This window comes from Heptranchias perlo, chromosome 7, assembly GCF_035084215.1.
Source record: "Heptranchias perlo isolate sHepPer1 chromosome 7, sHepPer1.hap1, whole genome shotgun sequence".
Classification (NCBI taxonomy): domain Eukaryota; kingdom Metazoa; phylum Chordata; class Chondrichthyes; order Hexanchiformes; family Hexanchidae; genus Heptranchias; species Heptranchias perlo.
The window spans coordinates 71093662-71163654 of record NC_090331.1 but is presented as its reverse complement, the minus strand read 5'-3'; the positions used below and the strand labels follow the sequence as shown (position 1 = coordinate 71163654).

The 69993-nt window shown below is 43.3% G+C and overlaps 1 protein-coding gene across 2 annotated transcripts; it reads left to right on the top strand.

Annotated features, from left to right (window-relative positions):
- Positions 1–41061: 41061 nt before the first annotated feature.
- LOC137323845 (ETS translocation variant 5-like) lies at positions 41062–69474 on the top strand. 2 transcript variants are annotated; one of them, XM_067987845.1, is made up of 13 exons: positions 41062–41255; positions 41726–41886; positions 42077–42164; positions 42277–42324; positions 42487–42540; positions 52166–52292; positions 53526–53801; positions 55902–56152; positions 60615–60683; positions 62760–62828; positions 63947–64116; positions 67020–67121; positions 67598–69474. In XM_067987845.1, the coding sequence occupies exons 2-13, from the start codon at positions 41836–41838 to the stop codon at positions 67817–67819; spliced, it is 1527 nt and encodes a 508-aa protein (XP_067843946.1). In that variant the 5' UTR covers positions 41062–41255; positions 41726–41835; the 3' UTR covers positions 67820–69474. The 2 variants fall into 2 exon arrangements, with proteins under 2 accessions (XP_067843946.1, XP_067843947.1); XM_067987846.1 differs by lacking the exon at positions 41062–41255 and having other exon boundaries at positions 41284–41886.
- The last annotated feature ends 519 nt before the right edge of the window (positions 69475–69993 follow it).

Here is a 69993-nt window from a genome sequence, read left to right as displayed (position 1 = left end):
AATTTTAATTCAGAGAATAGTTCCGTATATAGATTGTGAACATTTACTGTCTTCCGTTCGAGGAACTGGATAGTATAATTCCTATTGTAAACATATATATTTGCTGCCATTTATTTGCTTGTTTATTAAATTTGTTTGATAGCCTGAAACAAGGTCTGATGCTTTGCCACTTTTCATAGATCCTATGAAGGCACAGGATAAAGTAAGTAATCTAGTGGCTAAAGTAATTAATGGAAAGGACTTTCTGCACACTATCCTGGGCATGTTACCGAAAGCCAAACTATCAGGGCTAATGAAGATACTTTCGAGATCATAGGGAGTTGGGATTCATCTATTAAGAGTAATCTAAAATATAGAAACCAAAAGATCTACAGTAAAAAGGGTAGAAAAGAGCCCAAGAATCAGGACCTGTCAATTCTGTTTTGATTGATTGTTCTATTGTCAATACCTCGTTTGAATTCTGTTGGTGGTGGTGTAGAGATTAAACATTTCAATATACTGATCAAAAAGACAGCACCTCCCTCAGTGATGCACTGAAGTGTCAGCATAGATTATGTGTTCAAATCCCTTAAACAGGACTTGAACTCATAACCTCCTGACTCAGAGGTGAGAGTGCTACCAACTAAGCCACAGTTGACACATTAGGGGGTACATCCTGAATTAGAGTGGACCAGATTCACTTTGTCACAACCTTGACAGTATAAATCAAGCAACTCACGATGGGTCAGGCTTGTCGACATCACATTATAAACTATCCCCATACAAAATTCACCCCTCAGGTTGTAGGTCGGATACCAGTAATAATATAATGTTAATGGGAAGGATGATACTTTGATCTTTTCGTATATCTCCAGGTAACAAGGAATGCCATTGTGATGACTCGTAGTTAATGCATTGTTATTGATTCTGTCCACCTGCATAACTGAGATGAAAACGCTAGAGATCTGTAGCAGTGTGCATATGTAAATGTAGGCTGTGTGTCTATGTGAGCAGCAGCATTCTGCTTTTACCTGGTAGCAACTGGAAAGCTTTTCACTCTTCTGTTAACTGCTTCCACATTTTACACTGGAGGCACTTAATTGCACATGACCACAAACCCATCGTGTTCGCAACTTACTGGCTCTCTCTCTCGGCATGCGCACTATGTGAAACTGCCTCATGCACAACCCACTAACACTAATACTAACCCATACCCACATTTTTGCAGGACAAGCTGGCTCGCACCAACCAAGAGAAAGCCCGAACCGGGGTAGGGCCAACAACATATGAGTCCTCAGCCAGATGGAGGAGGAAGCATCAGAGATAATTGGGGCAGATAGCTCGAGGAGCATCGGCGACGGTGAGGCTCGATACATGTACAGCAAGGCATCTGCTTATTACTCTTACCTTTTCTCTTTTTCAAGCAATGACACATACAGGCAGTGTGGCAACCTGGTGCTGCATAGTACGCCAATTATTTTTTTAAATTATTCATTCATGGGATGTGGGCGTCGCTGGCGAGGCCAGCATTTATTGCCCATCCCTAATTGCCCTTGAGAAGGTGGTGGTGAGCCGCCGCCTTGAACTGCTGCAGTCCGTGTGGTGAAGGTTCTCCCACAGTGCTGTTAGGAAGGGAGTTCCAGGATTTTGACCCAGCGACGACGATGAAGGAATGGCGATATATTTCCAAGTCGGGATGGTGTGTGACTTGGAGGGGAACGTGCAGGTGGTGTTGTTCCCATGTGCCTGCTGCCCTGGTCCTTCTAGGTGGTAGAGGTCGCAGGTTTGGGAGGTGCTGTCAAAGAAGCCTTGGCAAGTTGCTGCAGTGCATCCTGTGGATGGTACACACTGCAGCCACAGTGCGCCGGTGGTGAAGGGAGTGAATGTTTAGGGTGGTGGATGGGGTGCCAATCAAGCGGGCTGCTTTGTCCTGGATGGTGTCGAGCTTCTTGAGTGTTGTTGGAGCTGCACTCATCCAGGCAAGTGGAGAGTATTCCATCACACTCCTGACTTGTGCCTTGTAGATGATGGAAAGGCTTTGGGGAGTCAGGAGGTGAGTCACTCGCCGCAGAAAACCCAGCCTCTGACCTGCTCTTGTAGCCACAGTATTTATGTGGCTGGTCCAGTTAAGTTTCTGGTCAATGGTGACCCCCAGGGTGTTGATTGTGGGGGATTCAGCGATGGTAATGCCGTTGAATGTCAAAGGGAGGTGGTTAGACTCTCCTTGTTGGAGATGGTCATTGCCTGGCACTTGTTTAGCGCGAATGTTACTTGCCACTTATCAGCCCAAACCTGGATGTTGTTCAGGTCTTGCTGCATGCGGGCACGGACTGCTTCATTATCTGAGGGGTATTGAATGGAACTGAACGCTGTGCAATCATCAGCGAACATCCCCATTTCTGACCTCATGATGGAGGGAAGGTCATTGATGAAGCAGCTGAAGATGGTTGGGCCTAGGACACTGCCCTGAGGAACTCCTGCAGCAATGTCTGCTCCTGCCTAACCTTTCCATGCCATGATGACCCTTGTCAATTTCAATCCCATGACTTGGACCCTGCAGAACAAGATTTGGAGCTCCATCCCTCCAAGCCTTGCTGCAGAGGACAGAGATGCCAAATTTAGAGGTCCATCCTTCAAAAGAAAACTGCTTTCTGTACACCAGCAATTGTTCATTGTTTTGGGCAGGCCGCCTAGTATCTGCCAAACCATATCAGTGAGCATGGAGGAGTCTGCTTCCAGCTTGTGTGGCATTCTGGCACATGGCATCAGCACTCTGTAGTCTACTGTGGAGCATTTGGTCATTTATATGGAGGTGCCAGCTGGCCCCTCACACCACGAGTCTGTGTCATCAGCTCTTGCAGCTTTGATGGAAGCTCAAACCGGTGCCATTTGGGCTCTGGGCTCTGCCATCACCACCACCTTCAAAATGTTGGGGGGAACAACCTGATAGTGGCTTCAATCATATCACAGATCTCCTACAGATTGTTCTCTCCAAGAGCAGTGGGTGAGCCCAAGCCCCGTATCAGTGGCACAACAGAATGAGCACGTGTCGCCCTCTCTCGGGATGAAGTTCGCTACTGCTGTGGGGGAGGGTTTAAACTAATTTGGCAGGGGGGTGGGCACCAGGATGTAGGATTGGAAAGGAGAAACAAGGTGCACAAAGGATTGGGAGAGAAAGATAGCACTCGAGTAAGAAATAGTACAATTTTAGGTGGGATCAGACTAAGAGAGAGTACAAGAAAGTCTCAGATTGGTTTTCAGTGCATGTGTGTAAACGCACAAAGCGTAGTAAACAAGGTTGGTGAGCTGCAGGCACAAATAGCCACATGGGAATATGATGTTATGGTGATAAAGGAGACCTGGCTCAAAAAAGGGTAGGATTGGGTGCTAAATATTCCTGGATAAAAGGTGTTAAGGAAAAATAGTGAAGGAAAGAAAGGAGGGAGTGGTGGTCATATTGATTAAGGAGAATATTGCAGCACTGGAGAGAGAGGATGTCCTGGAGAGGTCAAGGACAGAATCTATTTTCTTAGAGTTGAGAAACAATAGAGGTGCCATTACACAACTGGGTGTATTCTACAGGCTACCAACTAGTGGGAAGGATGTAGAAGAGCAAATTTGCAGGGAAATTACAGAGAGGTGCAAAACCATGGAGTAGTGATATTGGGGGACTTCAATTATCCTAATATAGACTGGGATAGTAATAGTGTAAAGGGCAAAGAGGGGGAGGAATTTTTGAAGTGTGTTCAGGAGAACTTTCTTGACCAGTACCTTTCCAGCCTAAGGAGGAAGGAGACATTGCTGGATCTGGTTCTGGGGAATGAGGTGGGCCAAGTGGAGCAAGTGTCAGTGGGGGAACATTTAGGGAACAGCAATCATAGTATCATAATGTTTAGATTAGTTATGGAAAAGGACAAGGACCACTCTAGAGTAAAAATACTCAATTGGAGGAGGGCCAATTTCAGTGTGATGAGAACAGATCTGGGCCGGATAAATTGGAATCAAAGATTAGCAGGCAAAACTGTTATGGAACAATGGGTGGCCTTTAAAGAGGAGATGGTTTGTGTACAGTCTAGGTACATTCCCACGAGGGGGAAAGGTAGGGCAATTAAAGCCAGAGCTCCCTGGATGACGAAAGAGATAGAGAGTAAGATGAAGCAGAAAAAGGGTGCGTATGACAGATGTCAGGTTGATAACACAAGTGAAAACCAGGCTGAATATAGAAAGTTCAGAGGGTGAGTGAAAAAGGAAATAAGGGGGGCAAAGAGTGAATATGAGAATAGATTGGCGGCCAACATAAAAGGGAATCCAAAAGTCTTCTATAGGCAGGTAAACAGTAAACGGTTAGTAAGAGGAGGGGTGGGACTGATTAGGGACCAAAAAGGAGATCTACACATAGAAACAGAAATAGAATCATAGAAAATTTACAGCACAGAAGGAGACCATTCGGCCCATCATGTCCGCACCAACTGAGAAACGAGCCACCCAGCCTAATCCCACTTTCCTGCATTTGGTCCGTAGCCCTGCAGGTCACGGCTCTTCAGGTGCACATCCAGGTATTTTTTAAATGAGTTGAGGGTTTCTGCCTCTACCACCCTCTCAGGTAGTGAGTTCCAGACCCCCACCACCCTCTGGGTGAAAACATTTTTCCTCATTTCCGCTCTAATCCTTCTACCAATCACTTTAAATCTATGCCCCCTGGTTATTGATCTCTCTGCTAAGGGAAATAGGTCCTTCCTATCCACTCTATCTCGGTCCCTCATAATTTTGTACACTTCAATCAAATCACCCCTCAGCCTCCTCTGTTCCAAGGAAAACAACCCCAGCCTATCCAATCTGTCATCACAGCTAAAATCCTCCAGTCCTGGCAACATCCTCGTAAATCTCCTCTGCACCCTCTCTAGTGCAATTACATCCTTCCTGTAATGTGGTGACCAGAACTATACACAGTACTCAAGCTGTGGCCTAACTAGTGTTTTATACAGTTTGAGAATAACCTCCCTGCTTTTATATTTTATGCCTCAGCTAATAAAGGAAAGCATTCCATATGCCTTCTCAACCACCTTATCTACCTGTCCTGCTACCTTCAGGGATCTGTGGTCACGCACTCCAAGGTCCCTCACTTCCTCTACACCTCTCAGTATCCTCCCATTTATTGTGTATTCCCTTGTCCTGTTTGCTCTCCCCAAATGCATCATCTCACACTTCTCCGGATTGAACTCCATTTGCCACTTTTCTGCCCATCTTACCAGTCCATTGATATCTTCCTGCTGTCTACAGCTTTCCTCCTCACTATCAATCACACAGCCTCTCTTTGTATCATCCACAAATTTCCTAATCATGCCTCCTACATTTAAGTCCATATCGTTAATGTATACCACAAAAAACAAAGGACCCACTATCGAGCCCTTTGGTACCCCACTGGAAACAGCCTTCCAGTCGCAAAAACACCCATCAACCATTATCTTTTGCTTCCTGTCACTGAGCCAATTTTGGATCCAATTTGCCACATTCTCTTGGATCCCATGGGCCTTTACGTTTTTGACCAATCTGCCATGTGGGACCTTGTCAAAAGCCTTGCTAAATTCCATGTAGACTACATCAATTGCACTACCCTCATTGATCCTCCTTGTCACGTCCTCGAAAAATTCAATCAAGTTAGTCAGGCACGACCTCTCCTTAACAAATCCGTGCTGACAGTCCTTGCCTTTCTAAGTGACAGTTTATCTTGTCCTACAGAATTGATTCCAATAATTTGCCCACCACCAAGGTTAGGCTGACTGGCCTGTAATTACTCGGTCTATCCTTCGCTGCCTTTTTAAACAACAGTACTACGTTAGCAGTCCTCCAATCCTCCGGCACTACGCCTGTATCTAGTGAAGTTTGGAAAATGGAACATGGAGGCAGAGGGCATGGCTGAGGTACTAAATGAATACTTTGCATCTGTCTTTACCATGGAAGAAGATGCTGCCAAAGTCACAGTAGAAGAAGAGGTAGTTGAGATATTGGATGGGCTAAAAATTGATAAAGAGGAGGTACTAGAAAGGCTGGCTGTACTTAAAGTAGATAAGTCACCCGGTCCGGATGGGATGCATCCTTGGTTGCTGAGGGAAGGGTGGAAATTGCGGAGGTACTGGCCATAATCTTCCAATCATCCTTAGATACGGTGGTGGTACCAGAGGTCTGGAGAATTGCAAATGTTATACCCTTGTTCAAAAAGGGTGTAAGGATAAACCCAGCAACTACAGGCCAGTCAGTTTAACCTCGGTGGTGGGAAAACTTTTAGAAACGATAATCCGGGACAAAGTTAATAGTCACTTGGACAAATGTGGATTAATTAAGGAAAGTCAGCACGGACTTGTAAAAGGAAAATCGTGTTTAACTAACCTGATTAAGTTTTTTGATGAAGTAACAGAGAGGGTCAATGAGGGCAATGCAGTTGATGTGGTGTATATGGACTTTCAAAAAGCATTTGATAAAGTGCCGCTAAATAGGCTTGTCATCAAAGTTTAAGCCCATGGAATAAAAGGGTCAGTGGCAGCATGGATGCGAAATTGGCTAAGTGACAGGAAACAGAGAGTAGTGGTGAGCAGTTGCTTTTCAGACTGGAGGGAGTTGTACAGTGGTGTTCCCCAGGGGTCGGTACGGGGGCCATTGCTTGTCTTGATATATATTAATGACTTGGACTTGGGTGTACAGGGCACAATTTCAAAATTTGCAGATGACACAAAACTTCAAAGTGTAGTGAACAATGAGGAGGATAGTGATAGACTTCAAGTGGACATAGACAGGCTGGTGGAATGGGCAGGCATGCGGCAGATGAAATTTAATGCAGAGAAGTGCGAAGTGATACATTTTGGTAGGATGAACGAGGAGATGCAATATAAACTAAAGGGTTCAATTACAAGGGGATACAGGAACAGAGAGATCTGGAGGTATATGTATACAAATCGTTGAAGTTGGCAGAGAAGATTGAGAAAACACTTTAAAAAGCATACGGGATCCTGGGCTTTATAAATAGAGCATAGAGTACAAAAACAAGGAAGTTATGATGAACCTTTATAAAATACTGGTTCGGCTACAACTGGAGTATTGTGTCCAGTTCTGGGCACAGCACTTTTGGAAGGATGTGAAGGCCTAAGAGAGGGTGCAGAGGAGATTTACTAGAATGGTTCCAAGGATGAAGGACTTCAGTTAGGTGGATAGACTGGAGAAGCTGGGGTTGTTCTCCTTAGAGCAGAGAAGGTTAAGAGGAGATTTGATAGATGTGTTCAAAATCATGAAGGATCTAGACAGACTAGATAGAGAGAAACTGTTCCCATTGGTAGAAGGATCAAGAACCAGAGGACATAGATTTAAGGTGATTGGCAAAAGAACCAAAGGCGACATGAGGAAAAACTTCTTTACACAACGAGTGGTTAAGATCTGGAATGCACTGCCTGAGGGGTGGTGGAGGCAGATTCAATCATGGCCTCCAAAAGGGATTTGGATAAGTACTTGAAGGGAAAAATTTGCAGGGCTATGGGGAAAGGACGGGGGAGTGGGACAAGCTGGATTGCTCTTGCAGAGAGCCAGCACGGACTCGACGGGCAAATGGCCTCCTTCCCTGCTGTAACCATTCTATGATTCTATGTCACCCTCTCTCAGGATGACCGCATGTCAGCTTCCTTGCCACGCTCTCATCCAATGCCCGCCATGGTGCCAGAAAGCCAAGTGGGCTGGACTGCCTCGGCAGCAGCTGAGGTGCTGCAGGCTGCAGCAGGGCCCTCTGAGGCCCGCACTCTGATAGATTGCTAACCACGAGCATCTCAAGATCCCTCATCTGAGCCACAGCAACCTTCCACGGCCCACACTGAAGCCACTGGGGAAGCACCTAGGAGCACAAGGATAGCCAAAAAACCACTTAAGAACAGCGCTATAAACTAACACATGGGTGAACACATTGTTTGATGGCAGATGTGTCAGCCATTAAAATGTCAATCCGTTATAAATTGGTACTTTGTCAGCAATGTGGTTCTGTCCTAGCTACTGAGTCTGCAATGTTATGTGTCATGTATATCAATGGTAGTCAGGGGTTGGAAGCACTTTATTGGAGGGTGGAAGGAGTGGTAGAGATGGTGTTGTTCCATTAATGTGGGTTTGGAAGGAAGGAGTTGATCAGCAGATTAATCAGTTCTTGCCCAAAGACCCCTGGCTGCAGCCTTGTTGTGTTGCTCTGCCACTACTACTCCATGCACGTTGTCGTCAGGGTGTTCCTCATCAGGGCGGGTGGTCTTCTTGCTGTGCAGGATCCATGTCCCCGTTGCACTGCAACATTGTGCAGATTGCAGCAGAGGACCCCATTCCTGGACATCCCTTCTCTAGGCTGTACTGCAGAAAGCCCCAGACCCATCCAGGAAACGAAAGCGTTGTTTGAGCATTCCCATGGTCTGCTCTATGATGGCTCTAGTGGTCCCATGACTCAAGTTGTATCTCCATGAGCCAGGTGTAATTAGGATAGAGCTTGTCCCCAAGCAGCCAGCCTCTGATTCGATGAACTGAGTCAAAGAGTGTGGGGGGAGGGGTGGGGATTGGAGGACTGGCGCAGTATGTAGCTATCATGAAAAGCAGGCATAGATCTGCATGATGCGCCAATGGTGATCACTCACCAGCTGAACATTAAGGGAGTGGAAGACTTTTCTGTTCATGAAGGCTGCTGGCTCATTGAGAGGTGCCCCAATGGCTATGTAGGTGCAGTCAATTACAGTCTGAACTTGGACTATGGCATTAAACCCTACAACCCTTCCCTGTTGGTTGCTGGCGTCCATGGGGAACGTTATGAATTGGCTGACCTTGGCAAAGATGACATCAGTGACCTGCTTGATGCAGGCACAGACTGCAGATCGACGAGTATGATTGATGTCACCTGCTGTAGCCTGGTAAGAGTCCAAGGTAATAAAATTGAGGGCTGTAGTTACATTCACTGGCACAGGCAATGCATGGCCAGTTGAGAGAGTGGGTTGCAGGTCTTGCTGTAAGAACCTGCAAAGGTCTGTGGCAGCTTCTGTGGATTACCACAGTCTCCTGATGCACCGCTCCTCGGAAAACTGTTTCCTTTGTATATGACTCTAGTCCCACCCCAACATGGTTGACTTTTAACTGCCCTCTGAAGTGGCCTAGCAAGCCACTCAGTTGCATTAAAAAAACACTACCAGCAGTTCAAGTAGAAGGCCCACCAACTAGGGATGGGCAATAAATGCCCACCTTGTCAGTGATGCCCACATCCCAAATATAAATAAACAAAAAAAAAATCAATGAAAAATGTAAATATAAATTTATATAACTAGCCGTGGCTTGTTATTAATTTTGTTACCAGACAGGAGCACGGTGACAATTAGCATGAGTTAAAGTAAGTGGTCTTTCTTCATATTTGCCGTGAAGTATAAAATATATAAAATGTGTGTGGGTGAAGGATGGTTCCCAGTTCCTGAGCCCCAAAAAATGAAATGAGAAAAACAAGTCTGGTGGCTCAGTGAGTACATGCACCTGGTGATGCTGCACTGAACCATACAAACCAGAAAAGTCCCGAGTCCGTATTGAATTAGCTCATCTCAGCTGGGGCAATAGTTGGGGTATTGGAGCAGAAAAATCAGCCCAAACTCCTGCTCCAGACTATCTGCTGGAAAGTACATCGGTGTGGGCCCAAAGTGAGGACAGGATCTGGATCAGATGTGATGCCTCCCCTGTTGAGTATCCTGTCGATGCTCACTGTAAAGGTTCACGCATGAAGAATAGGCATAGGTGAAATAGCGATGAGTGTTCAGCATGAGCCTTCAGGACAGGAAGAAGAAAAAGGAGAGAAAATGGGGGGCAAAATAGCAAAGAACATACACATAGATGAACATCTGGTTCAAGTGCGTTATATCTGCAGGTATAATCAAAATATTGAAAATAAATGGTATTAAGCAGAGATAGTATCTCACTTCCTCATGGAGTTTCCTTGTATCGGAAGCCAATTCTTTGGGTTTGCACACTGTGCATTGGATAGATTGGATGAAGCCCAAAAAGTATCAGTCCATTAAAGCACCAGGAAATGGGCAGAGATCAAGTTTGCTGTTGGCGATAACCAATGCTACAGATGTAGTTTGTGTTCTTAAAGCTCCAAATTGCATGCAAGGAAGTAAGCCACAAATCATCAGATTGTCTCTAATCCAGAACGATCAAATACAGTGTATGGTAATGTCCACCAATACAGGCCATTCAAATAACACTAATCATCTTTAACTCCAGTAGCATTTACAGCAGTAATCTTGAAGCAGGTGCTTTATTTCCCCTGCTGGTTCTCCCCTCCCTTCTGAAGGTGCAGACTTCTTGCTGGGATCCATGTCTCCAGTACATTGCCCATTATCCATTTATGAGTCTTCCCAGTTAGTGTTAGCAGTGTGTTCAACCACAGGAGGGATCAGTTTCAAACTTTCAAAAGGAAATGTTGAATAGTGAGTAGAGTAGTGGTGATTTCCCCCTCGGTGACCCAGTGCCCCTATCACTGCCCTGGGTGAGATCAGCTAACTCAGCGCACACTGAGACCTTCCTGGTCTGCATGGCTCAGCTGCTTACCGGATCCGCCAACTCACTGAATCATCAGGGAAGCTCGGGAAGAATTTTTATTTTTGGAAACATGTCAACAATTAAACACTCCAGAAAAGAAAAAAATATGATGGGCTTGATTTACGAATTTACGGTTTTGGGATTGCTATGCATAATACATGTTAAGTGTTTCCTGAATCCCTTCCCTAGTCATCTCAGAAGCCAAAAGATTATAGGAATTCTAGTAACCCAGAATGATGTACTGAATATATGGGAATGCTTTGTGCACAGCATCAGAGTTAAACCTCATTTTTAAAGTGAGTTTACTATAGGGAAGTTTTCAAATAGTTTTCTTTCTACGACTGAAGAAAAGTTGGAGTAACTAATCTTATGATTTTCTGGTGAACTCGAGATTTACTGATTGTACTCTGTACAAACGTGGCTTAAAAATAAATACTTTGCGTACCAAAGAGTCCCAGGAAATACTGAGCTGAAATAAAGGATCTTGCTTCATCTGCTGAAAAATGATTTGGGTATAAAGAAGAACAGAATATCCAGACTTATCTTTGGGAAGGCTTTGCTGCTGAAATCTCTTTTTAAATTTATTTGAGACTTTTTCCCACTATTTTTTTTTCTGAGATTTGATCTTCAGCTAATGCTGATCGCAGCCAGACTGCCTTTGGGACCACGATAATTGGCTTTAGCACTCCTTGGCTGGGCAGGGGAAAAATGCAGCCTGCCTTCCTGTTTCTGATCGCCAGCCTGCCACCACTGCAGATATGTGAGCTTGTAAATACGCTAGTTTAGGGACAGAACGGGCTCGGCACGATACCTTATGTGGACAAATGTCCTCACTTTGGGCCCACACCAATGCACTTTCCAGCAGATAGTCTGGAGCAGGAGTTTGGGCTGATTTTTCTGCTCCAATACCCCAACTATTGCCCCAGCTGAGATGAGCTAATTCAATACGGACTCGGGACTTTTCTGGTTTGTATGGTTCAGTGCAGCATCACCAGGTGCATGTACTCACTGAGCCACCAGATTTATTTTTTCATTTCATTTTTTGGGGCTCAGGAACTGGGAACCATCCTTCACCCACACACATTTTATATATTTTATACTTCACTGCAAATATGAAGAAAGACCACTTACTTTAGCTCATGCTACTTGTCACCGTGCTCCTGTCTGGTAACAAAATTAATAACAAGCCACGGCTAGTTATATAAATTTATATTTCCGTTTTTCTGCTGACTTTAACTGTCACAGAAGGATGACCACTTAGGTGAACTGAAGAGCTCGAACCTCTAGAACTGTATGCAAGCAAGTCAGTGTCTTCAAGAGAGGAAAGGGGAAAATAAACGCATCTTCGGTATCTCGCCTAAGTGACCATTCTTTGTGTGTGGGGCTATTCAACCGTGCAGCATCACAGTTGAGCCACTTCATATCTGCACATGCACCGTTCCCACTTCATTGGACGATAGTCAGGAGTAGAAACCGTGGCTGATTTTTTCCCCCTCCCCCTCACTAGCCCAGGGACTCTGAAACCAATTGCAATGCCCCTGCTACGATCAGCTCACTCTGTACAGACAAGAAATGGATCCTGGGACCTTTCTGGTCTACATGACTCAATATCATAAGAACAGCAAATTTACCCACTGCACTTCAGGGAACTCCATCACATCCAGTTGGTTTCATTTTATTTGTCACTTCTCCCAAAGGTATTGATTGACTCCTGCTACGAATGTATTCCACACATATCCTCCAGTGACTGCTCTTAACAGCAACTGTTGATGGTGGGTGTCGGAAGGATATTTGAAGTTGAAGGGATCACTCTGTGCCTGATCTAGACCTTCCCCATGCAGAAAGGACCAGTGGATTAAAATTAGGAGCAGATCCCTAGTTGATTGACCCCTCAACAACAACAACAACTTGCATTTATATAGCATCTTTAACATAGTCAAACGTCCCAAGACTCTTCACAGGAGCGATTTTCAAACATAATTTGACATTGAACCACAAAAGGAGATATTAGGATAGACCAATAGCTTGGCCAAAGAGGTAGGTTTTAAGGAGCGTCTTAAAGGAGGAGAGAGAGGTAGAGAGGCGGAGAGGTTAAGGGAGGGAACTCCAGAGCTTAGGGCCTAGGCAGCTGAAGGCAGGGCCGCCATGGTGGAATGATGAAAATCGGGGATGCACAAGAGACTAGAATTGGAGGAGCGCAGAGATCTCGGAGGGTTCTAGGGCTGGAAGAGGCTACAGAGATAGGGAGGGGCGAGGCCATGGAGGGATTTCAAAAAAGGATGAGAATTTTAAAATCGGGGAATTGCCAGACCGGGAGCCAATGTAGGTCAGCGAGCACAGGGATAATGGGTGAACAGGACTTGGTGCCAACTCTCCCTAACCCAAAGGTTGTAGCATCACCACTGCCACCCTAGCTGAGGTCAGCTGATCCAGCACAGACCAGGAGCCAGCTTGTCTATACTGTTCACTTAGAGGCTGCCTTTACCATCAGGGACGTGTTTAATAGTGAAAGTATGTTCATACTATCCTAGGATGTGAATACTCAGTAAGTGACCTGGTCCACACAGCCTTGGCTCCAGCACTGGACAAAGTCAGCAATGAAAATAATGGGCAACGTGGAAAAGCTTAAGCACAAAAATCTTAGCTCTGCTTCTTTTAATCAAAATCGCTGAAGACTTTGTAATTATGGCAAATAACATTTTTTATTTGCTCAAAGTTAAAAGTGTAAAGGAATGAATATTTTATTTAACAGGTCAAATTCTGTTAACAGTAACCTTGCATTAATATTGACATTCTTCATCTGCAGGGCTGTGATCCCAATACTAATCATTGGATGCTATCAACGGAAATACGAGTGCAATCTATTGAATAATAGATAAATACTGAAATTGGTAGTGAGACACATATTTGTCAAGAAAACCCCATTCACCGACTGAGATAAGGAGGAAGATATTATTGAGCAAACGAGAACACAGACAAACCCAGTCCTGTCCTCTGATTTTAACTCCCAAGAACGGGTGGGTTGAAGGCAGATGGGAGTTGAAAATAATTGTTTTTTGGGTTGCGACCGCAACCCGGCTTTATTTCCGGGTTTAACGTCAGCGTGTAAAAGTACAGGCTTCGACTGGGAATGCCGAGTCCAAAAATTTTGCGGTTGCGACCCAGAAAAACAGCTATTTTTAACTCCCACCCGCCCCCAACCCACCCATTCTTGGGGTTTAAAATCACCTCCCTGATGTCCACACAAGCGTATGTTCAACAGGAATAGAATCACTAGCTAATTCCCCCCACCCTGGAACTACCAACACTGGCCCATGACTTCAACATCTCTATTACCAACACAGTGGAGATCAACTAACTTAGCACGGACCCCACGGGGATCTGGTCTATTTGGCTAAGTTCCACACCAGGCAGAGTACTTACCAGAAGAGCCACTGGGGGAAGCCTTCCCACAGTGTGCTCCTCAGTTCAGTTGGCAAGTGCACAGTTAGCTAATCTCAGCTGTATAACAATAAGAGCACAATTACCCCACAATTGCCCCTAGGTTAGGGAAGTAAAAAAATAATTCAGCCAGGGTTCCTGCTCCTAACCACTGTCCAGTGACTCTTGTTGGAGTGTGTTTGTGTGTGTGTGAGACATTCGGTGAGCACAGGATCAGGCTCTACTGTGATGTCCCCCATGATCGAATAACCAACAACACTCATTATCTAGGCTTACACTTGTAATGTCCACTTTGGCAAGGTACTGGACATCAACTGGAGCCCATGAAAGTAAAGCCCAGCAAGGAAAGATGGGGGGAGGGGGAATAAAGGACAAAGGAAGTAAAAGCTTTCCTCCCAGCATTCTTGGATGGGAGGTTGGATAGGTGCCCTGGACCCAGGCCTCTGTCAGTGTGACTCTTGAATTAGCTGCCTGGAGGTGTCCAACAACAGCCTAGGGACATCTTCAATTAGATTTTCCTTCACTCCTTGAAGGAAACCACCCTGTCTACGTTCAGTGTCTTCCTCTGTTAGCGTCGCCAAGATCAGAAGCCCAGAATATGGGAAATGGAACCACAGAGGGGAATTTACCAAGTGCACTTTCAAGTGATATTACAAGAGATTTTTTTTAAATATGAAAAAAATGTATCAATATGGGCCCCAAAATTACACAATGGGATATTAGCATACAAACACTTAATACATTCACTTCAAATTACACTCTATTTTTGTGCTAATCTAATTATTTTGAGCTGGTTAATGCCTCAGCTAAAATAGAGAAGGAATTTCAGAGAAACACATTAAAGCTTTCTGCAGTTGGTCTCCCACAGTGTAATTTCAGGGCCATGAATTTTTGTTTTCTTTAGTAAGGCTCTCACCTTTTTTTCTGAGTTTCTCTCCAGTATCTCAGTCAGGTAGCTAAAATCTTCATTAATGAGCCTAGACAGTGGGTTTCAGCAGGTTATTCAACTGTGGGAGGAACATTACACCCAACCACAATTCTGTTCGCACCTGACATCCGCATACACACACACTTTCTGTCAGAAGTCATTGGATAGCAATCAGGAGAGGGAATGTTGGCTGATTTTTGTCCTCCCCAGTTTACGGGTACAGAAGTAAAGTGTACCACTTCCAAGGGCTGCCCTGGCTGATGTAGCACAGACCAAGAATTGATGCTGGAGTGTTCTGGTCTGGACAGCATGGCACCGCACTAATCGGTGCAATCACCCACTAAACTATTGAGGGAGCCTATCTGACACCTCAGCCTATCTTTCAGTTTAAAATGCTGACCGACCTACTCTGAATTTCCACATTTTCTATTTCATTCCTGCCTGAAAATTGGTGGTACTTGCATCAGGTACCACCTGCGGCCTCTAAGCTTGATCAGCTCTAAAGGGTTTCCATGACAACTGAGGAATCTTTGCTCACCCAAGCTGTTGCTGAGTCTCCATTTTTGTGCTCCATGTCTAAACATAGCAGGGGAAATCACCTGCTGCAGGAAGAATCTGTCTGAGGAGGAGTCAGTTCAAACATTCTCTATCACCCTCAACAACAGGACCTAAATTAGGTCACAAATATTGGTGATTCAGTAGGCACATTCATTAAGCAATGCAGTTATGAGCCATACAAACCAGGAAAATCCCTAGTGCAATCCCTAATTTGCACTGATGTAAAGTGATCTCAACCAACAACAGCTTGCATTTATACAGCACCTTTCATGTGTTGTAGTATCTTGGTATGTTACAGCACAGATGGAGACCATTCGGCCCATTGTGCCTGTGCTGGCTCTTTGAAAGAGCTATCCAATTAGTCCCACTCCCCTGCTCTTTCCCCATAGCCCTGTGAATTTATTCCCTTCTGGCACTGGAAACTGTTTCTCCTTATTTACTCTATTAAAACCGTTCATGATTTTGAACACCTCTATCAAATCTCCTCTTAACCTTCTCTGCTCTAAAGAGAACAATCACAGCTTCTCCAGTCTCTCCACATAACTGAAGTCCCTCATCCCTGGGACCATTCTAGTAAATCTCATCTGCACCCTCTCCAAGGCCTTGACATCCTTCCTAAAGTACTTTATAAAGGTTTAGCATAACTTCCTTGCTTTTGTACTCTATCCCTCTATTAATTTGCTTTTTTAACAGCCTTCTCAACTTGTCCTGCCTCCATCAAAGATTTCTATACATACACCCCCAAGTCTCTCTGTTCCTGTACCCCCTTTAAAATTGTACCATTTAATTTATATAGCCTCTCCTCATTCTTCCTATCAAAATGTATCACTTCACAGCATTAAATTTCATCTGCCATGTGTATGCTCATTTCATCAAATCTGTCAGTTCCTTCCTGAAGTCCGCTATTATCTTCCACATTGTTTACTACACTCCCGAGTTACATATCATCTACAAACTTTGAAATTATACCCAAGTCCAGGTCATTAATATATATCAAAAAGAACAGTGGTCCCAATACCCTGGGGAACACCACAGTATACTCCCCTTCAAACTGAAAAACAACCATTCACCACTATTCTCTGCTTTCTGTCCCCTAGCCAATTTTGTATCCATGCTGCCACTGTTCCCTTAATCCCATGGGCTTTAATTTTGCTAACAAGTCTATGATATGGTATTTTATCAAATACCTTTTTGAAAGTCCATATACACAACATCAGCTGCACTACTCTCATCAACCCTCTCCCTTACATCATCAAAGAACTCAATCAAATTAGTCAAACATGATTTTCCTTTAACAAACCCGTGCTAACTCTCAATTATTAGCCCATACTTTTCCAAGTAACAATTAATTTTGCCCCAGAAGGGAAGGGAGGTGGAGAGATATAGGGAGGGAATTCCAGAGTTCAGGATCAGACGTCTGAAGGCACAGCCGCCAATGGTGGGGCAAAGGGTTGGGTGCACAGGAGATCAGAATTGGAGGAACCGAGAGTTCTGGGGGGTGGGGGGACAGGTTGTAGGACTGGAGGAGATTATAGAGATAGAGAGGGATGAGGCCATGAGTGGATTTAAACACGATAATGAGAATTTTAAATTGGAGGCGTTGGAAGATCAGGAGCCAATGTAGGTTAGCAAGGGCAGGAGTGATGGGTGAGCGGGACTTAGTGTTGGATAGGACACCAGCAGTGGAATTTTGGATGAGCTGAAGTTTACCGAAGGTTGAAGATGTGAGGCCAGCCAGGAGAGCATTGGAATAGTTGATTCTGGAGGTAACAAAGGCATGGATGAGAGTTTCAGCAGCAGATAAGCTGAGGCAGGGGCGGAGACAGGTAATATCACAGAGGTGGAAGTAGATGGAAATGGATTGAGTAGAATGGGCCTATATTCTCTGGAGTTTATAAGAATGAGAGGTGATCACATTGAAACGTGTAACATTCTTAGAGGGCTTGACAGGGTAGATGCCGAGAGGCTGTTTCCCCTGGCTAGAACTTGGGGGGCATAGTCTCAGGATAAGGGGTCGGCCATTTAGGACTGAGATGAGGAGGAATTTCTTCACTCAGAGGGCTGTGAATCTTCGGAATTCTCTACCCCAGAGGGCTGTGGATGCTAAGTCGTTGAGTATATTCAAGGCTGAGATCGATAGATTTTTGGACTCAAATGGAATCAAGGGATATGGGGATAGGATGGGAAAGTGGAGTTGAGGTTGAAGATCAGCCATGATCTGATTGAATGGTGGAGCAGGCTTGAGGGGCCGTATGGCCTACTCCTGCTCCTATTTCTTATGTTCGTATGGTCTTTGTGATGGAGAACATATGGGGTCAGAAGCTCAACTGAAGTTCGAATAGGATGCTGAGATTGTCAACATTCTAGTTCAATCTGCTCCAGTGGCCGGTGAGGGGGGTGGAATCAGTGGCAATGGTACAGAGTTTGCAGGAGGGGCTGAAGACAATGGCTTCAGTCTTCCAAATGTTTAACTGGACGAAATTCCCGTTCATCCCAGACTGGATGTGAGGAAGCTATCCGACGACACAGAGGCAGTGGAGGGGTCAAGAGAGATAATGGTGAGGTAGAGCTGGGCGCTGTCAGCTTACACGTGGAACCTGACCCCATATCTTTGGATGATGTCACCAAGAGACAGCATGTAAATGAGGAAGAGGAGGAGGCCAAAAATAGATCCTTGGGGGACTCTAGAGGTAACGGAGCGGGAGCAGGAAGAGAAGCCATTTCTGGAGATGCTCTGGCTAAGAGTTGATAGGTAAGAATGGAACCAAGTGAGGGGAGTCCTACTGAGCTAGAAAACAGGAAAGGTTTTGGAGAAGAATGGTTTGGTCAACCGTTTCAAGGAGAGGTCGAGGAGGAATAGAAAGGAAAATGTACCATAGTCACAGTCACAGAGATAATTTGTGATTTTGTTTAGAGCTGTTCGGTGCTGTTGCTGGGATGGAAACCTGATTGGAGAGAATCAAAGACAGAGTTGCGTGGGCATGTTGAAGGTCTTTGGTGAGGAAAGGGAGTTGGAGATGGGGTGGTACTTTGCAAGGACAGAGGGGTTGAGGGTGTTTTTTTGTGGAAGGGGGTAATGATGGCAGTTTTAAAAATGAGGGGGATAGTACCTGAGGAGAAGGAACCATTGGTAGTGTCAGTTAGCATGGGGCCAGGAAAGGACACTGGGTGGTCAGCAGTTTACTGAGAATGGGGTCAAGAGAGCAGAAGAAGGCATGAGCAGAGATAGGAAAGAAACTAGAGAAGGACACTGGATCATGTCTAGAGCAGGGGGGAGCCTAAGAGAGGTTTGACTTGGTGAGCAAGGGGAAGAGAGGGAAGCAGCACAGGCAGCTGAACAGATGGTCTCAATCTTAGTGACAAAGAAATCTATGAGCTCCTTGTACATGTTGGAGGTGAGAGTGAAGGGACATGGGAATGGGATTTAAGGAGAAGGTTGATAATGGAGAAAAGGAGCCGGGAGTTATCTTTGCTGTACACAATGATCCTGGTGTAGTGAGCAGTTTTGGCAGAGGAAGGTGAGGCCTGATAGTACTTTATGTGGTCCAGCCAGATCTGGTAATGGATGGCTAAACCAGTTGTGCATCAGATATGCTCAAGTCTGTGCCCCTTGGACTTGAGGGAGCAAAAATGGGGACCACAACAGGCGGAATGACCAGGATGGATGTAAGTAAATGTTTTACTGGGGTCAAAAGCATCGAAGGTGAAAGTGAGGGAGTGGTTAGAAGATCAACAGCTGCAGAAGTATCGTAGCGAACGGAGGGCCAAAGGCTGGGCAGCAGGGAGTTTGACAGTGCAGTCGCAAGTGACTTGGGGAAGAGTTTTTTCCAAGAGTGGACACATAAGGAAGTGAGGCTGGAAGAGGGATTTGAGTGGTGAGAGATACAAGGAAGTGGTCTGAGATGGCCTTAATGACAAAGTAATAGTAAGGGTGATACAACAACTGACTTCAGTGTCCTAGTGCCAGCGAGCAGGAAATCAACCAGGGTTCCTGCTCCTGATGTCTATCCCTGAAGGAAAGTGCATGCGTGTGCCATCAGGTAAGGACAGAATTGAGCTCAGCTAGGATGCCTTCAAGGAAACATTACCTTCCCCTAGTAAAGGTTTCGGGCTGTTTTACAGCCTTAACGGGACTCTCACCAGTTCTCAGCTAGCATGAGTTCCACTGAGACCTACAGAGACTGTAAAGGGCGGACTTTTCTGGGAACTGCCCCAGACATGTCCCCCCGTCCCCCCCACCCACTGCTCCGGACACAGGGAGGTGAGCGGTAGATATACGCAAGGCAAAAGGCCAGCCTAAACAGGGTGGAATCCCAACAGCATTAGCTTCCACACCAAATTACTGCCACCCGGAAAAATCGGGTTTTCTGCCCCCAAGAGTTTCAGGGCCACTGTGTGGTTTCACACCTGGAGAATGGCAACTTGGGCAAGGAAGCGGAGAGCTTCCAGGTCCCACAGAACCACTGAGATTAGGAATAAAAACAGAAAATGCTGGAAACTCTCTGCAGATCAGGCAGCATCTATGGAGAGAGAAACAGAGTTAACGTTTCAGGTCGATGACCTTTCATTAAGAAACACTTACAGGAGAAGGGGGAAGAATTTTTTGAGGGTGGGGAAGGGGTTGAAACTCTTTTTTAAAAATTAAAAGAGAAGTTCCAGCAAAGTACAAGAAGGAGTACAGTGATAGGGTACTGGTACATGGTTCCCTCTCCTTCATGTACAGTGATAGGGTACTGGTACATGGTTCCCTCTCCTTCATGTACAGTGATAGGGTACTGGTACATGGTTCCCTCTCCTTCATGTACAGTGATAGGGTACTGGTACATGGTTCCCTCTCCTTCAGGTACAGTGATGTGGAGATGCCGGTGATGGACTGGGGTGGACAAATGTAAGGAATCTTACAACACCAGGTTATAGTCCAACAATTTTATTTTAAAATCACAAGCTTTCGGAGATTATCCCCTTCGTCAGGTGACTGAGTGAAAGGTTCTCAAATCGCATATCTTATATTAGGCTGGGACACCATCACACCAATCAAAAGGTGTCGTTGGTGTTCAAACAGGCCAGTCACGGAAAACAGTACGTCCCAGTACACTGAATATACATTGTGTCAATTACACAGACAGACAGAAAGAGACCCAAATGGCAGAGAGAGAGAGAGTATTAAAAACAGCTAACTTTTTTTTCCCTTTTGCTGGTGGGGTTACGTGTAGCGTGACATGAACCCAAGATCCCGGTTGAGGCCGTCCTCATGGGTGCGGAACTTGGCTATCAACTTCTGCTCGACGATTTTGCGTTGTCGTGTGTCTCGAAGGCCGCCTTGGAGAACGCTTACCCGAAGATCGGTGGCTGAATGTCCTTGACTGCTAAAGTGTTCCCCGACTGGGAGGGAACCCTCCTGTCTGGCGATTGTTGCGCGGTGTCCGTTCATCCGTTGTCGCAGTGTCTGCATGGTCTCGCCAATGTACCATGCTCCGGGGCATCCTTTCCTGCAACGTATGAGGATGAACGGATCCTGCAATGTATGAGGATGAGTATTAATAAATATTTTGAATAACCTATCAGATAAGATAGTGGAGTCAAAGACACTCATCGTTCAAAATGCGATGAGTGTCCTTGTACATGAGTCACTGAAAGCTAACATGCAGATGCAGCAAGCAATTAGGAAGGCAAATTGTATGTTGGCCTTTATTACAAGAGGATTTGAATACAGGAGTAAAGATGTCTTACTGCAGTTATACAGGGCCTTGGTGAGATCACATCTGGAGTATTGTGTACAATTTTGGTCTCCTTACCTAAGAAAGGATATACTTGCCATAGAGGGAGTGCAATGAAGGTTCACCAGACTGATTCCTGGGATGGCAGGATTGTTGTTTGAGGAGAGATTGAGTAGACTAGGCCTGTATTCTCTAGTGTTTAGAAGAATGAGAGGTGATCTCATTGAAACATACAAAATTCTTTTAGGGCTCGACAGGGTAGATGCAGGGAGGATGTTTCCCCTGGCTGGGGAACCTAGAACCAGGGATAACAGTCTCAGAATAAAAGGCAGGCCATTTAGGACTGAGATGAGGAGAAATTTCTTCACTCAGAGGGTGGTGAATCTTTGGAATTCTCTACCCCAGAGGGCTGTGGAGGCTCAGTCATTGAGTACATTCAAAACAGAGATCGATAGATTTCTAGATATTAAAATCATCAAGGGATATGGGGATGGAGCAGGAAAATGGCATTGAGGCAGAAGATCAACCATGATCTTATTGAATGGCAGAGCAGGCTCGAGGGGCCAGATGGCCTACTCCTGCTCCTATTTCTTATGTTCTTATAAGTTGCTACGTTGGATACCAGATGGTTGAGCTTCAATGGAGAAAATGAACTTTTCTTGACTTTGATTTTTCTAATGTTCTTATGAGAAGTCAGCATTTCTCCCTTTCATTATCTGAAGCCTCATACATAATTTTTTTCTTTTTAAAGAGCATGAAGAATTTCTTGTTCACCCATTCCTAAAGCATAGCTTAAACAATGATTACAAGTCACTGCAAGAGTGTGTGATCCCAAACTGTTAGGATTTAGCCCCACAGCAAATAGTGACTGAACACTTGAGTTGTGTGGGTTCCACTCTTTTGGCAACAATAAAGTTCCTATTTAATGCCTTCCCACATTGAGTATTCTGTTTATATCACAACTGTACCATAAAACATACTAATTTAAGTAATTCTGGCCAAGCAGAACAGTGCAATGGTGTAACATTCTCTGTAATCTTTGTTAAGGTTTATAGTCCACTCAGGTTGATGAGTTTCTCAGATGTGTGGTAAGGGAAGCAAACATCTGCATAATGCTCCATCAGATGCAGCTATGAAAAAGAGTTCATAGGAACATAGGAACAGGAGTAGGCCATTCAGCCCCTCGTGCCTGCTCCGCCATTTGATAAGATCATGGCTGATCTGTGATCTAACTCCATATACCTGCCTTTGGCCCATATCCCTTAATACCTTTGATTGCCAAAAAGCTATCTATCTCAGATTTAAATTTAGCAATTGAGCTAGTATCAATTGCCGTTTGCGGAAGAGAGTTCCAAACTTCTACAGCCCTTTGTGTGTAGAAATGTTTTCTAATCTTGCTCCTGAAAGGTCTGGCTCTAACTTTTAGACTGTGCCCCCAAAGGGGCTAGGTACAAGCATACACCCTCGTTGGAGTTTACGGGTGATGACAAGATGCTCGGAGAACGCTCTATCAGCTCTCAATCTACCTCGCATTCCATCGTGGAACTGACATACAGTGTGCGAAACCTCTCTGAGGGGCTTGCCGTAGCATTCTACAGTATAGCACCAACACACCATGTATGGGGAACACCCATTTCCATCCCTAAGTTCTCTGCTGAGTTCCCAGCCTCAGCTGTGCTACTGTGGGGAGATGGTGAACAGAAGCCAGCTGCCTTCCTGCAGCCGAGGGGAAATTCGGAGAGGTACCTCAAGGCCATCTTACAACAACATTGTTGGGCTCCCTCCCCCTCCCCCATCCCCGATGTCTCAACTGGCTATGGCCATGAGTAGCTCAGCTACACAGACCAAGAATGCCTCCATTGCTATGCTGGATTAGCTGACCTCAGCAGGAGGAGATATTTAACAATAGATGTTATTACTCCCAAGTTAGGGAAGGGAAAGAAATCCAGCCAGCGTTCCCAGCCCCTGAAGCAAACTGACAAGAAGAAAAAATAAATAAATGAATGGAGAGTCGAGAGCAGACGGCACACCTGCCCTCTCGGCCATAAGTGGAGTGTGGCCCAGACGGATTGTGCTAACTGGGGAGAAAATAAAGGGATTTCATATCCTCAAAGAAGCATACAGGCGTGCAGAAAAAAGTTAACATTTCTAGTCCACTATTTTTTGGGGAACAAGAACACAAGTAAATATCAGTATTGGAGGGGCAGGTTTGAAGATTTCAATAGGAACTTGTGCAAATGCCCTGGGAAGTTTACAGAAGCTCATATAATCCTACCGTTTGTTCAGATTTCCTGTCAGACCCCCATGCAGCCACTGCTATTCACCAGTACCAGGGACCTACAGCCTGATTCAGTTCCTTCCCAAACTGCCAATTTGAAATATGTATTTATATCTAGAGTGCTAATGAGACACGGAGAGTAAAAAATTAAACTAGCGCTGTGACAATTTATTAATGTATATACTATTTTTGGAGCATTAACTGAGACAGTTTTGGAGACTAATGTAGGAAATCACCCCATACCTGAATAAATTATGAAAAGCCAATTAGAGATTATTGGCTAACAAAAACCCATTTAGTCAATACCGCCACATAAGAGGTAGGAATCTATATTTGCATACACAGACTGTTAAACCCATCCTCCAATGGTACAAATTACAATTACAGATGGCCCCTAATTGGGTTTTCTTTACCAATGCCTTTTTAAGCAGTTATTAACATATTTTTAATTTATTTTTAGGATGTAGGTGACATTGGCAAATATATATTAATTACCCATCCTTAGCTGCCCTGAAAAGGTGACGATGGACCTCCCTCTTGAACTGTTGCAGTCCGTGTGTGATGGTGCTCCTATAATGATGTTAGGTAGGGAATTCAAGGAATTTTACTCAGCAACAATGACAGGGCAGTGATATATGTCCAAGTCAGGATAGTCTGTGACTTGGAAGGAAGCTTGGAGGTGATGGTGTTCCCATGATATTGCTGCTCTTATCCTCAGTGATAGAAATCGCGGGGCTAGGAGGTGCTGTTGAAGTAACCTTGGTGAGTTGCTGCAGTGCATCCTATGGATTGTACATACTGCAGCACAGTGCATCGGTGGTGGAAGGGTGGACATTGAGTCTGATGGTAAGGCACCGATCCAATGGACTGCTTTGTCCTGGATGGTTTTGAGCTTCTTGAGTGTTGTTGGAGCTGCACACATCCAGGCAAGTGGTGAGTATGCCATCACACTCCTGACTTGAGTCTTGTAGGTAATGGAGAAGCTTTGAGGGGTCAGGAGGTGAGCCACTCATCACAAAGTACCCAGCTTCTGCCCTGCTCTTGTAGCCATGTTATTGATATGGTGGGTCCAGTTAAGCTTCCAGTCAATTGTGACCCCCTAGGATGTTGATGGAGGTGGAACTAGATGATGCAGGTGCTGTTAATGGTCAGGAGGAATTATTTGGGCATATTCGTGTTGGAGATAATCATTACCTGTCAATTAATATGGCATGCATGTCACCTGCCACTTGTCAGCCCAAGCCTGGATGTTGCCCAGGTGCTGGTGTAGACTGGTCTGGCCTGCTTCACTATTGGAGGATTGTGAATGGAGCTGAATGCTATGGAATTGTCAGCAAATAATCCCACTCCTGACTTTCTGAAAGAGGGAAGGTTCTGAAAGATGAAGCAGTTGAAGATAGTCGACTGAGAACTGCCCTGAGGAACTCTTGGAATGAAGTCCACAGACTGCTATGTGTGTCACAAATGACTTAAGCCACAGGAGGAATTTCCTTTTGACTCCCATTGACCTTGGTTTTGCTAGGGCTCCTTAGTGCCATACGCAGTCAAATACTGCCTTGATGTTGAAGACCGTTACACTCACCTCGCCTCTCAAATTCAACTCTTGCATCCATGTCTGGGTCGAGGCTTTGATGAGGACTGGAGCGGAATAGTTTTGGCAGATCCCAAACTGAGCGTCAGTGAACTCCAGTTCTTAGATTGTTCTCATAAAATCTGTTGCAGCTCAATTTATAAATTATTGGGCGATAAATTGGTTTGCGGGCGCGAACCGGGCGGCACACACGCTGCATGTGTCAGAAGGAGCCGGCCCGAGTACCACCCGAAATCAGTACTAAGGCCTCATCTTAATATCTTGGGCCATACCGAGGGATCCAATTTCGGACTCCATGGCCCGGATTTTCAAATCAAATTGCGGGTACATTGGGGGTGGGGGGGCTGCGAAAATTGGGAAAATCCTGAGCGGGTGAGGAAGCCGGCCTCAACCCGCCGACTTCCGGGTTTCCCACAGACGAACTTGTGTGTGTGCGCGCGCTTCCCGAATGTGCAATTAAAGCCGGCGGAATGAACCAAATGTACCTCATTGAGGTACTTAAGGTACTTTATTTCTGACATAGTAGAGAGTTAAAATGATTTTAAACTTACCTTGGTGGCTTTCCCACGGCTTTCGATTCACGTCTGGTTAAATTAAATAAATTAAATAAAAAACCATTGCACAAAGTTAAAAAACAAAATAAACCTACCTTTCCACCTTGTTCCGATGTCTGATGTCCCCCTCTCCCCCCGATGTCTCCCTCTCCGACATCCCTCTCAGCCCCCCGATGTCCCCCTCTCCAATGTCCCTCTCAGCCCCTGATGTCTCCCTCTCCAATGTCCCTCTCAGCCCCTGATGTCTCCCTCTCCGATCTCCCCCTCTCCCCCACAATGTCCCTCTCCAATCTCCCTCTCCCCCTCCCGATCTCCCCCTCTCCCCCCTAATCATCCCCTCTCCCCCAATCTCCCCCCCGATCTCCCCATCTCTCCCCCCGATCTCCCCCTCTCTCCCCTCCAATCTCCCCCTCTCTCCCCGATCCTCCCCTCTCCCCCCTGATCTCCCCCTCTCTCCCCCCCAATCTTCTCCTCTCCGCCCCCGATCTTCCCCTCTCCCCACCCCCCCCCCAATCTTCAGTGCTCTCCACTCTCTGCTCCAGCACTGGATGATGTCTCTCTCTCTCTCTCTCTCTCGTTCTCTCCCCCCTACCTCGGCGTTGCCAGTCTGTCAATCAGGCTGACTGCCGGGCGTGAGACCTGGAAACAACTTTAATCACCATCAATTACATCGCGATCGCGTCGGAAAAGGTATTGTTTTTTATTTGGGTTTGCCACAGGCACCTTCACCCACCCGCTGCCAACCTGCCAACATTTCAAAATTGAGCCCCATATCTCACTGGCAGCGGCCTTCAGTTAAGTGCCGGGGTCGGGGTGGGGGGGGGAATGGGGGGAGGAGATCAAGAGGCGGCGATCGTAGGCTGGCAGCAGTCCGCAGGAGTGCTATGGAGCCGGGAGAAGCACTCCTGCTCCTACTGGCTTCACATCAAACTTTTTTTAAAAATCGGTTGCTTGCTAGGCTGTATCCATGCCATACAAACCTGAGCAGCCCAATTTCCCAGAGGGGTCCTAAAACAGCCATTAGGCCGCTCATTATCGTAAGCAATTTAGTTGCTATGTTTGGTACCAGGCAGCCGCCCTGGACGCCTGAAAAATGGCCTGACTCAATGTAGGGTCAGACGTCTTTCAGGTCTCCTTGGGAAGCAGGACATTGGCCGTAAAACAGGCACAACAAGGGCCAATTTCTACCTCATTGTGCTTAAATTTGAATTGTTCACTGGCCACTGGCTTCTGGATGCTACAGAACCCGTCATTTCATTCATCAACTGTAACATCAAATCTGTGGGGTCTTTTCCAATTCTGCAGGGTGCTATCCATTAACTTGCCTTTCTCTTTCAGATTCTGACTGACCTGCTGTGTTTTTAGTTCATATACTCAGGATTATTGTTTTTTGTTTTTAATTTTACAATATTATATCTCAATTCTGCAGCAGGTTAATTAACCAAAATGTGTGCAGAAGCTGAGAGGCAGAGCAGATTCACTGAAATTGACATTATTTGTGTAAATTAGGACAAGGCCAGTATTAGATAGATCAATGGACCTTATTTACATGGGGAGTAGGTGGGAAACTAAAATTAATCTCCATTAACATGTTCCATTTCGGTTTCTTCCATTGTTCACATGCCTGTATCTCTGGGAAACTGAAATTGAATTTAGCTTCGAGTTTCATAGCAACACATGGATACTGTCTCCTTGCATCATACAAGATCATTGATCAAACTGTGATTCACAAACAACCCCTGCCAAATAGAAGTGGGTGAGAAGGATCCAGTGGCAATTCCAAATGAGGCCATAGATCTACATGGCATTAAAGGCAGCGACACAAGTAAATTACACCATTAAGAAAATGCCAGCGGAATCCTGGGTTTTATACCTAGAGGCATAAAATACAAAAGCAAAGAGGTAATGCTGAACTTGTACAAGAATATAGTACGGCTGCAGTTGCAATACAGTTTAGGCCATTTAGAGCCAGGACTTGCATCCTCCATTACAGGAAGGATATAAAAGCTGTGCAAAACGTTCAGCATAGATTCACTGGGGTGTTACCTGAAATGAGGGGAGAAATGTGGACTTTATTTAACTGAAGCTAACTGGTGACCTGATAGAGATCTTCAAGATTATGAAGGATTAAGATAAGGTAAATATTGTTAGATTGTTACCACTGGTCTATGAGATAATAGCAAGAAGGCAGAAATTTAACATAATAACAAAAAGAATTAACGGTGGGTTTAGAATTAGTGGGGGTTAGATTCAATAACCCCCAAAAACGGGCGCGGGGGTCGCGGTGCGCCATTAACCCGTGCCCAGTCGTTCCGATGCAGGCAGCACATGAGATTCCTGCTGCCTCCTCATTTACCTGACTGAAGAGCAGGCAGCCAGGCCTGTCTGCGTCGTTCAGTGTTCTCACCAGCAGCAGGGCCCAGATATCGTGTGAGTTGCTCGCACCTCATATAGGCAGCCTGCACCTCTTATTTGCAAAAAATAAGATATGGGCCCGCACGGAGAGATCAGACAACGCACATGTAAAACACAGATGCAGGTCCCATCCCTATGTTTACAAATTGTTGAGTTATGTTAAAACATTGACTAAAGATTGCGCACTACTAAATCCCACATCCTCCAATCCGAACGCCTGACCTCACCAATCTGCTGATCTGAGTTGGTACCAGGCCTGTGAGAGTGCATGCACCAAGGTTCTCTGATGATGCACTCAAGGCCTTGGTGCACGAGGTGGACAGAAGGAGGGGCATGTTATATCCGCAGGGGGGCAAGAGGCCCTACAGACATATGCTTCAGAGGCAGTGGGAGGCAGTGGGAGACAAAGTCAATGCCAGGCGCATAGCACCACGAACATGGATGCAGTGCTTTAACATGAGTGGTCAAGGTGAGTGAGGTCAACTGTCAAGTGGCATCTCCTACCAACTAGCCGCATCCACTGCTCCACACACTACACCCCCATCACCCACCTACTAACAAAATCTTTCAATCTGTACTCAACTCTTCCAATCAGATGCTTCCTCTCACCCTCACACATTACCACTGTTGTAAGCCACACACCTACAACTCACTGGTAGCTATTCAACCATGACAGGCACATCACCCAAACATCCTGCAGGACACTCACCGACACATGTCCCACTTTCTTGCAGGAGAAGGTGGCGCATAACTGGAGGCAGCAAGTGGCAGTGGCATTTAGCCCCTCGAGCCTGTTCTGCCATCAACAAGATCTGTGACCTAACTCCATATATCCGCCTTAGCTCCATATCCCTTAAATACTTTGGTTATCAAAAATCTTTCAATCTCAGATTTAAAATTAACAATTGAGCTAGCATCAGCTGCCGTTTGCAGAAGAATGTTCCAAACTTCTACCACCCTTTGTGTGTAGAAGGGTTGCCTAACTTCACTCATGCAAGTCCTGGCTCTAAATGTTAGGCTATGTCCCCTAGTCCTAGTATTCAAGTATAGGAGACCTCCAAAAACAGGTACAAATGCATCAGTAGCCAGAATCAATAATCCTGCACCTAACCTGTAAATCCTGCATGGTCCCTTTAAATAGTGGTGGGCGGGAGGGGTCCTCCAGGCAGTCTAAGACATGTTCAGACGTTCGTGGGTAAGGAAGTGGCTGGAGCGTTGTGTGCCAAAATGGTATGTATCCCTTTAAATCAGCATTGCACACTGATCTAACACATATTCTCTTTACTTTACATGGTACCAGCGTTCGTTATCTGCACGTGCGCAAATGCCTTTACCAAGATGACGTCTGGTGCACGTCACGCTAGAAGCGTGCACATGCATTCCGGATGCCATTTTGGGACCTTAGGAGGCCTTCCTGAAAAGCGGGTGCTACACGGCCCAATGTCTTTATGCAGAGAGTGGTTAGAATGTGGAATTCTCTGCCACAAACTATTGTCAAAGGAAAGTCCTTTTATTTGTGAAAGAAATTTGATAGTTGCTTGAAAAAGAGGATTGTTGAAGGGTATGGAGAGTGAGCAGGAAGGTAGGATGAGACTAGTTGGCTCGTGTGGAGAAAATCACTGCCACAGAACTGATGCACCAAATGGCCTGTTTCTCTGCTGTAACATTCTATGATTCTGTAAGTGAGTTAAGTGTTCCTGATAAAGTCAGTCTGAATTCCAATATTACTTTGCGGTTGAAACAAAGCTGTGACAGAAATAAGGCCCAAGTTGTAGCAATGTTATCTGTGTTTTAGTAGGCCTGAAGGACAGAACTGTGAGATCCATGTTTAGAACCAGAATATGAAGACAGATAGAGCTAGGGCTTTGCGGAAATCAAACAGGAAGTTAAAAAAAGACGGACCCAGGAAATCACAAGGTTGGTAAAAACTGATTGGCTGATGGAGATAAAACAAGGAAAAATAAAAAGTTCAAATACAGGAGCAAGGATTTGATCCCCATTTCCTATTCATAGTACCATAGTAAGTACAGCACAGGTGGAGGCCATTCGGCCCATCGTGCCTGTGCTGGCTCTTTGAAAGAGGTAGCCATTTAGTCCCATTCCCTTGCTCTTCCCCCATAGCCCTGTAAATGTTTTTCCCTTCAAGTATTTATTTAATTTCTTTTTGAAATTTACTATTGAATCTGCTTCCACCACCCTTTCAGGCAGCGCATTCCAGATCATAACTACTCGCTGCGTAAAAAAGTTTTTCCTCATGTCGCCTTTGGTTCTTTTGCCAATCACCTTAAATCGTGTCCTCTGGTTCTCGACCCTTCCGCCAATGGGAATAGTTTCTCTTTATTTACTTTATCTAAACGCTTCATGATTTTGAAAGCTTCTATCAAATCTCCACTCAACTTTCTCTGCTCTAAGGAGAGTAACCCTAGCTTCTCCAGTCTATCCATGTAACTGAAGTCTCTCATCCCTGGAACCATTCTAGTAAATCTATTCTGCACTCTCTCTAAGGCCTTCACATCTTTCCGAAAGTGCGGTGCCCAGAATTGGACACAATACTCCAGTTGAGGCCGAACCAGTATTTTATAAAGGTTGAACATAACATCCTTGCTTTTGTACTCTGCCTCTATTTAAAAAGCCCAGGATCCTGTGTGCTTTTTTAACCACTTCCTTAACCTGTCCTGCCACCTTCAAAGATTTGTGCACATATACCCCCAGGTCTCTTTATTCCTGCACCCCCTTTAGAATTGTACCATTTAGTTTACATTGCATCTCCTTGTTCTTCCTGTCAAAATGAATCACTTCGCACTTCTCTGCGTTAAATTTCATCTGCCATGTGTCTGCCCATTCCACCAGTCTGTCTATGTCCTCCTGAAGTCTGTTACTATTCTCCACATTTTTTACTACATTTCCAAGTTTCGTGTCATCTGCAAACTTTGAAATTATACCCTCTATACCCAAGTCCAGGTTATTAATGTATATCAAAAAAGCATTGGTCCTAATACTGACCCCTGGGGAACACCACTGTATACTTCCCTCCAGTCTGAAAAACAACCATTCACCACTAATCTCTGCTTTCATTCCCCTAGCCAATTTTGCATCCATGCTGCCACTGTCCCTTTAATCCCACGGGCTTTAATTTTGCTAAGAAGTCTATTATGTGGTATTTTATCAAATGCCTTTTGAAAGTCCATATACTCAACATCAACCGCACTACCCTCATCAACCTTTCCGTTACTTCATCAAAGAACTCAATCAAATTAGTCAAACACGATTTTCGTTTAACAAATCTGTGCTGACTTTCATTTATTAACCCATACTTTTCCAAGTGCTAATTAATTTTGTCCTGGACTATTGTGTCTAAAGGTTTCCCCACCACCAATGTTAGGCTGACTGGCCTGTAATTGCCAGGTTTATCCCTCCCCCCTTTTTTCAACAGGGGTGTAACATTTGCAATCCTCCAGTCCTCCGGCACCCTCCCCACAGCTATCCTCAGCTGTGCATGGACTGGAAAGTGAATCAGGATGAGGCTCTCGATAGGGTAGGTTTCACATGCCACTGCCAGCCTGCTAGAAGCAGCACTGCCTGTTGCAGTTCTTGTGGGCTCCACCTCAACAGTGGGAGAAAACTAAGCAGGATAAAAAAACAGAAATGTTCCCCCTTCCGTGAAGGTTAACATATTATTTACTGAGGAGCAATATCAGCCGAGCAGATGGAGTGGACAGGACTGTGTTTGACCTTTGAACTACCACCTGTGAGAACTTGTTTTGCTTTCCTGGCTACAGGGAAGTTATATCATTGGGTACTTCATGATCATGAAGAGTAGCCCAAAAAAGATGTCACTATCTTAGCATCTCGTCCTTTCAGTCCCACACAATGAAGTTGAAATGTTTTAAAAATCATTTTTCATAAACTACCTTAAATCTAAAGCCAGTGAAGGAAAAAATATTGACCTGTTCGACAGAAAAAAAAGATTTAAAAAAATGATTTTCCCTTTTTAACACCCCTGACACCCCAGAGTGAGAAGTCAGAGTTGACTTGCTCCCAATTCCTCCCAATGTTACTATTGCCCTAGTTGCCAGGGGACTTGTTAAAACGGTTTTACACTTGCCCTAGATTTGGGGGAAGCAACATCAAGCCGACCTGTTCTTTCATTTATATTACCCTGTACCTCCACTCTCCTGTAAGCATGATGAAAGCTGATTTGGAAAATTTAAAGCCAACATTGTTTGCAGAAACATGAGTTTCTGATCAGTCTCTAGCAGTTGTACAGGTGATGGGAGACACAGGATAATAACAACAACTTGCATTTATATAGCGCCTTTAATGTAGTAAAATGTCCCAAGGCACTTCACAGCAGCGCAATCAGACAAAAATTGACACCGAGCCAAAGAAGGAGATATTAGGACAGGTGACCAAACGCTTGGTCAAAGAAGTAGGTTTTAAGCAGTGTCATAAAGGAGGAGAGAGAGGTGGAGAGGCAAAGAGGCTTGGGAAGGAATTCCAGAGCTTAGGACCTAGACGGTTGAAGGCACAGCTGCTAATGATGGAGCGAAGGAAGTGGGGCATGCACAAGAGGCCAGAGTTGGAGGAACGCAGAGTTCTCAGAGGGATGTAGGGCTGGAGGAGGTTACGGAGATAGGGAGGGGCCAGGCCATGGAGGGATTTGAACACGAGGATAACAATTTTAAAATTGAGGCATTGGTGGACCGGGAGCCAATGTAGGTCAGCAAGCACAAGGGTGATAGGTGAACAGGATAAAAATAATTTCAATTCTCTTCCTGAATTTAAAAAATCCATGTCACGGGCCTGTGAACAAATGCTGATCCAGCCCAGTGAAGCAATTTTGCGCACAGACGCTGACGTACTAAACCAGCTTAATGTTTCACAAGGGCCAAGGAGGGCGCATAATTTTCTGGGGCAAATCGGAAGACCCACACAAAGTGCCTCCTCGCTGCCTGCACTTATTTGGATCCAGCAGATTTACATTTGCCAATACGGACAAATACGAGACCCACAGGTTGGGAATCAACGCACTGCAATGATGTAAAAGCACCCTCAGAATAGCCCAGATTAACGAGTTGATTTTCACTCCCTCACTGGAGAGGAGAATATCCTAAAGGCTGTTTTATTTTGAGCTGGTTGAGTGCTGCAAATCCAACTGGCGTTGGTTTAAGAGCCACTGTTGTAAAGTGTTGAATGTTATTGATTTTGAGCTGAGTATTCCAATAAAGGACAATCTGTAGAGAGTTTGTGGTGCCTCTTGTTATTGGTTTCCATCTCTTTGCCTCAAGCAAATGCAACCCCCAATGAAACTTTAATGTAACTTTCCCAAACAATTAACACAGTTGATGCAACACTCGGGCAATTTTAAAATAATAATTAAATAAAAGCCTCCCCCCTCCCCCCCCCCCCCCTACACACACACAATGCAGTTTCAGTACATGTGGCAACTTAGAGGCTGAGGAACAAATTAATTGTGTTATGGTATTTGTGCTTATTACCATGTTCGAATAAAATCAAGAAAAAAAATCAGTGATATTCATGCCTTGACTTCTTTTGGGCTAAAAACTAGGCCCCTGGAATTCCATGTGGTGAGATATGCCAGATTTTCTCCAATGAGTCAGGAATTGCACCCACCAACGCTGTACAGAGCTGAATCAGTGAGAATTCCACGGTTCAACTCATTTGCATATCCATTGGAGGACCTCCAGTGCAACCACCTGTAAAATGGATGTGATGTGCTGGGAGGCACTTAGAAATTAGAGTGCAACCTTTAAAGAGCCAAGAATGGCTAAACATTAAAGCATTAGGCTGGTGAAGCAGCAGATAAATAGGAAAGTATTTGGCTCACTAAGTTGACTATTAAGGTAGTTTCACTGGATACAAGCTTCCAAACCACGGTGGCCTGCATGCAGGCTTCTGTCACTCAGGGTTTTCACAATATGATAGTTGTCATTAGACCAGCCAGCATGCTAACCAGTGAGGGCACAGCTCCAGGGCCCAATGGAATGGCAACAGCTGCCTGAGGCTGCCGTCTCGCAGGAGAACAGCACAGGCTGGGTATCTGGCTTTCCCCCTCAGTGCACCACGCCAGTGGCACATAGGGATGATGCCAGGCTGCCCAGGCACAAGGTCCAGAGATGCAGGCAGCAGCGGCTTACTCTAGGAGCAAGCTACTATGCAATGAGGGCCATCTCAGTTTGATGAGCCTCTTGTAGCAAAGGAGCAACCAAACATCTCTCATAATACTGGTCCCTCAGGTTACCTCTAAGAGAAAGAAAGACATACTTAGATACCATGGAGAATCGTGGTATCAGGGAAAAGTAGTTTGGCTTCTGTTCACTTTGGAGTTTGCTGTATTAAAAGTGAATGTGCACTGATGTCTTGCTTTATTATTCATGGTAGTTTAAAGTCAGACAGGAAAGGGTGCACTTATTTCATGCTGGCTTATTCAATCAGGTGATTATTTTTGACATAAAGATAGTTCATATTCTGAATGATTACTCCCTCACAGTACTCACAAGTGAAGACATGAACAACATGCTCCCCCCCTCCAAAAACAAAGAGTAACTACATTTAATTCAAGACTAGAACATAATGTGATGGAGGTCCTAGATAAGCTGAAAGGGCTTAAAACAAATAAGCCCCCAAGGTTAGAAAGTATTTATTCCAGAGTATTAAGAGAGACTAGCGAGGAGCTTTGTGAGGAACTGACAATCATTATAAGGGAGTCAATGGACACTGGGGAGATACTAGTAGATTCGAAACAGGTTAATGTAATGCCTATATTAAAAAGGTGATAAAACAAATACAGGCACCTACAAGCTCATTAATCATACTTCCATTCAATGTGAAATGATAGTATTGATTATCAGGAGTAAACTTCAGAATTATCAGTGCAATAACAACCTAATAAACAACAGTCAACGTGCCTTTAGACACAGTCTGGTTCAGCCTCAGACAGTGGCCAGGGAGAGGGATGGAATCGATAGCTATGGAATGGAGAGTGACAGGGACCAAAGTCAACGGCTTCGGTCCTCCCAATATTTAGTTGGAGGAAATTTTTGCTCATCCTGGACAAGCAGTGTTACAAGTCAGAGGCAGGGGTCGAGGGAGGTGGTGGTGAGGTAAAGCTGGGTGTCGTCAGCGTACATTTCTTACCTAGTATGTAATAAGTCAAAGAAGAGAGGAAGCACTGCTGGATCTAGTAATGGGAAATTAACCAGAACAGATAAGAGAAGTAAGCGTAGGGGAATATCTAGGCAATAGCGATCACAACATAATATGGTTTAATATAAAAACTGAGAAGGACATAAATAAGACAAAGACCAATGTAATAAATTGGAAAAAATCTGATTTTAAGGGGATGAGAATGGAACTAGGGAAAATAAACTGAAAAAATGTACTGATAAACAAAGAAATAGAACAGCAGTTGGAAAATTTAAAACGGTGATCAATAGAGTCCAGGAGAAATATATCCCACTAAAATGCAAGAACAAATTAGCCAGTAATGATACACCATGGATGAATAAAGAAATAAAAGCAGAATTGAAACTAAAGAAAAAGGCATACACTAAGTATATAGACAACAAGGAGAGAATGACAAAAGGGAATACGAAAAGGTTAGGAAAGAAGTTAAAAAAACAATTAGGAAGGCAAAGAGAAACTATGAAATTAAATTATCAAGGAATATAAAAAGAAATAGTAAAGTGTTCTACAAACACATAAATAACAAAAGAAAAATCAGGATAGAGATAGGGCCACTAAGGAATACACAAGATAAACTCACAGGTAATGACAGCAATCTTTTCGGACAGCAAGTGCTGGTAATGGTTCTGCTATTGCCATTTACAGCTAATCTAGACCGATCTTTTGTTTCTTAACTGTCCCATTACCACACTCCTTTGTTCTTTCCTCCCCTCCCCTCCATTCCCCCCCTTCCCTAGCTCTGTAATTGCTTAAAAACTTTAACTCTTTAACATCTTCCAGTTCTGACGAAAGGTCTTCAACCTAAGAACATAAGAACATAAGAAGTAGGATCAGGAGTAGGCCATAGGGCCCCTTGAGCCTGCTCCGCCATTCAATCAGATCATGGCTGATCTTCAACCTCAACTCCACTTTCCTGCCCGATCCCCATATCGCTTGAGTCCCCTAGAATCCAAAAATCTATCTATCTCAGCCTTGAATATACTCAACGACTGAGCATCCACAGTCCTTTGGGATGGAGAATTCCAAAGATTCACAACCCTCTGAGTGAGGAAATTCCTCCTCATCTCAGTCTTAAATGGCCGACCCCTTATCCCGCGACTATGCCCTCTAGTTCTAGACTCTCCAGCCAGGGGATTCAACCTCTCAGCATCTACCCTTTAGAGATAGATAGATTTCTAGACACAAAAAGCGTAGAAGATCAGCCATGATCATATTGAATGGCGGAGCAAGCTCGAAGGGACAAATGGCCTACTCCTGCTCCTATTTTCTATGTTTCTATGTTTCTAAGCCCCCCTCAGAATTTTATATGTTTCAATGAGATCACCTCTCATTCTTCTAAACTCCAGAGAGTATAAGCCCATTCAACCTCTCTTCATTGGACAATCCTCTCATCCCAGGAATTAATCTAGTGAACCTTCGTTGCACCACCTCTGAGGCAAGTATATCTTTCCTTAGACAAGGAGTCCAAAACTATATGCAGTACTCCAGGTGAGGTCTCACTAAAGCCCTGTACAATTGTAGTAAGAATTCCTTACTTTCGTACTCCAACCCTCTTGCAATAAAGGCCAACATGCCATTTGCCTTCCTAATTGCCTGCTGTACCTGCATGCTAACTTCTTTTGTTTCTTGTACCAGGACACCCAAGTCTTTCTGGACACCAACATTTAATAGTTTCTCACCATTTTAAAAAATATTCTGTTTTTCTAATCTTCCTACCAAAGAGAATAATCTCACATTTCATCACATTATACTCCATCGGCCACCTTCTTGCCCACTCACTTAGCCTGTCTATATCCCTTTGCAGCCTCTTTGTGTCCTCCTCACTGCTTACTTTCCCACCTAGCTTTGTATCATCAGCAAACTTGGATATCTAACACTCGGTCCCTTCATCCAAGTCATTAATATAGATTGTAAATAGCTGAGGCCCAAGTACCGATCCTTGCGGCACCCCACTAGTCACAGCCTGCCAACCTGAAAATGACCCGTTTATCTCTTCTCTCTGTTTTCTGTCCATTAACCAATCCTCTATCCATGCTAATATTTTACCCACAACCCCATGAGCCCTTATCTTGTGTGACAAACTTTCTTGTGGCACCTTATCGAATGCCTTTTGAAAATCCAAATGTACTACATCCACTGGTTCCCCTTTATTTACCCTGCTAGTTACATCCTCAAAAAACTCTAATAGATTTGTCAAACACGATTTCCCTTTCATAAAACCATGTTGACTCTGACTTATCGAATACCTGCTGAAACGTTAACTCTTGTTTCTTTCTCCACAGATGCTGCTTCACTTGCCGAGCTTTTCCAACATTTTCTGGTTTTAGTTCAGATTTCCAGCATTTGCTGCATTTTGCTTTTCATTTAAGGAGAAGCTAGATAAACACATGAGGGAGAAAGGAATAGAAGGATATGTTGATAGGGTGAGATGAAGTAGGGAGGGAGGAGGTTCATGTGCAGCATAAACACCGGCATGGACCTGTTGGGCCGAATGGCCTGTTTCTGCCCTGTACATTTTATGTAATTCTATGTGATATATTTCTTTAGTAAATTTGTTGTATCACAGTGTGGGAAAACTGCTGTTGCATTTAAGCTGCAGTGCACCCACAGTAAACATCAGAGGCCTCACTCCAGGGCCTTTATTATCCCTGAGCAATCCAACGGGAAATCTACTAGTCTTCAATGAAAACTGTTTCACACTCCCAATAGCTCAGTAAAAGTAATGTGTAACTAAACCGTAAAAACCAGAGGATCCCAGACTTGATTCTTGGCCCGTTAATTTCAGCCAGGAGTAGCAGTAGGGGTGCTACAATTGGCCTAAGCAGCCCTGGGTTAAAGAGAGAAAAAACTCTGCTCACAATCACTATCCAGTGACCCCTGGAAAGTGTGCATGTGTGGATGTTTAATGAGGATAGTACTGGGCTCAAAAATACTGCAGATGCTGGAAATCTGAACTAAAAACAGAAAATGCTGGAAACTCTCAGTTGGTCAGGCAGCATCTGTGGGTATGGTTAATGTTTCAGGTCAATGTCCTTTCGTCAGAAGTGTTTCCAGCATTTTCCATTATTATTTCAGCATTGGGCTCAGCTGTGACACCCTCATGGTGTCATAGTCTGCCAGCTCACACTGCGGACCCACCCAACACTAGCAATAAGTGCCACTGGAGGAGTTGTTCATGTTTCAACGCTGGTTGGTTGGAGGCAAAGGAGTGAAATCCACTTTCATGGGGGGATTTCACTTTAGGTGTCAGCCTTGACATTAACTACGAGTCATCACAATGGCATTCCTTGTTACCTGGAGATACACAAAAAGATCAAAGTATCATCCTTCACATTGACATTACATTATTACTGGTATCCAACCTACAACCTGAGGGTTGAATTTTGTATGGGGGATAGTTTACAACGTGGCATCGACAAGCCTGAGTTACTTGATTTATACCGTCAACTTTGTGACAAAGTGAATTTGGTCCACTCCAATTCAGGATGTACTCCCTAATGTGTCAGCCATGGCTCAGTGAGTAGCACTCTTGGCTCTGAGTCAGAAAGTTGTGGGTTCAAGCACCAATCTAGAGATTTGAGCACATAATCTCTGGTGACACTCCAGTGCAGATGTAAGGAATCTTACAACACCAGGTTATAGTCCAACAGTTTTATTTGAAAATCACAAGCTTTCGGAGGCTTCCTCCTTCGTCAGGTGAATGAGTCATTCACCTGACGAAGGGGGTAAGCTCTGAAAGCTTGTGATTTTCAAATAAAACTGTTGGACTATAACCTGGCGTTGTAAGATTCCTTACATTTGTCTACCCCAGTCCATCACCGGCATCTCCATATCATGGCTCCAGTGCAGTACTGAGGGAGTGCTGCACTGTTGGAGATGCTGTCTTTCGGATATGATGTTAAATTGAGGCTTTGTCTGCCCCCTCCGGTGGATGTAACAAATACTATGGCACTGTTTTGAAGAGCTGGGCAGTTTTCCCCGGTGTCCTGGTCGATATTTATCCCTCAACCAACATCACTAGAACAGGTTATCTGGCCATTATCTCATTGCTGTTTGTGGGACCTTGCTGTGTGCAATTTAGCTATGTTTCCTACATTTACAACAGTGACTACACTTCATAAAAAGTGCTACATTGGCTATAAAGCAAGTTGGGACCTCCTGAGGTGGGTAAAGATGCTATATATATGCAAGTTCTTTCTTTTTTTCGCACGTTTGATAGCTGTATGGGCGCCAAACCAAAACAGAAAAAGCTGGAAACACTCAGCAGGTTAGTCAACATCTATGGGGAGAACAGACAAGTTGACACGAAAACTAATGAAGGGTCGATACCTGAAATGTCAATGTGTCTGTCCTCTCCGCAGATACGGACTGATCTGCAGATTGTTTCCAGCATTTTCTGTTTTTGTTTCAGATTTCCGGCAGTTGCAGTGTTTTGCCATTTGTTTATATTATAGGGGCTCCAGCTGTTATAGTGGAAGTGAAATAGTATCAATCCACAATCGGACCTCCACGTTTTGAGAGTCTAACTGTAGGGGACCCATAAAATCAGTTTGCGTGGAATTATGCATCTAATTTGGTATTGAATTGATATCGCTGTAATTTTAGTAATAGATCGGCGATATAGAGAGATACCAACAGAGACCTGGCAGATTGGGACTGTAGGTGCCTGTTTTCTTTGTTGACGATCTTTCCTCAAGCAATTGTAGCAACAATGAAGAGAGGAGAGTGGAAATGGAAAGAGCGGTTTATAGGTCTGGAATTAATGAAACACGTGGGATTTCTGAAACCTCTTTCTTTCACTCGCTTGATAACGCGGCTCGACTTGGCCGAGTGTGTCTGAGATTTTGCCATTTCTGATGTGTTGTTTGCGCCCTTCCCACTCGCACTTCACATCAGCTGCATGTGTCCGCCCGGGTATAGCCTGAGGCTGCCCGATCCGCGTGAAACAGAAGTCCTTCTTTGCCCAGCTCCTGAAAATATAAGTCGTACATGCGAAGTTTGTGGCAATGATACAGTATTACTTTCAAACGGTTTATTAATGTGCATGCATAGGCCTTCCTTTCTGGTGTACACAAACTGCAAACTGTTAAATCGGTGGACCTAAAAATACCACATATATTGGTCATTTGATATTTATAGCAAGATCCTCATGATGTTTAAAAAACGTGTAGGTCATTTTCATAGTTACCAAAAGCACATAGCCTCAGATGTTTGCTCATTTCTTTTCGTCTGCACATTTTTACTTTTAAATACACCATTTATTTGTGCTGACATTTAACAATGCAAAGTGCATTGAACATTTCTTGGGGCCGCTGAGCCGAGTGTTTGCTCCCAGCTGCGCATTTTAAAACGTGTCACGAACACACCTTCCCACTGGAGAAAGTACGAAAAATGTGTTGGCTAATTTCACGATGCAACTGATTGTGTTTTGGTGCTCCTTTGGGGTTATTCTACGTGTGTGCTTTAATGCAGTTTTGTGACCTTGCACGGGCTCGGGCTGCATCGAGCAGCTCTATTGTGATCTCCAGTTCTTCAATGGCGCAGTTACTCAGCCCTGACCAATTTTTCGTGAATGAAACCCGTCATCAGGCCAGTAATCAATCAAGGGCACGCCCGGCATTCTGATTGGCTGGTGCGGAGCCCTTTTTGTGTGTGTTTTGAGCTCCGTGGTGGAACACAATCCGGTTTTGACCAATCGGATTCATTCATTCCCCACTGCGGTTAGTCGATTGGTTGGCTGGCTGTTTTCAACAATGGGCTGGCGCGCAGACTGACAGGTGGAAGGACCAATCGCGGTGTCTCTGAGCTGCGCGAGCCCGAGTTGCCTCTGGGGGAAAAAGAAAGTCGCGTTCACTTCAACTGAGCAAAAAAACCCATTCAACTTTTTTCTGAGCGGCGACTCGGGAGTCCAAGTGCGTGGTGTTTTTTTTAAAAAAGAAATAATTTTTAGAAAGTGTATTTTAAAAATTCTTTTATAAACACAATACAAACCATTTCACAGGTAAGCAGCAATTGCATCCTGCAACCTTGGGTGCCTTGAATAAAGTTTATGTATTTTTTTTGATGATTGGAAGAAAAAAAGGGGGGAAAGTGTTGCATCTAAAAGCTAAACATAGATGCAAATGAGAGCTTGTGTTGCAAATGTTCGCCATTTTCTTCAATACGTCTGTGCAATCCGGAGAAATGAAGTGCCGCCTGCCCGCCGTCTATGGAGGTCGATGTGATTTTGTGCAGATAAGTGATGGGGGTTTTTTTTTTTGACTGTGAGCTCGGGGCGGTTGCGATGAGTTTAAAGGCCGCTGAAGAAGCGAGTTGTTTGCTGCGTGGGAAGCGGTGGGTGGCGGGGCTCAGCTGTGGGGTTTTTTTTTTGTGAATGGGGTGCTCGGGTCCCGTTACACTTCTACCTGACGCCAGCCAGCCAACCTCTCCCATTCATAATTTTCTCTCCTCTCTCTCTCTCTCTCTCTGGAGGAGCTGCGGAGCAAAGGGAAACATAACAACCAAAAAAAAATCTCATCTGCGCTCTGCGAGTCCATGTTAAAGGTTTGTAGCGAGACTTTTAAGAGACGACTAGCTACAAAATGGACGGATTTTACGACCAGCAAGTTCCTTTTATAGTACACAATGTACCGGTGAGTAAAACAAATCATTTTTTTAATCTTAAATTTAAAATTCATTCTTAAAATATTAAGAAAGTGGCGCCGATTTGTGCTTTGGATGGAGGATTGGTTTTCATGCAATAAGACTTTTTGTGCATAAAATCATACTCAATTTTCAATATGGATTTATTTGATTTTTTTTTTTGGGGGGGGGGTTTCTTAGAAAACACGTGTGGAAGAACTTGGCGGCCGACAAGTGAACAACAGAAAAAGAAAATTTGTGGAGACCGATCTTGCTCATGATTCGGAAGGTAAATGGATTATCACGGTTTACATTCAGTAGTCTCTTTTCACCGTATAGAATCCTCACCCCGTGTCAATGACCTGTCTCGTTCATACTTCTGATCTCTTTCACTTTCCCAGAACTTTTCCAAGATTTAAGCCAATTGCAAGAAACGTGGCTAGCAGAAGGTAAGCTGAGCGTGTTATTTTTTAAATCACCCTCTTCAGCCATGAAATAGTTAACTGTAATTGTATATTTAGTAACAGAAATGAAATGTGAAAGTGATGGACCTGAGAACACAATGGATTGTTGTAAATGATTATAATTGATTTCCTTTTTTCTTTTCGCAGCCCAAGTTCCCGAAGAAGATGAACAGTTTGTACCAGACTTCCAGTCGGTTAACTGTAAGTATTTTTACCGGGGACCGGGGGGTGGTTGCTGTTGATTTTTGTTTTATGTGGTGGCTATTTTAGTGCAAATACTGTGCCGGGGTAACCTTTTCCTTGCTGGCCAAAAGTGTCTTAAGTTTCAGACTGAACCCTTTTTGCAGGATAGCAGTTAGCTCGCTAGGATTTCAAAAGAGCTTTAATGATCAATTTTAAGTGGAAAAATACCGGCTGACCCAGGCCTGGAAAGATTGTAGTGCAACGCTGTGTTTGAAGTTACAGTATGTGACTTTAACATTAGTTACAAAATTATTATTTGCAGTTTTTTTGATTGGAGTATTGTAAACACTGGTTATATGTTGAGGATTCTGTTGAGATGCAAATTATTTGGAGAGTTGGAGCTAATCTCAGCCCAGCTTTACGCTGCACAACTAGAAGCTTTTGGTCAAATGATATTGTCAGGAGCTTTTTAAAAGTTTTCATTTCCGATTTGGTCTATTTTTGTATTGTTTTTCACTAAACCCTCGAATATATTAATATACAGTGGGGGTTTAGAGCTTTTTGTAAAGGTGTGTTTTGCTAATCACGGGTGCAAAAGTCTTCATATTGGTCACATTTGGAGTGGCTATTGGTTAGGAGGCAGTAGGTTGAATAATTCCAGACTTTCTAGATATCAGTGGGTATTGCAGTTTACCATCACAGAGGGTGCTGGGAGCAGATTTAAAGTAGTGATAACCGGTGAATTTTGGTGATGTGCCACCTGACTTCCCAGCAAATAATCAAAATCCAAGTTTCTAGGAACACTTTTGGTGTATTTAATAAAGATGGACTTTTTGATCAGGGAAGGAGAATCATCACCTTGAGTTGTAGCTGGTGCATTTTATAAACTTAGTGACATTTTTTTCCCTCCCTCCCCTGATATACACTAGTTCATGAACATTTAACTGTTTGCCCTCTTGAATGCAATTGGGTAACACTGTCAGAAGGTGACTGCAGATGTAGCTAGGATCCACTATCTAGATTCTATTTCTATAAGGAACTGTTTCATTGACTAAGTTTATATAAATAGACTTGATGGAAAATGAGGATGGGATTTGTTGTTTCTCTTTGTCATTTTATTCTTGGCTGCTCCAGCCACGTGGGAAATAGTAGATGCCTGTAATGGTCATGTGACCAGATTGATACGGGGTGGGGGGAGAGGTGTTGGCACAAAGCCAGGGGCCTTCGGTCATGTCTATTCAGATTTATGATGGTTCCTGTGAGCGTTTGGTGTTTAACTCTTTGTCGGCCTGCTAACATGAATTGACCACAAATGTCAACTTAATCCACCTCCATTTTCTCTACACCCTTGAAACCCTATCCATTTATCTGAAGTCAGTTCTTGGATGTTTGATTATCTTCTGACTGGTCAATCAAGAACGATGACTGAAACTTGATGGTATTAGTCATTGTGACCGTCTCTGGCGTGAGATAGCTTCCTATGTTTTTATTTTAGATTCCTTTTATTGTGGTGAAGTTAACCACAGTGGGACATTCACAGTTGTAAATGAAAAGAAAAACTTGTACTTTATATAGTGCCTTTCGTGACCTCAGGAGGTCCCAAAGCATTTTACAGCCAGTGGAGTACATTTTGAAGTGTAGTCATCGTTTTACTGTGGGAAACGTGGTTTCTACTTCGTGCAGTAATATTGGGCTTTCTTTCTACTATCTTTGCCCTGCTGTGATTCGTCACGTGGCTCTCCGATTTAATTAGGTTTAATGAAACATGGATAGCCAACCTTGATCGTGATTAAAGGCTGTCCGAGCAGAATGCTTTTGTCACTGTACTGTGGAGTTTCCTTGTTGCCTTTGCCTAGTAGTAATTAGCAACAACTTAAGTATAAAATTTAACTGACTAGATCTCACTTTGCTTTATTTTAACCCAAAAAATTAAATGTGAAGTGTTAAGTCCAGAATGCAGGCTATTCTTGCCTTTTAATTATAAACTTGTGCCACTGACTGAGGGATTAATGTAGGTGAATCTGCTTCATTAGGGGCCCCTCTATCCACGCAAGGTGACTTTTGTGAGTATTGTCTTCTTTATGGGCATGGTAGTGTAGAATTCAGCTGTGATTCCAACACACCACCATAGATTGGATCCCTTTTGGAATTTCTGATCTCGGCTGTGTTGTCAGTTATTTGCCTATGACCCCCCCCCCCCCCCCCCTCGTGTGTAACTCCTAGTGGTCAGTTGCAAAGCTACATGGGGTGACACTTGAACAGGTGGCCTGGCCTCCCTGTCAGGGAATAAAGAGTAGGATGAGAACTGCTTGGGGGAGGGGGAGAGAAGTGGTGTTCAAAGGATGTATTTTCGCAGATGATTTTCTGTCATTTAAAATAATGTGATTAATAGCTGAAAATCAGGGAGGGAGGAGGTGGTGCAAGTCAATATAGACAGTTCACTTTACAGTGTTCCATGTCTAAAGGCAGATCTCAGAATTGATGCAGGTGCCACAAAGTCCCTTTGCAGGAAATCTAGAGCCCCAGTATAATGCAATAATGGCCTTGTTTACTGATAAATAGTGACTTTCAGTGAGAACATTTGTTGTTTCAGACTATTTTTAATTTGCCAAGTAAAGCATGGCAAAGGTTGTGCATGTCTATGTATTTCTGTTGAAAATGGTAGGAAAGCAAATGTCTATCATTTCCTTTCCCCCCCATTGCTACTAGGTGAGATGTATCTTGACTGCTCTCTTCCGTTTCCTTCTAAAAACCTGTTTATGCAAGAAAGTAATGCTACCACCTCAGGCCAAGTCTCTTGACATATTGTCTAACAACAGATAGTACTTCTTGAAACAAAATGGCTTTCTTCCAAAACAATACGCTGTTGAAGCAAATTTCACCTAAGTAACAATGTTGGTTTAGTTACAATAGTTAAAAAGCTAAAGTTCTCTTCAGAAATGAAGTTGAGGCTTAATTTTGTGTAGAATGCTCTCTTCTGTAGAATATAGAATATTTGTTCTCTCTTTCTCCTCCCCCTCCCCCCCCAAAAAAAGTCTCATTCCCATTGTTTTTGGAGTACTTGGAAACCAGATGAACACATCAATTTAAACCAGAGCTGGTAGCCCCGGAGAGCCTTGCTCTGATTCATCACGTGGCTCTCCAGTTTAATTAGGTTTAATGAAACATGGAAAGCCAACCTTGATTGCTGATTGTGATATGAAGGGAAGCCAAGCACATTTGCATTGTAAAGAAGGCTTTTTGATCAGGCTAGGTGATCAGCACCCTGGAAGCTGCCGCTTAACAGCCGAGACATTATGGCTTTATTAACTGGAAACCACCACAGAGATACAGGGTTTTTAATTGTCATTAAAACCATGAGTTTTTTTATTACATATAGTAATGCATAAAAGTTTACCAGAAAGCCTTGTATTGAAAGAATGCAGGAGGCAGTTATGTTTTTAGCTAGGCTGAATTCTGTTCTATGCAATCATTCGTTGCTAAAATGTATTTCTTTGCATACTGTCCAAATATATCTGCATGCAGCATGTAATTAAGCGGAATGCAGTGAGGTTGTTAGCTTAATGTAGTGTCTTAAGTCAGTTTTCCAAAGTTGTTCCCTGTTGCAGTGGTGATGTGGCAGGTCAGGCTGCTCTTTGCCGTTACAGCCCTCCAATCCCTCAGGAGCTATGAGATGCACTTGGTATAACTGTGCCAAGTCCAAATTCAATGCAGCTAGACCTGCTTTAATTAGCATGTAGAATTTTATAGTAGTGCAATGCCAGCTCCATTATAATGGCAGGAGCTGGCACAGTGCTTTAGAAATTGATACCCATCATGTTGTTCATACAAACCTATCAATCTTTCTGCACCCCCACTATCCCAGGTGTGGTAGGCTTGTGCTGGTAAATGGATTCCAGTGTGAGAGGCCGGGTAAAGAGGCTGTGCACACTAGGTGTGCCAATTTGCACTCTCAATCAAGTGTGCAGGTATGCATTATACATGAGTGGTGGCACTGACCAGTTTGAGTGGCAGTGCTACAGGTGGACATGCTTTATGCTGGTTTGAGTGGGGTATTACTCTTGTTTAATGCATCTCAACTCCTACTGGAGCCTTTGGGTCCCAGATAACATTAGTTTAAAGGGTGCAACAAAAAAAAATGCCCTAATGCAAATACTCCCCACTAGAGCTGCTGTGTGTGTGGGGCCAATTCCTGAGTGTGCTAATCGTTAGTGTAGGTTAAGAGTTAAGGTTGGAACTGTGCCAATATTTAAGCAGGAGGAGCAAAATTCCACCCAGCTTGTAGCTTTCTGATAAAGCATCAGTACTTGCTGTGGTTTGGGTGATAGCTATCTGTCTGGTTCAGTGCTTCTTCATTGATAATTTGATATGGCTGGAGGCACAGCCTGGGTTGGGGAGATATAAATTTTCTTTTAACTAAGCCATATGAATAACATGTTCTAATTGTGGCTCTGGCATTTCCCCAACACAGCAATTGTATATTCTATGTATAACTGTAAGAAATAGTAAAATGTGAGAAAGTGACAGTAATAAGATATATATTAATCTTGGAAATAAACCATTGATGTCAAAACTATTAAACAAACTAATTTTTCAAGCTGTACAACTCAAGTCAGACACTGGTCGTATGTTCATGGTACACTGAGTAGGAGTGATTTTTCAACTAGAGAATGGCATTTTCTAATTATTTTCCTTCAACAAGTGCCTTTTGTAGTTTTTTTTTTCATCACTTCAGCTCATTATTTACGTATCATTTGTAACCTGGGCCCAAAGAGCCTTTTACTCCATCTATTGCCTTGTCAGTCAGCAGAATATAAAAAGGTGTGCGTGCATTATCATGAACAGAGCTGGTACTGGAGAAAAATGAAATTACACAAGGTCATGCCTTCACAAACCTCCATGCTTAATGTGGTGTAAAAGTGAGATTTTGGCGAATGAAATAAGTCAAGTTTTATTGATCACACTTGGCTGCGAACACTTGTTTTTTAGAAATCGATACAAACTCCTGTTACACAGTGAACATTTCAGTTACATAATTACCTGTGAGAACACTGGTTTCAGAAAGAGAGGAAATCACGCTCGTGTCCTTTTTAAAGCTTATGTTCGACAAGAAACTGCAGGGGTTTTCTGTTATGAGCTGGTGCCTAGTGTAGGCCATTCTACAAGTCATAATGCTGATTTAGTAATACAGTTTGTGTGGAAATAAGTGTATATAGACAAAACTGAATGCAGAGTGGGTTTTTTAAATGTAATCAAACTGATGTTACATATAAAACCAACTTCATAGGAAAAGCAACTCTACTTTATTACTGATGCTAAGCATGTTGGATTTTTGTGAGTGATCTGAGATTAATCTATTACAAATGGGATGGGGACTCTGGCTTCCACCTCCTGTAATATCGCCTGTCTCTGTCCATCTGCTGCTGAAACCCTCATTTATGCTTTTGTTGCCTCCAGACTCGACTATTCCAATGCTCTCCTGGCCGGCCTCCCATCTTCCACCTTACATAAACTTAAGCTCATCCAAAACTCTGCTGCCCCTATCCTAATTCCCACCAAGTCCTATTCACCCATCACCCCTGTGCTCGATTACCTACATTGGCTCCCGGTCCCCGAACACCTCCATTTTAAAATTTTCTTCCTCGTGTTCAAATCTCGCCATGGCTTCACCCTTTCCTATCTCTGCAACCTTCTAAAACCCTCTGAGAACTCTGCACTCCTCCTCCAATTTTGGCCTCTTGTCCATCGCCCCTGCCTTCCTTCACATCACTGTTGGCAGCCGTGCCATCAAATGTTTAGGACCTAAGCTCTGGAATTCCCTCCTTAAACCTCTCTGTGCCTCTCCCCCTTTTTGAGACTCTCCTTAAAGCCTATCTCTTGAACTCAGTTTTTGGGCACTTGTCCCAATGTCTTCTCCTTTGGCTTGGTGTCAATTGTTTTGTCTGATAATGCTCCTGTGAAGCTCCACTACTTTAAAGGTGCTATATAAATGCAAGTTGTTGTCATTTACTAACTAGCCCCTTTTATATTTATGGCATGTAATATGCAAGAAATGAAGACCCACAACTTGAAGATTGTGGTTTGGGGCTAGTGAATTTCATGGTTTCAGTTGTCAGTCAGGAATCCATTGGTGCCCTTTAGGCCATGTTTGCCCTGTATTGCAGCCAGAGTTAATTAAGAGCAAGTATTGAACTGTATGTGAAATGCTGGCTTGTGGAGTGCAAGCTAGTGATGTTTAATTTTCTAAAGTGTGATGCTTTAATGGGTGTTAGAAAAAATACAGAGTACAATAATTGGTAAGTAATCTTTTGACTTTTCTTTGGTACTGTCGATGACGGTGATACTGAAATGCGCTGTCGCCTGATGACCGACCATAGTATAAATGTCAAATTCTACCCACGTTGGTTGCAAAATAAAGGTCCAAAGTTGACACTAGTTACCCACGATGACTAGAAGACAGCAAAACATAAAGCACTTGAGAAAATACCACAATCTTTGCAGGCTACAGAGATAATTATCTCGTTAAATGGCCCAATGACTCAGCTTATTCATCTGGTTACCTGTACCAGCTCACTTGTGGAAAATGATGCTCTTGAATAGTAAAATGCTTAGAAATGGGGGATTACTTGGAGCGAATCTGGTTTCATTTCCACCATTTGCCATAAGTGTTTGTTAAAAATGCATGTTGTCATTTTCCTCAACCTGCAGACTTAAAATATAAATTCCTTTTAACAGCCATGGTTGCACATAATTACAAGGAGGATTATCATTTTCCCTCTGGTTATTGTAAGCCATTTTTATTTGCACAGTTGAATTCCTGCAGTCAGCCACCAGCTGTGTTTGTGAAGCTTATCGGCTTATTCATCTGTGGGGAAGTCATCCCTCAGTGAACTGTTGCATCATCTGCTTAGAAAAGATGGATGGAAGCAATTAGCCCAGGGACATCACCTATAGTGTAGTTTGTTCTCTGAGTCCAGCTGAAAGTGCTCAGATGATCCTCAGCTGTGATTAGAGTTTAGTACTGATCACATCTCAATGGTACTGTACCACAATTCAGCCAGTGTTAACATTCTGTGGCGTTTTGTAGCTGTCCTCAGTGAAGTTTTGGCTGTGAACCCCATTTCATTGCTTTTGGTGTCACAAATTTTGAAAAGATAACCTTGGCCTTTTGCAGATAGCATCTTCAGACACTCAGCTGCCATTGGGTAACATGGCTGAATGATGTCTAGTAACAGTAATAGATTTTTTTTCTTTGCTTCGATTCAGGTGATCATGCAGGTGGTGATGGGCTGGTCCCAGTTTGCAATCCCAAGTGGGTACATTTAATCATTGTGATGAAATTCACTTTGTAAAAAAAACCCTATAGAGTCCCATTAGGTATAAGGGTAAAATTACTGACATCCATTTGGCATCTGTTTTGAAACATCACTTGTGTACAGTAGCTGAGTGTACAAATCTTTGCAGGTGGCAGGACAAGTTGAGAGGGCTATTTAAAAAGTATATGGGATCCTGGGCTTTATTAATAGAGGCATAGAGTACAAAAGCAAGAAATTATGCTAATCCTTTATAAAACACTAGTTAGGCCTCAGCTGGAGTATTGTGTTCAATTCTGGACACCACACTTTAGGAAGGATGTAAAGGCCTTGGAGAGGCTGCAGAAGAGATGAGGGACTTCAGTTATGTGGAGAGACTGGAGAAGCTGGGGTTGTTCTCCTTAGCGCAGAGAAGATTAAGGGGCGATTTGATAGATGTGTTCAAAATCATGAACTGTTTTGACAGAGTAAATAAGGAGAAACTGTTTTCAATGGCAGAAGGATCGTTAACCAGAGGATACAGAATTAAGGTGATCGACAAAAGAGCCAGAGGCAACATGAGGAAACTTTTTTTTTACTGAGTTGTAATGATCTGGAATGCACTGCCTGAAAAGGTGGTGGAAGCAGTTTCAGTAGTAACTTTCAAAAGGGAATTGGATAAATACTTGAAGGGAAAATTTTTTACAGGGGAATGGGACTACATGGATAGCTCTTTCAAAGAGCCAGCACAGGCATGATGGGCTGAATGGCCTCCTCCTGTGCTGTAACATACTATGATACTATGTAACCATTGTTGGCCCATTCTGGTGAGTTGCAGCTGTGTGCCATTCTCATCCAGGAGCATTATGGACATCAAGTTTATAAAGCTATGGGAATAATTGACTTCTGTTCAGTGCTGAATGGTGACTTACTAAAATGATAGGAATGGTAACAGTAAAGGGAGATAAATATAGGACTTCTTGGGAAATAACTTTTTTAAATGAAAACATGAAAAGTCTCAAGTGAAATAAAAGCATAATTTTTCTACTCTTTTCTGTAATTATAAGATATACACTTACCAAACTGTCTTAAGTCAATTCAGTAATCTCCTCCTTTGGCTCGTTGTCAATTTATATCTGATTATGCTAGTGTGAAGTGCCTTGGGACGTTTTACTACATTAAAGGCGCTATATAAATGCAAATTGTTGTTAAGTCATGCAGCCTTGTCACCTACTTCTTGCACGTGTTGAAAATCTGTGCATTGTATGGCTGGATCAGCAAAAGTCATGTCATAGAGCAAGGAAACTGTATTGTCACTGGACCCTAACTTAAACATTGACGTTAATAGCCCCATGGGTTTTTGCTGAGTACAGTGGCTACAATTCCATCTTCAGGAAGCATCTTTACAAGGATATCAACTGGGATAAAGCACACCGGCCACAGATGTTTTAATGCTAACATTTGTAATCTTGGGTGTTATTAAATTTTCTTATCCATTTGGTAATAAAATCTCGGAAAGAAATTGTATGATCTGGTCTTCACAGACTTGAGTGGTAATCCTGGAGTTGCAGGTGATTTTTAAAAAAAACTTTTACATTCCCTGGGAAGGGTTGGAATCTCTCTCAGTGGAGTGAAATTCAAGCTTGGAAAGATCATTAACTTTCCCACCAGGTGTAAGGGTCAATGTCTGGCCTTTTTGAATGGCCTCCATCTGTAAACCATTCACTCTCTGTGAGAATGTTTCCTCACAGTAAACTTTGAGCTTTGGAGCACAACAGTTAGATCTGCCTTGACTAGTAATGCTGATCCACTACAGTGTGATAATTCATATCTGCTGTACGCAGGCACTGAATGTTGTAGAGAGTTATTTAATGTGTTTGAAATCAAAGTGAAATGTAACAGTTAATGTTCATTGAGAATTATGTATTTGTATTGATTTTAAGGATGTGTACTTATTTCAAAAACTACTGTTGTAGAATGTTATAAATTAGAAGAATCGTGTCCGCTGCAAACCTAATATTTCCTTGTTATCCAAGTTAAACATATGGACATCCATTATAATTTTATACTTTTTTTTTTCTCTTTTTCTCTTTTTTCCCCCCCCCCCCCCCAAAAAAACCCCCAAAACCTGCAGTAAAACTGATGCATATAAATAACGTGGACCTTTAATCGCTCTTTTTCTCCCTACCCCCCCCCCCCCCTCCCCCCCAGGTACTTTCATCTTGACAATTATGGATGTCCCTTAATGTCCGATCACACTCTAGTTAGTACGTATTTGTCATTGTCTATCTTCGTGTCGCATCTGTCACTTTCTACAGCTAGAGTTACAACGTGAACTTATTTTATTTCAGTGGTATTTCATGGACCTCCCCCAGCAAAGATCAAGCGAGAAGCCCACAGTCCTAATACGGATGTGGCCTGCCGTCACAAGCAGAGCCTCAGTTCCAGCTATGGAGAAAACTGCCTCTACAGTTACAGGTACGCACTAGTTATTCTTAGACTTGGGCAATCTTCAACTGTTCATGTTCTTCCCTTTTTGCCTGCACAACGACAGCACTTCACAATTAATTTACTAGCTGTGAAGTGCTTCAGGGCATTCTAAGGGCATCAAAGATGCTATATATAAATGCAAGTTCTCTTTCTTTAAGCTACCTCGCATTTTTCTCCTCCAAGTTGACTCAGGATATTTTCCACCCCACTGCCCCTCACCCCATGGTTTGGGGCTACTCCTTAGGCGGTCTTGGTTTTGCTGTAACTCCAACCATGCCAATCCTCCCATCACCATTGTTCCACCTCCAGGTTTGCCTCTATGTTCTTCCAATGATAGCACTTTTTTGTTTAGCCACTGATGAAACTGTTCTTATTTTTCACAATGGTTGTCCCAAAACCTGCTTGAGACTGTCTGTCTGGTTTTGAGGCAAATATTCAACAATCATCTCCATGATCACCTATCCTGGTGAACCTATGTTTATATAATTTTTTTTTGTTTGGTTTTTAAAGTTTCTAAATTGGTCTGATAACCACATACTCTGTAGCATATGGTGCACGCTGCTACACACTACTGCATATCGAGGCTTGCAGTTAAACTGGAAATATTCAGGATGAACTTGGAGTATCCTGTAGTTCCATATGGTGTAGTGATTATAGATATGTTTGGATGTAAAGTAAATTGGAGAGCGAATTTTACTGTGGTAAGAAAAAAAAATACAAAAAGACTCCTGGAAGTGAGGCTACTATAATTTGCCTCACTGCCCTTGGGTTAGAGAGGAGAAATATCATCCAGCATTCCTGCTTTCGAATGCTGCGTCCAATAATTTCCAACATCTTCCAGTTCTGATGGAAGGCCTTCGACCTGGAAGGCACCTAGGCTCACAAGTTAAGGCTTCATTTTGAAGATCACGAGTCGCTATCTTCAGGAGAAGTGGGAAGGAAATTCTGGCATGGGGAATGGGGGCTGGTAGAAGAGACATTGCTGTGATCCTTTTAGTAGCCCAAATGCTATAAAGTCTATCATCAAAGGTGCTGCAGAAATCCCCTAAGGGCACGTAGTTTTCAATAAACCTGCCATAATCAACAGCTCTTTATGGTACTAAGTGTTATATTTACACATCAACAATTCACCATTGCTAACCTAAAATGCAAACCAAACGAGGTGCGAAGTGAATCGCCAGCAAAGGATCTAACCTTTTGTGCTTTCATTTCTATTTGCAGTGCCTATGATAGGAAGCCTCCCGCTGGGTTCAAGCCATTAACTCCACCGGCCACTCCTGTGTCACCAGTCCATCAGAATTCCCCTCTTCCTCACCTTCCCCCTCCTGCAGTGCCAGCCTCGGCCCATGGCCCTACTTCATCCCCCGTGCAGGCTTCGGTTCCTGCACCAGCTCCGCAGCAGCAGCAGCAACAAACCTTCGCAGTACCTCGACCTCCCCAACCCCCGCTCCAGATGCCCCAGACCCTGACGGAGTCCCAGTATGCACCAGAGCACAGGTAAGAGTGTGATTGATCTTGTTAATGCCTCGTGGTGGTTCCTAAGTAGCATTTATAAGTGGTACATGAATGAAGACTTTCAGATTGCAGGAAAGTGCACATTATGGCCCCACTTCCTCATCGCTTTCTGACATTCTCCGATCCGTGCATGTTGTGAAATCCTTTCCGATCAATTTTGCTTCACCAAGAAGGATTGATTCCTGGTCTGTGCTGAATTCATTGATCTCAGCCAGGGCTACAGTAGGGATGTCACAATTGGTGTTGGTATCCCTGAACTAGGGAGGGGGGAGAAAAAAAGATCATTCAGGGTTCTCTGTGCTGATCACTGACTAGTAACCCCTGCTAGAAAGTGTATTTATGTGAGGACAGTTGTGATGCACCATGTGGGTGAATAGCCTGCCAGAATCCACTGTCTGGGCTCATGTGAAGCTTGGCAACTTGAGTGAGGAGACTAGCAGCACCTGTGGAACTGTACCCCAGTGTGTGCCAACACGTTCAGCAGGGCAAAGAATTGGAGTGGGAGTGGGGGATGGGGGGCGCGAGCGCACGCTAACATTTACTGGGAAAACATGATTTTGGTACATTTTACTCTACTTTGGCTTTTAATTATGAACAATGGAGGAAACACTCTTGTCCCAAGACGCTGCACTTTCAAAATACAAACTTAACTTTTGTACAGTTTTAAAATACAGATACCACTAATGGGGTGAGCTATCAGCAGAAATAGAATACAGCAGAGTGCACAGGGCTCTCTGTTTGATGTTCCCCTGCAGAGGGGGAGAGGGAGAAATTTTATTCCTAAGGTCAAAGCTTTATCTCCATGTTACTATGCGCAAATGGAGTTTTGCTGGAGTTATTTTGGGAGCATAAGCAAAATAAATGGCCCGTTAATGCTGCTGAAATCCCGAAGGAGTGCAGAAAGACATGTCAAAGGAGCGCAGTATTTTGGGCAGCGGCAGTTCCCTGGATGGCACCTGCTTCCGTGGCAGCTTTTGCTTCCCACAACTCTTGGTTTTCACTTCTGCCAAGTGGTATGCGCGGGATGCTGGCTCGGGACCATCTGGAAGTGTTTGTTCCGATGGAGACATACCAGCGGTGCTATAGATTTCAGCTTGGCAGGCAGGTTGATACGAAGTGGAAATGGGACTAATCCGACCGCAGTCAGCTGTGAAGGATCGTTTTACATGGAAAATGGTGCCGGAGACCCGGGTGATTTGCAAAGAGCTGATTTGTGTGGGATCGCCTTTCAAGGTGCCAAAGGATTCTCAAGTGGTCTATTTTGGAGATGTGCTGACTTGCTCTCCGAAGGGAAAGTAGTAACGAGGCCAAAACAACATTCCTTTAGTACTATTCTATCATACTGTTCTGATGAAAGGTCTTTGACCTGAAAAGTTTACTCTGTTTCTTTCTCCATAGATGCTGCCGCACCTGCTGAGCTTTTCCAACACTTTCTGCTTTTATTTCAGATTTCCAGCATCCGCAGTATTTTGCTTTTGATTCTATCCTACTGTAACCTGTATGTTCTGAACGTGGGAGGCCAGGTGTTCATGGACAAACTAGTTAATGCACATTTTCACCCCCCGCCTTAGTCCCACACGTATAATAGTGTGTCTAACCAGGCATGTATAAAATGTAGTTTGAAGACAGCCCTGCACAAAGTGACTTTTTAAAATTCATTCATGAGATGTGGGTGTCGCTGGTGAGGCCAGCATTTATTGCCCATCCCTAATTGCCCTTGAGAAGGTGGTGGTGAGCCGCTTTCTTGAACCGCTGCAGTCCATGTGATGAAGGTTAGGAAGGGAGTTCAAAGATTTTGACCTGGACTTACAAAGGACTAGAGGTTTCTTTGTATGGCTGAGTATAGTGTTCAAACAACTTACATTTGTGCCAAATTATTGCAAGTAACAAGCAACAATCCAATCATAGTATTGTGGGGGGTGCAGAAGCATTGGGGTCGGAAAATTTTTTGGGTTGTGCAGAAGGTTTTTACTCAATCTTTAATGTCTGGTAATAAACAGCCTAATAAGAGCCCCTATATCCCAATGTGCAGTCTTCGGAGAGGTGACTGAATGTTTCCAACTTTGTTTTTTATCATAAAAGGTTCCAGCGGCAGATGTCTGAACCATGCCACCCGTACCCACCCCAGTCAGTAGTCCCCAGTGACAGTCGGCAAGTTTACCAGCGGCAAATGTCGGAACCGATGCCTTCGCCGTCTCCTCAGGGCTTCAAGCAGGAGTACCACGACTCTCGTTACGATCACGTTGCTGCAGGCGTCGGAGGTCCCAGCAGACAGAATTTCCATCCCCCTCTCGGGATTAAGCAGGAGCCAAGAGACTACTGCTATGACTCAGGTTGGTTTCCTACTCAGGCCTGCTGCTGAGGCATTGATCTGTTACTTCAGGAGGTGTAAAATGTAGTCTTTTCTAGCTGTCAAGCGATGGCTTGTTGATGGTTTGAAGGAATGAGCCTGGGCCCTCTTCCTGCCCTTGGGTATTCTGCATCACTTTTATTATCTTTTGACATCAGCAAGCTGAGAGATTTGTTACCACGGCGATATGCCTTGGTTGGCATTTCGCACGTTTAATTTATGGAGGCTGCTTGATAGACGTAGCTGAGCACATTCTACAAAGTGACCTTTCATTTAGCTCAATCTTTCATCGTAGGAGAGGGGGGAATCCCACAAAACCAGCTTTTGGATTAATTCCCTTCTAATGGAAATATTTTGTCCTGTGATAGGTGGCAGATCCTTTTGTTATAGTCCAGCATTCTATGTATTAAAAACACCAAGAGCCTATAGCTAAGCTTTGATATTTAAAGGATCACGCTGTTGTGTAGTTTGCAATACTGTTTCTTCAAGGGTGTTATTAATTTGATGCTCTGATTTAACTGTAAGATCTTCTAATCAGCTTAGGCCTAAAAATACCATAACCTATAGAAGGCAGTGAGTGGCAATCTGTAGTAAAGCCAAGCAGATGGTAAACATTTAAAGCTAAAGGACTACAATGGCGTCCAAGGCTTTAGCAGAACAGATTTTTTTTATGTAGGTCATGGTTTCATGTAAAAAAAAATGTCTCTCTTGCCCTGTCTACATTCACCACTGTAAAATGTCAGGTTTGTGCAGATAAAAAAAAATCCAGAAGAGGCTATTTTTCAGGCAAAGAAATCTGATTTAAATGGATGGCAGCCAAGAAACAAATGCTTTCTTTGCACATATTGCTGTTACCTGTCAGTCCAATGGCAGTGGTCACATACTGTTCTGATTTGACGTGGCTGATCAAGCTTCACGTGGTGGTGAGTCAGCATGGAGAATTTATTCTAATAAATAGACTCCTCCTTCTCTCCCCTTTCCAAAAAAAACCAACCCCAATCATTTCCCTTTTCCACTTGCAATAGCAAAATGCAGCAAGGCAATAAATATCAAATTATGCCAGTTCACTAAAATGGCTGTGTTGCAGATTCCGCAGTCAATTGCTTTTTAAATGCAGTATATTGTCTAGTTTTCTTGTCAGTTTTCCTAAACAGTCAAAAGCATCACAGTTCCGTAAAATTAATCGGTCTCTTTCTACTAATGGAGGGAGGCTGGTCAGCAGAAGGCAATTTGGAAATTGCTTAGCAAGTGCAACAACAACTTGCATTTGTATAGCACCTTCAACGTAGTAAAACTTCCCAAGGCGTTTCACAGGAGCGTTATCAAACAAAACGTGACACTGAGCCACATGAGAAATTAGGACAGGTGACAAAAAGCTTGGTTTTAAGGAGCCTCTTAAAGGAGGGGGAGAGGTTTAGGAAGGGTATTCGACAGCTTGGAGCCTAGGCAGCCGAAGGCTCGGCTGGCAATGGTTGAGCGATTAAAATCGGGAATGCGCAAGAGGCAAGAAGTGGAGGAGTGCAGAGATCTTGGAGCGTTGTAGGGCTGGAGGAGGTTTCAGAGGTAGGGAGGGACGAAACCATGGAGGGATTTGAATACAAGGAGGAGAATTTTAAAATCGAGGCAATCGAGTGATAAAGTAGAAATCTTAAAATGATCCTCACGTAAATGCGTATAAAAATATGCATCATTGCTATGGATTCAGGCTTATTTTATAATATCAGCTTATTGGCACAAGCTGGTTCCCAAATCTGATTCTCTTCCCCTGAAAGTGCTGACTGTTGCTAAGGTATCCAGGTGCATTCCAGTCCATTGCCCAAGTGGCGTTCTTCACATGTTTGCAGACTCTTTGGGGACCCATGGGGGTCAGGGAAGAGTTACTGCAACTGAGTCGGATCCCATCTTCACACAGTGTCCACATGTTCATTTTGCAGCAGGAGTCACTATTTAGCGATCAGGTATGGAAGTTTTGGTGGATTGTCCATGTCCCATATGGCAATTGTCTCAACCTAACTGCTACGCCTCTTAAGATCAACCAACTTCACACATATTGCAAATTGAACCAGGGTCTTCCCGATCTGTGCGAATCTGTTCCACACGGGCCAGTAGACTTGGATTCTGGCTGTGACTGGTGTGAAGCCCTCCCAATTCTCCATATCTGGATCCATTGTACAGCTCAGCTCTGCTGTTTCCTGAGGCCAACAGTTGTGTCACCAAGATTAGAGCAAAGCAACGTCCTCATCAAACGTAACTGCGTGGCCTACTTTGGACCATGGGAAAGCCAGCTGCTCTTTGGAGCAGGGTAAGACCGCTTATTGGAGCATCAATGAGCAGTGCTGGCAAGTTGAGTCTTGAGGGCCCCACGCCTCTGGGTTACTTGCAAGTAGCTTTTGAGGCGGTTTTGCAATTTAGGGTGTTGTCAACAGCTATATGGTACTCCCATTGTCAACAACATTCTGTAATAAAAACAGAAAATACTGAAAAAGCTCAGCAAGTCAGGCAGCATCTGTGGATAAAGAAACAGAGTTAACGTTTCAGGTCGATGACCCTTCATCAGAACTGGAAGAAGCTGAAGATTTAGCAGTTTTTAAGCAAGTACAGAGCCAGGGAAAGGGGCTAGGAAGGAGAGGGAAGGTAAGGTCTGTGATAGGATGGAGGGCAGGAGTGATGAAATGTCAAAATGGATGATGATGCAAGGCAAGGAGGGTGGTAATGGGACAAGTAAAGAAACAAAAGATGGATGTAGAGGAACTGTAAATAGCAACAGCAGAACCATTACCTGCACCTGCTGTCTGGAAAAATGGGAGCAGTGGTTATGATCTGAGTTATTGAAATCAATGTTGAGTCCGGAAGGTTGTAAAGTGCCTAATCGAAAGATGAGGTGCTGTTCCTCGAGATTCCGTTGAACTTCATTGGATCAATGTAGGAGGCAGAGAGGTCAGAGTGGGAGTGGGATGGAGAATTAAAATGGCAAGCGATCGGAAGGTCAGGGTCACGCTTGCGGACTGAGCGGAGATGTTTAGCAAAGCGATCCCCATTGCAGAGGAGACCGCGTTGTGAGCAGCGAATACAGTTTGGTAAATTGAAAGAAGTACAAATCACTGTTTCACCTGGAAGGAGTGTTTAGGGCCCTCGACGGTGGAGAGGGAGGAGGTGAAAGAGCAGGTGTTGCATCTCCTGTGCTTGTACGGGAAGGTGCCTTGGGAAGGAGAGTGGGTGTTGGGGTGATGGAAGAGTGGATCAGGTTGTCGCAGAGAGAGCGGTCCCTTCGGAATGCTGAAAGGGGAGGGGAAGATGTGTTTTGTGGTGGCATCACGCTGGAGATGGCAGAGGATGATCCGTTAAATGTGGAAGGTGGTGAGGTGGAAGGTGAGGACAAGGGGAACCCTTATTGTGGTTCTGGGAAGGAAGGGGTGAGGCCATTCTGTAATGTGTTTTGGGGGCGGGCGGGGGGGGAACGAGAGAAGAGGAGGAGGGAAGAAGCAGCACAGAGACGTCACCGGTCTCTGACCATCACCACTTTCCCCCCACCCCCGAACCCCTAGCGACAATATAAAAGTCTTCTACGCTACACTTTGTAAATACTTCACCTGGCTGTGAAGCGCTTTGGGGCTCCCTGAGGTTGTAAAAGGCACTATATAAATGCATACATTCATTCTTTCTGTAGTGACTGATTCAAAGTGGAATTGGTAGATGTCTGGGGGCTTGTAACTGTTCTGGCCGCAGTTGAAACTGCTGAGGGGAGGAGGATGGAGGGAGCAGAGAGGCAGAGTTTGTACCATCACAAAAGGTGAATGTGTATTTGGGTTCAATAATGCCCTATTCAGTGACTAGATTTTAACACTTAAAGTAATATTCATTTTAAGTAGATTCATCTTCCATAAAGAGCCTTGTGTGGTGCAAATGAGGTCTTTAATTCTGTTTCTCGTGAGTGGTGGGACCGTCTACACTAAGTCCCCAGAATTCTGAGTTTTTGCTCCTAGTGCAGAATCTTGCAGTTTCGGGACTTCAATGTAGACAGAGGCAATAATCAACAGCCAAAAAATGGGGAGCACTGCTGCCCAGTGCCCATTTCTCCCACCTGCCTCCTGGCGAGCAAGACGCTACACAGAGTCTCGCAATTTCAGGGCCTAAACATGGTCTTTATTTTAAAGTTGCGTTCTTTTCCTGTAAAGACCAACAATTACATAGTGTTTTCATGTTGCAAGTGGTGACTGATTGTATGAGATTTAATTTTCACTCATCTTGGTGTGTGAATTCTTGATGCATGCCTGTTTGTCTTGGTACCTGAGCTGAGTTGCCCGGAGATGTTCCTGAAAAGTTCGTGGGTTGCAATCCCCCATACTATTTGTCACTCATTTAAATAAACCGTTATTATAATTCTCTTGGACTGTTCTCGACTCCATCTGTTAAAATCTTTTTTTTTCCAAAATCTTTCTGTACAGAAGTGCCTAATTGCCAATCCTCTTACATGACGGGCGGAAGCTACTACACTGGTCCCAACCACCAGGAAGGTAAGTGACACCCATTTCTTTTCTCATATTGTCTGTTGTGATAGTGTGTGCTGAAGGGTATGGAGCCCCAGCCCGGTCTGGCCATAACTACCCTAATAACCCAGGAGTGCACTTCTCATACAGTAGTCTGATTTTAATGGTTGCGCTATGCGGCGGAATTTAGAAATCAGTATTTTGATTCTGCGCAAAGGACTTGCAGGTAGCAGGTTATTAAGACCATTAGTATAGATACGGAACGAAGCTGGCAGATAAATCAGATTATATCATGTTAATCTTAAGGAAAGGCACCAAAGTTTATGCATGAAGAGTGGCCACTTGGGCCAGCTGCTGGATGGCTGTCTGCATCTATGGAACTACCTCAGCAAGAGTCGGTGCCTTCAGAAGAGGGAAGGCATTTGGGCAAGGGATTTTGTTAAATTACACACTCCAGAACTGAGGTGATAATTGCAAATCGTTGCTCGGGCTGGGAATATCCTCTGAGCAACTGCCCCTCCACCTCCATCGCTTCGACGGACATGCAGCAGAAGCCCTGTTTACGGAGTTTCTGACGCACTTGTGATGAAGTTATGGAGGCAGTGAGCAGGAGCAGCTCTGAGGAAATTCCCAGCCCTAAGTTTTTAAACTCTTCCCTTTACAAAGGCTTTAAAGTATAAACCTGCAGTTTTTAAAAAAAAAAAATTCTTGACAAACAAGAAACCAAACTATTCTACAATAAAAGTTACATAAATACTAAGTGAGGGAGGGGAAGAAGAGTTCATACATTAACCACCAAGCCATACAATGTTTGTTCTATTTAATTTGCTGAAATATCTACTTATCTGATTGAAAAGTGCAGGTGTTTAAAAAAAAAAAGATCTATTTTGGAACCCTGCGGGTTTAATGGAACCGTCACCATTCTGATCTACCGAGGTCTCCGGCAGCTGCTGGTTTTAGCTGCTTGTTCCTGTCGCTTTATGTAGGTTTTCTGGGTAACCGTGCTATCTGTGGCTAATGCATCTGCTGCAATTGTACCTCGAAAGGAACGGATGCAACTTTTCCTGAATAAGCATTGCTTGGTTATATATTTAGAAAAGGCTAGATTATTCAAAACCTCACCTTAAAATTCAGATGCTGCAACCTGATGGCATTTTTAATCAGGTGTTGTCCACTGAGTCACAGATTACAAGAGGAAACAATCAGCTTTTCTGGCCTACATAATTACAAACTCCAACTTTAAGACCAGAATATGTATAAAAATTAACAGCAAGGTTACTTTTCACTACAACCGCCATGGCTCTCCCTCCCATCCCCACATTGCTGGAAGGCTGTCTTGGTTTCTCCTCTGGTTACTGAGTGTAGGTTAATGTAAATGCTTTACAAGAATGTAGCTATATCACCAGGATTTATCTTTAGAATGCTAAGCAACATTGAAGGTTTATCCAAGGTTAGAAGATTGTGGAATATAATCAAAAATTACAGCACAGCAGGAGGCCATTTGGCTCATAATGTCAGTCAATGAAGTCAAAGGAAATAAAAATCGAGAGATGTAAAATGGGCTGCCTATTCGCTAGCACCCATTTTGTACTATCGCACAAAGTCAAAATTACCCCCAATATCGCTTGCTTTTGTATTCAGTATTCCTGTATATAAAACCCACAACCTGAATTGCCTTTTAATAGCCTTTTCTACCTGCAGCTCCACCTTTTTTAAAAAAAATTTATATATCTGCATTCCTAGATTTTTTTTTTTTGTTCTTCCATTCTAAGGATCTTACTGTTTAGGGTATATGTCCCTTGATAAATTCTGCTACTTCACATTTCTCCACATTTGCCACCTAGCAATCAATCCACTAATTTGTCAAATGTTCCAGAGCTCATATATAATCTGTATCTCTCTCTATCCCAATTGAGTGTTATCTCTAACTCGCTAGGAACTATTGGATTTGTGTCACGCCAATGTCAACTTACAAATTTTTTTTTAAATGCAGCTCACATTTTACTTGGAGAATTTTCTGACTGAGTCTAACTAGATTAGCAATGGAAATCTATCTCTAACTGATTAGTCAATTGAAGATGTGCATCTTTATCTGTTTCCCAGGTTTCTCTTATGAGAAAGATCCCCGACTGTACTATGATGATACATGTGTGGTTCCAGATAGGATTGACAGTAAGTGATGTACTTAACTTACTTTTAAATTCAGGTTAACTATGGTTCCAAAGAGATTCCATGGTGGTTCAGTTCTTTAAGGCACTGCCCTGTGTAGAACTAAACCAGGGAAATTGGTTTTGATCGCTGCTAAGTTAGTTGATCTCAGCCAGGGCATTAGTGGGATCATGGTGGTTATCAGCCAGGGTTCCTGCTTATCACCATCCAGTGACCTTGCTGGAAAGTGCACATGTAGTTGTAAGACAAGAACAGGATTGGGGCCAGTTCTATGTCGCTCCCCCCACCCCCGGCCCAGCTCAACAGTCAAGTTATTTTACCAGGATTCACGCTTGAAAAACAGCTACTTGGGTTATTACTGAATGGCAAGTCACCCATGGGGACCATATACCCCAGCAAGAGTCAACACCTTTCTAGAAGGGGACAATATGGGGTGGGGTCGAGGGGAAGCCAATTCCAAATAGAGGCTCATTGTTAATAAATTATTTAAGGTGCTTTTTAAATTTTATTTTAAAAATGTTAATGTTCATTGCTAAGTGTTCTCGATAATGTGACCATTGTCAGAATGTGGAGAATCAGTTAGGTTGGTGATTCAGTTCAAAGGCCAACAGTATTGAAGCAATAATTATGTAAACACTAATTCTTCCACGTCAAACCAAAAATATACAATGGAAGAATCAGGGCCTTTGTGTTCTAACCCTTTGTGGTGGTTGAGGAACGAGGCTGGTGCTTGTGTGTGTAATTTTTGATTCATTATTGCTCGCGGTGTGCGCCAGCGGGTGAGAATGAGATGGAGAGATTGAGCCAATAACGTCCAGCACGTGCCTTTTTCCTCTTTAATGTTTGTTCAAGTCACTCGTGCACGTCAATGGAATTTTTGTCAGCTCTTGAAGGAACCGACCATGTGGAAAAGGTAAATCTCGGAACACATTCTTCAGACCAAAACAAAATATACAAAATACTGACATCTCCTCTGTTGAGCAGATTTATGCGAAGCAAGATTTTTTTTGTTGTTGAGAGGGTGGGGTTTAGTTCTGTGAGACTAGGTGTTTGTTGAGATGGAAAGCAGTCCGTAGGAAAAATGAAATCTGCTTCTCATTTCTGGTTTAAATTTTTAACAGATAAAATCAAGCAGGAATCCCCTGTGTACCGGGAAAATCTGCCATACCAGCGCCGTGGTTCTTTACAGCTGTGGCAGTTCCTAGTGACCCTCCTGGATGATCCATCTAATTCCCATTTCATCGCATGGACAGGCCGAGGCATGGAGTTCAAGTTGATTGAACCCGAAGAGGTAAGTGCCATGTTGGGACCCTTATTCTGTCAGTCTTTGGTTGTGATGGTTCCACGGATTTCACCATCCCAAGGATGTCTGTGAAAATGTGACTGGGTATAAACAGATCTCCCTAGAACGTATTACATTAAATTTATTTTTGTATTTGAGATGCTGCGGCAAAGCAAAAGCTAAAAGAATAGAGCCGACCCGATTTTTTTTAAAAATGGGAATTGGAATGGCTCACCTGAACTTTGCATTTGTTTAGTTCAGCAGAATTACTTGAATAAGATGAATTGTATTTTATTTCTGTTACTAATAATTCATTATCTTTTATCAGGGTATATCATACTGGTGAGTGTTACAAGACAAAGTAACCATTTAAGGAACACAACTGTTTTTAACAACTGTGTACTCTTTATAACCTTGAATCATTGGTGTGGTGCAAGAAGATAAACTGCCATCACATTAATTTCAGGTTTACCTAGAAATAGTATGTAATAGCTGGGTCTAGGACTCAGTGGTGGTCTGGAACTCAGCATATTCTTAGAGTTCAAACAAGCTCAGAAGTATGCATTGAAGTCCCATTTCCATGGAGCCATGTTCTTGTTAATGCGTATTAGGATTTCCGCTATGCCCCAGGGTTTTAATAGAGCCATTCATCTGTACTGTTAGGGTGTGGTCACAAGTCTTCATTCATAAGGATAAGTAACTGTGTGCAGCCATGTCTCAAGTAACTTGTTACATCCTTTGCTTGCCTGGAACTGCTGTCTGTATTTTTATATTGTATGTGTGTGTGGGATGAGACGAAGGGGTGGCATTAACTGTCTTAATTTGCTAGTATCCCACAGCTCCACAGTCCAAAATGGCTGTGATCCCCACAAATTACTTGAAGAAATACCGGTGTGATCTTGTCCTCTTCAGAAAATATTTCCTCTTCACAACAGTATTGTACAGCCCAAGGGCATACCCTGCTGCCCAGGGTTTGCTAAGATAACTGAGAAGGAGCCATGGAGCGAATCAGATACAGGCTCCCACTGGAGCCAGGAAAGGTTTTAGTGAAACCACATGGTATTTTTCAGACTTGTACAGACAGCTGTGCACAGGATGGAATTACTGGAAACTAGTACTGCCAGTAAATGGATCCAGATCTGAGTGAAATTTGGAGAGTGGCAGGATCACCCTATTTAAAATAGACTGATACAAATCAATTCTAGGTCAATTGATATAAAATTTGTTTTGGAGAGAAACTCCAAATACAGCAATTAACGGTCAGATGTACCTAGTTCCTGCTATTTACATGCATGGTTATTGCATTAAGACCTGGGCAGGGGTGTCTAAGCTTTTTCTTTGTGGGCCACATATGCAGGAGACAGATTTAAAATCAATTTGCATATACCTCCATTTGCTGATACTAGCAGATCTAGAAGTTCTGGCAGTAGCAGAAAGAATAACCTTTTTCCAAACCTCCAGTCCCATAACATTTAAACAGAACAAACCAGCTGAAAAGAAAGGGCTGGTTGCCAGAACTTGGGGAGGGGAGGTCACAATTAGGACTCTCCTGATTCATGGATACCTTGGGATATGGTGCTCTTCCTCACTCCTCCTTTCTTCCCAATGGAGACTGATGCATGGAATTAACTGCATATGAAATTGCATAAATGTTTGCCATGAAAGGGCCATCAGATTGTTCAATGAAGTAGATGGTGTCGTTTTACATAGCTCACAATAAATTCTTTTTTGTTCAACTCTTTAGATGGTCTGTTTTTCTTTAAAAATGAATACTGGAGAGTGCAATATCAGTGTGTTTTGTAAGTGTATTGGGATTTGCTGCATCACCAAGAACAGTTAGGAAAGTAAGAGAAGGCTGTGACCTGTAAAAGTGGCCTTAGTTATGCTTGGAATAACAGTGGATGATAAACCCCTCTTCAGGAACAGGATTATGCTGCTATGGCAACAGGGCAACTTGTATTAAGTGAATATGTGTAGTGCTCTTGATGTGAGCTTTAAGCATGTCTGAGTGATGCATGTTTTAACAGATCATGACTGAAATCACAGCAGCTATACAGAACTAAGAAGCCTGCTTGTGGCTTTGAAAAATTACTGGCTTGCCGAATCAAGTTTGATTTGAATCGAAAGCTTCCTTCTCTTATTTGCATGTCAGTGGTCAAGGTGATAATACAACTCATTGTTTCCAGAGAGCAAGCTCATTTTTAGCCCTAATTATAAGGATCATGAGGTAGAGGTGACGGATGCAGTATTGGAACAAGCCTTAGTTGTTGCATCCATTTATGATGAATGCTTGCTACATGCATCTTGTTCATCTGATCACTTGGAGACCTCCAAGGGCTTTGAAGGGCACATTAAGTTGCAACACTTGATGGCCAGTGATCTAATTTTAGGAAGACCATAAGACATACACTAGCCTGCTTGGATTTAGAGAACATTTATTACTCTGATTCAATTTGTTTCTTTTATCTTTTTTTTTTCCTCTGTTCAGTCTTGTTCTACAAATTCATATTTTCAGTTTCCAGTACTCGTGTTAAAGTACTGGAGTGGGTATCCTTGGGAACAGATGTACTGCCATTTTCATCCTTATTTTTTGAAGATGCACTAGCCGATGAGGACTAAACACTTCCAAAATCTCATTAAAATCATGCTTGCCACATTAGCAGCCCCATTAGCAAGTGGCTGATGCACTACTACTGTTACAATGGTGACCTATGGCCCTTGCTATTACCTTCTATCGATTTCTAAATTCCGACTCCAGCATTTACTGAAATGCACGCTAATGGGATATAGATCAATACTGCACACACAGTCTGTGGTCACTTTATCTTTACATCCTTTTAAAAGAGTTCATTTGTGCTTTGTCCATATCTACAAATATATAAACACAGATTTTTCTTTTTGTTCTGTTGCAGGTTGCTCGTCGCTGGGGGATCCAGAAGAACCGCCCCGCTATGAACTACGACAAACTGAGCCGCTCGCTTCGCTATTACTATGAAAAAGGGATCATGCAAAAGGTGGGAACAAGATCAAGATTTTTTTAAAAAAACATGGTGACCTCTATGGTAACAACACAGTGTGCCTCACTTAAAGTGGCAGGATGTGTGTGAAATCTGGTCACTTACTATCCAATCAGAACAACCCTAAATATCCAACTATATATTTTGAACCCACTACGATTTAATGTGTTATAATGTGTAATTCTGTTTTTGTTTTTAATTATAAATGTTGGGTTGTGTTCAGTCTTTCAAAATGACACATGTTCAAACAATGATTTACGGGCGTGTTTATGTAAATTGTGCCCGTCGGATATCTGAAAAGACTGTCATGTCTTATGGTTAATCATTTTTAACACTTTTTTATTGGGAGTATCCCTGTGTTTTGTGTTTAATTTTATTGTCTAATTCTAACTTTTTAATCCATTCTCTAGTCTAAATTATTATAGTTGATTGACAACTATAATCCTAATAAATCTCTTTTTCTGCTTTTTTAGGTTGCAGGGGAACGATATGTGTACAAATTTGTGTGTGACCCTGAGGCACTTTTCTCCATGGCCTTCCCAGACAATCAACGCCCCTTCCTGAAAACTGAAATCGACTGTCTTATTAACAAGGAGGATACTGTCCCTCTCACGCATTTTGATGACAATGCGGCCTACTTGCTGGAAATGGATCACTGCAACAATCTCCAGTATCCAGAGGGCTTTGCATATTGACTGAATCACAGGAGCCCATGTGACTGAATGCATCACTGTCCAGCTGAAAAAGAGCATCCTATGTGGTACTGTTGCACTCGGCTGTGTTAAGAATCCAGCTCTTCAGAACATGCAAGAGCCTAAAAGTTGTACAGTAGCATCACACTACTGAAGAAGCTGCTATGTGCTTCACTGACGATGCACTAACAAGCGTGACTTAATATGGCTAAGTCCTCCACTTTGATAGTTATGGGGTGGGGAGGGGGGAGCCTAACTACTAGGCTGTGTGTTACTATCAGAAATGCGTTCAGGTGTGGCATTTGTGATTGTTCAGTGCGGCATTCACAGAGCTTGGATAGACCGTGTGACTGTAGCGTTTGTAATGACAATCTGCTTTGCGTTGAAAACAGTTCTTTCAGCTGCCTTTTTGATGTTAAAGGGCTTCAACTTGCACAATCCCACAGTCGTATCATGGGTCAGAATTGAAAAGAAAACTGTATGCACTATAGCATGTAGGTCTGTTCCCTGGACTGGATACGAACTGGTGCTGTATTAAAGTAGCTAAAGATAATAGTCTTGTCTACCTGAGATTTAAATACAGTACAGCTTGTTTTTTTTTAAAAAGCTTCAAGATGTTTTAACCCTTCGAAACCTGAAGTTCTTTGGCACCTTGCATACATTATTTTCCCTCTTGCCCCTTTTCTAAACTACACTTGTATATGTACAAATTTTCAAATGTTTTAATCCCATTCTGTCTTTCTCAAATGGACGAAGAGCTTTATTCAGGTTTATAACTGCCACTTTGAGTTTTCTTTACCTTCTCCTCTTCCCCGCCCCCTCCTATTCAGTCATCCAGTCTTTCTACAAATAAACTAGCTGGGATCAATTCTTTGATAGCTCACACCAGCTCTAGGGAAGGTAGTTCTATTCAATAACATTTGTGTACAAATCGTTCCCCGTAAGCAGCTCTAATGAGGTAATATTCTATCACTGTCTTGGAGAGGGGAGGATGTGGGTTGCGAAAAGGAAAGCAGTCGACAGGTATTTTTCAAAATATTTTCCAAAAAATGTATTAAATTTGTATGTTTTTTTGCCTTTTTTACTTGAGGCAAAATCTTTTTGTTAATGGCACTGCACTCCGAAGTATAGAGTTCCAATAGTTTGATGGTAATGTTACAGCTTTAATCAGGGGTTAGGGCTTACTGTGTAACACAGTTAATTCTGCTGCAGGTTGTACATGCCTGCTTCAAGCTTTGCACCGAATACCTTTTACAATTTAATGTTTGGAAATCTAAATATTGGTATGACTGTTTCTGCACATTGTATCTTGCAATGGCATATTGCAATTGTATAATTGCAACATATCCACACTCTTTCAGCTCTTTATATTTTATGTATAAAGTCCCCAGGGTTTATATTATTTCTTGGAAACAAAATTATTTTTACACCGGATCTCAATTGTATTTTATTTTAGCAGTCAAATTTTTTTTTTGCTTTTACTTTTGAATCATGTGCTGCAAAAATCTGTTATGACCATTCGATACATCAATCGAGGAGATTTTACAACTTTTATTTTCAAATCGAGTTGTGCATTTAAGGGAAACCCTGTCTTGTACACCAAATAAATGTTTGATCTCTACTGTGTACAATAAAGTTTTTGGTTTTTTTGCCTTGCACTCATTTGTATTTTATGTCTGTCAATCAAGGAGGGGTGAGGGCATGACAGCTGTGGCTTCGGCGTTCCTGAGCTGAAGAGGAGGGAACTCGGCTAGAGTTCTCAGGCTAGATTTTTATCCAGTGCCTTCTGCAGATTTATGTTAACCAGTGATCACTTGAGCTTGAGTGTAAACTCCAGCACACAAGTATGTAATAGCCTTGTATCTACTTGGGTGTACACAGCTCCCAATTTTGGAGAAAACTAAACTATGGCCCTGCGATGTTTGGGATCTAGACCGGTCCGTAGAGGGCTGGTTAACCCAGCAAGCAGGTGGCAACAGCAACAAAATGCATTTATAACACGATGTGGAGATGCCGGTGATGGACTGGGGTTGACAATTGTAAACAATTTAACAACACCAAGTTATAGTCCAGCAATTTTATTTTAAATTCACTTGTGAATTTAAAATAAAATTGCTGGACTATAACTTGGTGTTGTTAAATTGTTTACATTTATAACACCTTTAACGTAGAAGAAC

Coding starts and splice junctions, on each gene's coding strand:
- LOC137323845 (XM_067987845.1), top strand. CDS start 41,836: ATGGACGGATTTTACGACCAGCAAGTTCCTTTTATAGTACACAATGTA. Junction 41,887..42,076: donor TTATAGTACACAATGTACCG/GTGAGTAAAACA, acceptor GGGGTTTCTTAG/AAAACACGTGTGGAAGAACT. Junction 52,293..53,525: donor AACTGCCTCTACAGTTACAG/GTACGCACTAGT, acceptor TTCTATTTGCAG/TGCCTATGATAGGAAGCCTC.